This window comes from Helianthus annuus, chromosome 8, assembly GCF_002127325.2.
Source record: "Helianthus annuus cultivar XRQ/B chromosome 8, HanXRQr2.0-SUNRISE, whole genome shotgun sequence".
In the NCBI taxonomy this organism is placed as follows: Eukaryota; Viridiplantae; Streptophyta; class Magnoliopsida; order Asterales; family Asteraceae; genus Helianthus; species Helianthus annuus.
In genome coordinates, this window is record NC_035440.2 from 162,340,820 (window position 1) to 162,412,908 (window position 72,089).

Consider the following 72,089-nt stretch of genomic DNA (forward strand, 5'->3'; position numbering starts at 1 on the left):
GCGTTCTTTCCACCAGGTATAATCTTCAATGCTTTCCAGAGTTGGTGGCTTTGAATGAGTTTCGTAAAAGTTATCATGCTTGATGTTCTCGTTGATCGCCTTCGTGATGGTTTTTGGTGTAACATTTGCAACCTCAGACGATTCGGATGTGAACGCGTTGAAAAACGTGTTGTAGAATTCTTCACCCATGATGTGAACTTCTTGAATTACCTTGAATATCTCGAATTACCTGAATCAACAAACAAACAAACACTTATCAGTTTAAACACTTATCAAACAACTGAATCAAAATAATACTCGAACTGATGATTATTCTGTGTGAACTGAGAGTTGACAAACTATGCAGACTGCTATGACCCGGATCAAATTCAACCGACCAGACCCTTTGAAATCTTTGAACTCCAAACTGTGCGGATAGAAAATTCGGACTTTAATGACAAACCACACAACAATCTGTATTACATCCAAACTGTCTTGACCAACTTCAATGGGTCGAGACTTGATTCTATTGGGCCGAGACTTGTATACCAGAGAAATCAATGGGCCTCACAACAACACATGCAATTAAAATCTCATTGAACCTCCATAGCATGCCATATTAATTACTGAAAGCATCATCTAAACTAGCCGACAAAAATGATACGCTCAATTTTATAGGACCTCAAAGTCTGCTTTTATCTTTTTGAAAATGACCGACACCTTTTAACTATGATTGGGCCGTTTGAATGTGGCTGACAAACTCAATGTTTTCTATTGGACCAAGAAATAAAGTGGGTTGCAAATGACTAAGATTGGATCGATAATCTATTGTTATTTTTAAATGTTCATTTCAAATGGCCGACACTCTATCACACCTCTTAGTTCTCATAGGGCCACAATGTATGAATTCACATGGATTTTTAAAGAATCACGTGAAGTTATTATGAATTAGCCGACTATAATGTTTACATGTATACCGACAAATACTGAGATATTGGTTTTGTTGTAATTCAAGATCACATGGGCCTGACACAACTGAACAATCACGAGAATACTTTGACAGGCTGTTTCAAACAAATAGACAATTTTGTATGACCTTACTTTATCATTTTACATGTGACCGACAACTCATAAATTCCAAACAAATTGTCTTTAAAGTCCGACAAACACTTAACTGAGTTTACAATTTCAATGTGGGTGACCAACAATCAACGCAACCTTATTGAACAGAAGAACTGTAATCACAGTGATGACTAAAAAGCGAACCTAATGAGCGAACCTAATGAGCGAACCTGTTTGGACAAATAAGCGAACCTACGAATTGACTAATAAGCGGACCTCATACACTGTTCGAATAAGCGGACCTTTGGAGCGAACCTCAAAATAATGTCACTATGAGCGGACCTGATTGATCAAATAAGCGGATCTGTCACAATAAGCGGACCTCGCCTGTTCGTAAAAGCGAACCTGCAACTATGACAACGAATTCGAACAGAAAAACTTAGATTTCTCCTAAACGGTTACGAATTTGGATCTGAAACTTGGTAGGGTTATAGATCAGGTGTTTACGCATAACATATCAAAAAATCAGACGATTTGGACCGTAAAAACCCGTTCAATTTGACGAATTTCAGCTAAAAACGTGAAAAATATGAAAAAGATGAAGAAATAGATGAAATCCGGATCTGAAATCGATGAAATCACGAGCGGAAATGTGTGTTGGATCAGTGCAATCGAGCTCCTACTCTGATACCACTTGTAGGGCCGATTTTGACTCCGAAACGATTGCGTAACCGAACGTGTGACGTGCGGAATCCGTACACGAACGTGACCGAACACACGAGATGTAATATAATCTGTGATTCTATTGATCAAATCTGAAAACGTACAAGAACCTGAATCACGATGTCACTTTCTCTCTCTAGTTTCTCTCTCTAACTCCTATCTTCTCCAAAGTTCTAAAGTGACCAAAGTTGCAAAAGTCTCTAATCTAACATAAAGTCTCCTATTTATAGTCCAAGGCATTTAATGAGGTTTCTCATTAATTACAATTATGCCACCTTGACTTTTTGTCTAGCTATCACTAATATAACAACTTGTTTTCTTCTGTTTCTCGCTACGGCTCGGATTGACGAAGGCTATAGACATGAATGTACTAACAAAAGATCTATGCCAAGTTTTCAAAGTGTGAATTTTGGCTTCGTGAAGTCCAATTCCTTGGACATGTTGTTAGTGAGTGTGGTATCCAAGTGGATCCCGCTAAGATTGAAGCTATTATGAACTGGCAAGAGCCGAAGACACCTACGGAGATTCGCAGCTTCTTAGGACTGGCATGATCCTACAGGCGATTTATTGAAAACTTCTCAAGAATTGCGGCACCCCTGACTTTACTCACTCGCAAGAATAGCAAGTTTGATTGGGGGCCTAAGCAGCAAGAATCCTTTGATATTTTGAAGAAGAAGTTGAGCAACGCTCCAGTGCTGACGTTACCTGAAGGAATTGATGAGTTTGTAGTGTATTGTGATGCATCACACACCGGGATGGGATGTGTGCTTATGCAAAAAGGCAAGGTCATTACCTATGCTTCGCGACAGTTGAAGGTGCATGAGAAGAACTACACCACCCATGACTTGGAGCTGGGTGTCGTTGTATTTGCACTAAAACTATGGAGGCATTAGTTGTATGGAACTAAGTGTGTGATCTACTCTGATCACAAAAGCCTTCAACACTTGTTCAATCAGAAGGACTTGAACATGAGGCAGCGATGCTGGATGGAAACTTTGAATGATTATGATTGTGAGATAAGATACCATCCAGGCAAGGCAAATGTAGTCGCTGATGCCTTAAGTAGAAAAGAGAGGGTGAAGCCTACAAGAATCAATGCCAAGAGCATTGAGATAAGGAATAGTTTGAATGAAAGTTTGTTAGCTGCGCAGAAGGAAGCTGTTTTGGAAGCTAACTATCCTGATGAAAAACTAGGAGTAACTGAAGAACAGTTATCCTATGACAAGGACGGAATCCTAAGGCTAAATGGATGAATATGGGTTCCAGTTTATGGGGGACTTCGGGATGTCATCCTCCAGGAAGCCCATAGTTCTAAATATTCCGTTCATCCTGGAGCTGATAAAATGTACCAGGATCTGAAGGCAAATTACTGGTGGATAGGCTTGAAGAAGTCTATAGCTGCCTATGTAGCTAAATGTTTGACGTGTGCGCAAGTCAAAGCTGAACACCAAAAGCCGTCAGGTTTGTTACAACAACCTGAAATTCCCACTTGGAAATGGGAAATGGTGACAATGGATTTCATCACGAAGTTGCCAAAGACAAGGAAAGGAAATGATACTATATGGGTGATAGTAGATAGGCTGACTAAGTTAGCACATTTCCTACCCATTAAGGAGACTTACAGCTCCGACATGTTAGCCTAATTGTATGTAGATAAATTGTATCTCTGCATAGCGTACCAGTGGCTATTATTTCTGTCAGAGATACCAGATACACGTCACATTTTTGGAAAAGTTTCAAACAGTCTTTGGGCACACGCTTAAAATTTAGTACGGCTTACCATCCTCAGACGGACGGGCAGAATGAGCGTACCATCCAAACATTGGAAGACATGCTTCGTGCATGTGTGATTGATTTAGGAGGTAGTTGGGATAACCATCTGCCATTGGTCGAGTTCTCCTATAACAATAGCTACCATACAAGCATTCAGGCTGCGCCTTTTGAGGCATTATATGGTAGAAAATGCAGAACGCCTATTTGTTGGGCAGAAGTAGGAGAAGCGCAATTATCAGGTCCTGACATAGTCTTTGAAACGACGAACAAGATTGTCCAGATTCGTGACCGCCTGAAAGCTGCCAGGGATAGGCAGAAAAGTTATGCTGATAAAAAGCGAAATGCTCTAAAGTTTGAGGTTGGTGATAAAGTTTTGCTTAAAGTATCACCCTGGAAGGGGGTAATGCGATTTGGTAAGAAAGGTAAGTTAAGCCCAAGGTATATAGGACCATTCGAGATCATCGAATGTGTAGGATCAGTGGCTTATAAGTTAAACTTACCTGAAGAGCTCAGTGGTATTCACAATGTATTCCACGTCTGCAATATGAAGAAATGTATAGCAGATGAATCGCTAGTCATACCGCATACAGATGTGCACATAGATGAGAGCTTGAAATTTGTGGAAAAACCTTTGTCGATTGAGGATCGACAGGTTAAGAAGCTTCGGAGGAAGCATGTGCCTATTGTAATAGTTAAATGGGATGCCCGCAAAGGTACCGAGTATACGTGGGAGGTAGAGTCCACAGTGAAAGAGAAATACCCTCATTTATTTCAGTAAATCTCGAGGTAGAGATTTCTTTTAAGGGGGTGAGGATGTAACACCTCAAAAATTCATGTCCAATAACATATTGACACGTGTCATAAGCTTTGAACGTGTGAAAGAATACTTTAAAGGGACTAAAGTTGACAAACAGAGAAAGTATGTGAATATAAGGGTTCAAAGTGTCAACAATGGATAAATATAATTCACAATAGCCCTACACGATATTTATACCCTTAAACGAATAAATCATGGATCATACGAAGCTAAATATGAAAGAAAGTGAGAGATTACAAACTACAGGGGTTAAATGTGTCAACATGTTTAAAGTATACCTCTGAGTGACCTTTTAGCAAACCCGAAGCTTTGTAACGATAAATTATACTCACTAGAATGTGTGATAAAAATTTCATAAAGTTTCGTTATCGTATGAGAAAGTTATGATAAAATTCGTATGCGAGGGGTTAAAAGCGTCAACGTTGAAATTTATGACTTTTCGGGTGATTACAAAGTTAACCAAGGACTTACCAATGTTTAAACATGTCATGGAGCCCTTAAAAGTAAGGTTAGAGGGCCAAAAGTGCAAGAAAAATACTTAAAACCACGTTAGGAAGGACCAGGGGCTGAATTGCAAATAACAAAACTTGTTTGGCCTGTTCTGACAACTCACACGGGCCGCGTAAGGTATCAGGGGACCCTTACGCGGGCCGCCTAAACACCCCAGTGACAGAAAACCTGCAGATGCCAGTTTCAGGTCTGTTAACCGACTTAAGGGCCTGTAAAATGATACCAGGGGCTGTACAAATGGATTTTCATGCACTAGGGCAGTTGTAATGATCAGGAATCATTCATAAGCTTGCATGGCATCATCTAAATCAATTAAATTTACTATATAAGAAGAGCAATGTTGCAACATTGAAGCACACTCATTTACAAACCTTCACAAGTTTACTTCTGGAGCTCTCTGGTCTTTAAGCAAGCTTCCTAGTGATCCCTAGTCGTGCTTAGGACTCTTGTAAGTGTCTTTAACCCTTCCTAATTCAGTTTAGCTTAGTTAAATAGCTTAAAGTCAAACCGTCGTAATTAAGGTTTGACTTCGAGATTACTCATAATTTGTCCAGTCAAATCTCGAATTAAAAATACCTATGAGTGGGTAATTATGTGAGTAATAAACCCCTAAAAGGGTACCCTCTGATTCCCACTCTAACTATGTCAATTGTCGGGTCAAAGTTAACTTTAAAAAGTCAACAGAAAGCTTATTTTCAAATTAAGGCATAATTAACAATGTAGAAGCCATGCAACGTGTTTTATCATTAATATAACTTGGTAATTAATGTAAGAACATGTCTAAACATGTTCACCCCAACAATTTTCAGTTTAGGCTCGGTTTGGGACCGAAAGTCGCATAGTTTGACTTCTGCTTTGACTTTCAGTTCTGACCCATTTTAGCATAGTTTAGAAGTGCCTTAGAGCTTATTTAGGACTAGGTTTCATGTTAGTATAACCCTCTGAGATTATACAACTTGATTCACTAGTTATCCGATTCACATGCATGTTTCCGTTAAATGCTTATATGTTGACCATTATGCCCAAATGACCTTAAAATGTGATTTTTGAAAATATAAAAGAGTAGAAACCTTAGTTACTGATTTATAAATATGTAACTAAAATTTGACATCAGTTTGAGGTCTAGATTAGGAGTTATACTCATTAGCGTAAATTAGAAGCTTTTTAGTAATTAAATGATATAATTAGCATATAGCCTATCAAAACCCAATTTTTGATACCAAACTTTTTACCCACTGAAGTAATATAATATTTTGGGATTTTTGGAGATTTTTATTTATTTTTAGGCTGAACATAACTTAGAGTTCTAAGCTTAATTCGGTTATTATCGGTTTTGCCCTTTTGGGTTGTAAAATGAATTTTACAAATCCTTTTGATACCAAACCTTTTTCTACTGATCTAATATGATAAATAAAATGTTTTGAGCCTTCTGGAATAATAAAAATATCAGCTTTCCTTTAAAAACCCGGAAATGGCTCCAAATCGCCTTTTTAAGCGTTTTTAACGCATAGCATGTAATAAAACTATTTTAAACATATAAGGTTTGATGCCTACTGATATTTTTAGTAAATTTTTATATTTTAACACAAAGCAAAAGCTTTGAACTCAGATTTTCAGTTTTGACCTTTTAGGCTTATGTGAAATTACCAAAATGCCCCTACGGTGCAATGTATGGTTATAATTAATAAATTTCACATATATGTGTTACCCTACTGTTATAACTTATTAAACTAAGTATTTTTACTGATTATATTAGACCTGTAACTCAGATTAATATTTAAACTCTTTTATAACCTTTAAAATGACCAAAATGCCCCTACGGGGCATAGTTTGAGTTTAAAATCATTTTGGGCATAATAGAAGATATCTTAGTGATGTTACAACATATTTAAGGCATATTAACTTAGGAAACTTGTATATGATTCTTTTGGTTACTCGTTACGCATTTTTCGCTTTCGGATCGGCTTATGTAACTAGTTTGCATATAGTAGCCGAAACGGGTCAAACCTTATCATTTTGTCTCAAAATCCAGAATGTGTTTATGTTACCCATATTAAACAAGCATACAAGCTTGTCGGGTCAAAACCACATTCTAAACCGGTCTTCGCTTTATCATGCGTTTGAACCGTATCTCTCTTTAAAACTAACCGGTCTAAGCTTAGGCTAAATTAAAGACCCGTTAGGAATCTAATAGGTTATTATAAACCTTCGTTCCAGAATAGGAGACCCGGTAAAAGCTACGTGCACTTGCTTATTGTGACTATTACTTGCAAAGGTAAATACTTTTAACTTATTTTCCCTTATACGGGCTTGGGGTACGGTATATAAAATACCGCTTGGTCGGGCATTTGACTTTAATCGTTTGGTGGTTAAATATTATCAAGATGACCCGTTTAAAAATTTGGTTTTGTTTGCTTAACGCCTTTGGGGGTTTAATGACCATGTTCCGGATATCCTTGGCATCATTCATAGAATGACCACGACCTTAGCACACGGGTGTAGGCGTACACCCGTCAGTGAATTTATAATTAATAAGGTATAACCGCCGGTTACGAGAATAACTCGCCGCGGGACTATAGTATGTGGTGTGTCTATTAATCTTTAACCCGGCATGAACCGGGCAACTGAACGCATAACAAACATGTAATTCTTTTACAAGATTATATACAAATAATTATCCCAAGTTATAAAAATCTTTTGTGCCACGTGCATACAAATTAAATGTTAAACATTTTCAAAATGAGTCAGTTAAATTGTATTTACCAGTGCAAACTGACGTATTTTCCCAAAAAGGTTAAGTGCAGGTACTACTCGTAATAGGCTGGCCTCTCCTTAGCATCAATAAGAGTTTCGCAAGCTTGGATGCATTAAGTCTGTTGAACAAAGTTTCCTCTTTATTTTCGATCAGCCTGTGGATCTGTTTCAGCCATTTGTGATACTTGATATTACACTTAAAATCGGTTGAAATAAATCTATCTTTTGCTTCCGCTGTGCATTTAAATATTGTGTTGTTTGACTATGATGATATCAACTACGTCACGATATTCCCCACCGGGCCCACCGGTAATACGTGGAAATATCGCGGTGTGACATTAACTATATCAATTCATTGATGACCGTTTGCTTTAGAAACATGCGATATGATTTTGGCATTTTGCACCATGGTCCATCAACATTTTTTTTATTATAAAAGTAATCACGCATGAGGTACAAGTACCTAAAGCACACTCCTGACTGGGTTTTCGCGTTTTCAGGTCGGGTCGAAAACAACCTTAGTTAATTGGTTGCCAACAAATGTGAATAGGGTTGCTTGGCAAACTTTAATGAAGATTTTTCAACTATTGATCCTGAATTAAAGATGACAACTTTTGGGCTGTTGGATCACTTTTATTTGCAGTTTACGTTTCTGTTGAGTTTCGCTTCACCGTTTTGTGTAACAACGATTGGTTTTCATAGTGGTCTAAGATAATGATGAATTGGTTATGTTAGAAGCTGCTAAAGGGACTATGAGTCAGAATTGGAGATGACGGGTTCGGAGTCGAGGGACTTTGAGACATAATTGGAGATGTCGTGTTCCGGCCGACTCGAGTAAGTTTGATGATTGAATATTAAATATTATTTTTTTTATAAAAACTTCTTTATTTGTTTGTATATTTAGTTTTGTTTTCGGTTCTTTAACCTTATAATAATATACATTTATTTTTAGTGACTTGGGTAGCAAACATGGATGTTGAATTGGTACTGGGTTCCCATGGATACTTTGCAAGCAAGATGATGCTCCTGATCCTATTTTAAGCCCAATCTGACCTGTTCACATGGTCGCATATTTGGTTTCGGGCTAAAGGTATGCTTAATATGAATACATATACCTTTTTTTACTTTTCACCAAAGAAGCCTTACAAGCCCGCAATTTGGACCAAGGCTTTGACTAACGGGTATGTAATTTTTTTTCGTAACCTAATTTAGATCATATGCTTAGTTATAAAAACCTCTATTTCATAATATTATTCTATCCGAATGAAAGTGATTCGATTCTATTCATTAAACCTGTTTTCAGCAAAGATTGAATATTTTTGGTATTTATACATCCAGGTAGACTTGAACGAAACTGAGATTATATATATCTTCGCAATGTATTTACAGGTACTGAAGTGGCGGAAAAAAGATAAAAGCTATAGGCGAAGTCTTTAAAAGTTGTAAGTCATGGATCATCAGACAACCTATTAGGACTAAAAACAAAATACTCTTTTCCAACTAATACTTGATCCTTTTCTAATGAGGATCCATCTTATGTAATTACCCGATAGTAGACCTACTGTAAGTAACTATATTTAGGGTTTTGTAATTAGTAATTATGGCTGCCGTAAGAAATAATCCTATTTCAATAGTGTTTCAACCTCCTTTCGTTTTCATGCATATAAATGACCACCTACAGTACTTCTAGAACTCATAAAAATCATCTTTCAATTATCCTATATATTAAAAACACAATCTTATGAACAGTAATCTATCTGAGCCACGTGACAAACCTATTGAATAGTGAAAGTCGACGTTTCCTACATTTCTTCTCCGCATCTCTTGAAGAAACCCTAACACACATCTCTCAAGTTCAGCCACACACCAAGTCTCTGCCTCTCTCCCTCTTGCAACTCCGACCACCGGAGTAAGCTCCGGCGACAGGCACATACCCAGCTCCGGTTCTCTTCTACAGCCGCATACCTACCTCCAATCTCTGGTCTCTCCTTAAAATCAAAACGACAGATAGAGAGCCTGAAACAGAGACTAAGAACACATACATACAAACCCTAGAGAAAGGAGTGAGATGTGCAGATGTCTAGAGATGGAAAGAGAGTCTGGGAGAAAGAATCGTGATGGACTGGTGGCTGACCACCGCCACCGTTGGCGGCGCCACCTGATTCCGGCGCGTCAACGACCCCAACCGACGGAACAATGGCTGAGCCCTTGAGAGAAAGAAGACGCTGGCCTTGAAGACGGTTAGCATTCCGACCAAATTAGACCAGGTTCCGGTAAGATCCGAACCCATTTGCAAGTTATTCTTTGTTATATCGGTTCAAAATAAGTCTTGTAAGGATCATATATTCTGATTACGTGAACACAGGTGTTCCGGTGAAGGTACGACTAGGGTTCTACGAGCAGTGCCGGCAAAGATAATCAGTTGAAGATCCGGTGAGCGGATTAAAGCCTGTATGGGAGTTCTTCAAGTGAATCGGCAACTTTCCAGGCCGACTCTACATATAAGGTAAGCCACGAACTACTTCCGGCCACATATGTGAATTTCGGTTATATACTCAGGTCTAAATGTTTAGAAACAATGACGAGGGGTAGGCACCGTTGGAATTGGGGGCTGCTTAGGTGAATTTGATTTGTGGGTTTGGTGTGTTTTAAGGATTTGTGTTTTGTTAATCGCAAATGCATCTTCATTGTTGCAAGAATCGATCCCTAATGCTGATTTTTGGCCAATTGCAGGTCATGTTCTTGACCTAAAAGTTTGATTGTTAGATGAAACCATGTTTTATTTTTGTTGGGTTGCTTTATTCGTTCAGTTTTGACTAAATGCTATTTGAGCAGGTTATTTTGATATATTGCTAGATCGTAATTAAACTGTTGTTGTTGGTTCAGTTTAATTACCTATCTTCAAGTGTGATTGAGTTTTCCTTTTCGGCTTACATTAAAGAGCTTCCATTGATGCAACCCTAGGGAAGGAAATAGCCTCTTTGTTCGACAAAGAAGCTATGACACACTATATGAAAGTTACCGAGTACGATGTTTGGAGCACACACCAAAAAGGATAAACGTGTAGTTCAACCAGCACTTTAAAACTAACACATCTCTGCATTGCAGGGAGACTTCAGCTGGCATCTACAACAGCAACACGTCTATCTAAACCCAGCTACCGGCCCTGCGAAGTCAATCGCCATGCTTTCAGTTTTGATCAAGGACTGTTGCAGAACGGAGCATGATTCGTAACTTCTCGTCGCTGTACATTTTGTGAGTACGAATGAATCTGGGGTGATTACGGTTACCGGAAAAGCATCGTCTGGTGTCCGTAGGAATGAATTTCTCACAGGTTATATTAAAATTTTGTTCAAATATAGTTTTTATGTTTATGTAATTGATTAGTTGATTGTTTGAATAGTATTCATATAATTATCTTGATTTTTTATTCGAATAGCTCTTAATCCCTGATTTTGAGGTACACATATTTTACTTCAGAATCAGTTGTTGGTCTCTTAATTTGGTTTTTGATTGTTTGTTGTTTTTTTTAATAATTTTACAGAATTTATGTTTGAATAGCACTCGCAATGGGGAATGATGTGTTGTGAAGAACTTCGGGTGAAGTGGAAGGACATGTAAGTAATTTATCTTTTACATTTTGGCAAATAATTATATTTTTTAAATTTACAAAATTTGTACAGCTTTCATCTCTATTTTTTATAGATAATGCAAGGTACGTAGGTATCTTTAATCCATGTATTTACATGTTTCTACATAGGAAATCGATGAGAAGGCAAACCATCCGAGAGACGACCAGTGTATCAATCGATCGACTGAAAAAGTGTTATATGTGTAGAGGTGATGGGGTAACCAAGACTAAGGTAACCATTGATATTGATTCACAAGTTGATGGCAAAGTTCTTAATTTTTATTTTTGTTAAGAATTTGAATACAAACCATACTCAAATGTGAAAAATATGAACATCTGGGCTAAATAAAATTCTCATTTAATAAAAATAATAGGATTCGAGCCAATTAAAAGCTCAGATTAACTAAGTGGACAAATGTGGGATATTATTTATTAGCTAAACATTTATTTTGATTTAACATTTAGATTGTCAAGGGCCTTAAATTTTATATTAATGGTTGGTGTCATTGAACTTTGATTTAAAGAACGATGTGGGTCTGCAATAATAAGAAAATTCTTTAATAGATGTAAGGTTTTTTTTTTTTTTTTTTTTTTTTTTTTTTTTTTTTTTGCAGGTGTTATGACCATAAGAAATCCCACACTCCACTCTATTCTTTTAGTGACCTGAATTTAGCATCAAGGTTTTGGTATGACTTGGGGTTTATCTCTAATAATTATATTGATAAATTTGTTATATTTTACTTTTAATTGGTTCGGTTCATTTAATTCGGTTATGCCACACACCATAGCTAAAACCGAACCGTAATCTTCAGTTAATCGGTTATGGCTTAAACTGGATTGTCGGTTAACTGTTCGGTTTGGTTAAAGTCGGTTAATTGTCTGGTTCCGTTAAGGTCGGTTAATTGTTCCTTTCAGTTTGATTAAGGTCAGTTAATTCCGTTATGTGCTCACCCCTTTGGGTATTCATAATTCATGAAATCTGTTTTTTTTCTTTATTAAAGATATAGAATGTAGAAGTAATATAAATATAAAATAATTTTCGACTTCCTTTTTATGAATCCCACGTTACTATTAATAGTATAAAAAAGTTAAAATAGATTCGGAAATAGCGCAAAGATAGTGGCCCTGCACTATACTTTGTTCCCTAATTTTAAAGTAATTTAGATATCATGACGCGTTTAGATGCAAGAACATAATAAAATTACCAATATACCCATATAATATTCACAAGAATTTCCAAACTTTGATGTTTGTATTTGAGTCAAACTCCAGCTTGGATCTGTATCGAGTCAACTCAGGCCAGTTAGACTCTTAAATGAAATCAAACTCGTATTTGTCAAAACAACAATAACCTTTCATTTCTTTACAGGCAAATCATCATCCACCACTCATCAGAATGACTTCTCTACCCATAGTGTGTTTGAACTCAGAAACGATACTATGAATCATATCTGAATCTTGGCAAGAGATTAATGAGGATGATCTGAAGTTTTTACAGCCAGGGGCTTTCAGCAGTGAAGTTGCTACTATTGGATTCATGAAGCGCGGCGCAACGCGCGCGCAGGATAACACCTAGTTAGTTTAAAAAGGCATTATGCTGCCCTAACGCACTGCGTTACTTGATGAGGGCATTGCACCGCCGTACGTTAATAAGGGCATTGCACCGTCGCAACCATGATATGGTTGTAAAACCGTCACTTTTTTATTATGGCGATTGTTATAGTAAATACAAAGACATAACTAACAAAAGTGAAGCCATGCAGAATCCTCACCGCAACTCGACGCCTCACCGTGGCAATGCCCTTATTAAATATTTGAACTTCCTTACTTGTATTGAATACATTAAGGGGGTGTTTGGCTAAGCTTATTTAACTAAAAAATGACTTTTTGTTAAAAGGAGTTATTTACTTATAACTTTTTGAAAATGAGTTTTTAAAAAAGTGTTTGGAGTAGCTTATGTTGTGGGAAAAAAAAACCAATAAGTCAATAAGTTGTTTTTTAAAAAGTGTTTAGCTTAACTTATTCATTTATAATGACTAAGGAGCTTCAAAAAGCAACAATGTTCTATGAAAAGTTATAAGGAGCTTCAAAAAGTCACAATGTTCTATCTTTTCAAAACTGACTTTTTCGCTCTATACAAGAAGTCATTTTAAAAAGTCCTTATGAGTTTGCCAAACACTTTTTCTTCTTATTAGTTTTTTATAAAAGTCAATAAGTTATAAGGAGGTGTGGAAAAGCTTAGCCAAACACCCCTAAGTACTTTTTATATTGATTTACTAAACATATAATTTATATAAATAAGTATCACAACCCGCTGAAAATGTCAAAAGTCGGTATTGAATCGGTACCGAAAATGTACCTGGTTCGGTAAATTCGGTACCGGTACCCGGTACCATTTGCTCATCCCTAAGACGAGGAATTAACTCTGATAAAAAAACTGACCCAAAGCCACCCGAAAACCGAGTAGACAAAAACCTGAATTTCGTGACATACCCAAACCCGATTAAATGTGTATATATATATATATATATATATATATATATATATATATATATATATATATTGAAAACTGACCGTTGTAGTCCTAAACCCAATTTGGGTTAGTTTTGGGTTATTGAATACAATTAAAAATGACAACAGGTATATAAGAAGTAAAAAATGGAACTCACTATTTGAGACACTAGGTTAAAATAAAAAAGGGAAAATAACTCATTTTTTTATTTTCCTTTTATGTTTAGATGGGTTGGGTTTAGTAATCGAGTTTGGGTCAGGTGTTTTTTGGTCATCTTCGTCGCTTACGATTAAAAACGTAAAGGCGGGTTAAGATAACTTAGGGAGAAAGAAACTCATAGCTTGAGTAAGAGTTTGATCTATCCAACCCGAACTCAATTACCAAACCCAACCGAAGCCACCAGGAACCTAAGTAAACAACATCATACCTACTCGAACGTGACCTGAGGTAGATCGAAACTAATTTAACAATACCCAAAATCCAAACAACTCAGACTCGTGAAAATGGAATCCGGAGAAAAAATGTGAGTTTGTTTTTACCTTCTATTTTAACACATTGTCTTTTTTTACCATAATTGATTATCTAAACCAGCCCGAAACTCAAGCTGTCACTTTCTTTTTTTCCTCTTTTTATTCAACTCGATTTCATTTTTTTAATGGTAATCGATTACTGAAAAAGTTGCCTTGAGTTTTCAAAAGAATCAAAACTATTGGTATGACCGAATAATTGCGTCTTACTTTATAGGTGGTGTTTTTTTTTTTTTTTTTTTTACAAAATTTGCTTCTAACGTCTAAATGTGTCTTACTTTTTAAGTGTAGTTGGAGTCATGGAATGCGATTGCTGTTTTTTTCTTAGTTTATCTATTAAGTAGAGATAATTAAAAACAAGTGTCAAATAAAATTATTTAATGTTAGGTTTAGGAATTCATCAACTGTGATTATATATAATTATAATTTAAGCTCTTTTATAAACTAAATGGCTTACTTTTAAACTTGAAATTAGCAACTACAAGTATATTGTAAAATGGCATATGGGTTAAACTTGAGTAAAAGATGATCAAATGGAGTTGCTTCATCATCTTTTTCATTATTTGAAATTTGAGAGGCTTACCATTTGCTTCTTGTGCTAATAACAGGAAGGATAGCAGAGGCCCACTACTTTTGGATTGGAATGGTGTTTTGGTTGAATGTTTAGAGGCTTCATATTCGCATCAAAGTTTAGTCTAAAAGGATGGTCCTCTCCTTGCAGAGGAAGCATCCTTTTATTATGGTTGTAGATATCATTTTGTATGATTTTAATTATATACTAATCCTAAATTATTCTGGTTGCAAATATCTTTTTGTATGTTTTTAATTATATATTAAATTTTTTTATTACTATTTTACAGTAGCTCCCTGAGCACATCGCAATTATTGCCGATTTACATAACACTTCCACTATAACCATTAAGATGATTGGTGGAGGTGAATGAGAATTGAAGATATCAACAGAAGGAGGAGATTTTGAAACTACAAGGTTTTTAATTTATTTATGGTGTATGTTTTATCTTATATTTATTTCTCATCTACAATATTATTTGTTGTTTGTTATAGATATAATGTTGTCGATTGAGTTGATGTCATGAAACAACATAGAGTTCCATGGGCCAAAGTGGTTGTTTTCAAATGGTTCAAGAGCCTAATGAAGCTTTTGTTTGCGGTAGATCAAGAAATTTGGTATCTCATAAAATCGTTATTATGAATTTTCATGTTTAGAAAACATTATTATCTTATCTTTAGTAATTGGGGTACTTTTTTTTGTTTAACTATTTCAACATTTTCAATTGTTTTTTGGTTTATTGTTTATTGGCACATCATTATAACATATGTATTTGTATAAGTTTTTTTTTTGTGTGTTTTTAAATTAAGACGTTAACCATTAAGTATAACATATAACTTTCTCCAACCCAGAAAGCAGTCCCGAGTGATAACCTAGTTATATAATATAACACTTTAACGTGGTTTTGATGTTTTGTAGGTTTAACATGAAAATGAACTAAAATGGCGTAATGAGTTAGATGAGAAAACACGCATACAATAACGAAATGGATTCATTAATTGGATTCAAGTTGATCAAAATTCACTATTTTGATTCATTAAAAGTTGTAATTAGCAGCTTAGGAAAAAAAAAACAAATGAGAATTAAAAGGATGTTTTAACGCTGCTCACTTGTGAACAAGTAGACTCGCAAAATACAATTTGTTATTGGGCTGCAATTAATATAAACATGAATTCAAGTTGGCCATTATAAATATTCAAATAGGCTGAAGTAAGATGATATTGGGCCTTAGTCAAACTGTTGTGGAGACGGTTCACAAGGGCGAGCCCTTGGGGGCTGCTCTGCGAGAGAAGAAGAGCGGCGATATTGTCAAAACCAGAGTGTATTGACTTAATGATTTTGAGTACTGAAGAAGAATACAAACTATAATGTATCTCACCCATCATCAACTTTTGTAATAGAGGAATAACACAAGACAAAGGAATCCGGTTGGGCGGTTGTATTGACCTCACGATTCGTGACCAAAAATGAACACATGTATAAAATAGATTCAACAAAGACTAATCATTTCTTTAAAACAAAAGCTAAACATAAACCCTAATAATAAAAACATATTCAAATTATTCACCGCTAAAATAATAAAAACACGTTTAGGATCTTTTAGCACGATTCATAAATTAGATTGAATACTTATCCATAACCAAACCATACACCCGGTTGTGATCGCAAGAAAACTAATTAACTTGAATATGTTTTTATTATTAGGGTTTATGTTTAGCTTTTGTTTAAAGAAATGATTAGTCTTTGCTGGATCTATTTTATACATGTGTTCATTTTTGGTCATCAATCGTGAAAGTCAATACAGCCGGATTCCTTTGTCTTGTGTTATTCCTCTATTAAAAAAATTGATGATGGGTGAGATACAGTTTGTATTCTTCTTCGGTATTCAAAATCATAAAGTCAATACACTCTGGTTTTGAGAATATCCTAATTATGTTCTTGTTTCGGTGTCTAAAAACATAAAGTCCCTTATTTACTAAACACCACAACAAAGATTTTCTTTACGTATAAACTTCACCGTGACAACTTTCTTTCATTTAAAGCTTTTTTACATATAAAATACATCATGACAACTTTGTTTCATATTCAATGGGGTCGGTAATATATTATATTATTATTTACTAAACACTACAACAAAGATTTTCTGACATTAGTATTTAACTTATTAAAACTAAAATGTAAATGTTCGCTTTAATTTTAATTCGGTAATTTATACGCATATAACCATAAGTTTTTTTTTTTTGAACGGCATATAACCATAAGTGAACTATAAAACTCGGTTATAAAAAAAAAACCCGTATCCTAGTCTTCAGTTTCTCAAATGGTAATTTGTTTCAATTATTTCGGTTTAGGTTTTGCAGCCACAATTTGAGTTTTTGCCCACCCCTAATATTTGGAGTGGTCCGGCTTTCATTGGGTCTGGTTTTACCTATAACCAACCATATACCTAAATTGGTTTTTATTGTATACTGAAATTCAAAAGACCAATATTCCAATAATTAGTGAAAGTAAAAAAGACTTTACCAAATTGAAAAACAATACAAAGTGTGTTACCCCAAACCGCGTTAGGGGCTGTTTGTTTCAGCTCTTAATAGGCCCTTAAAGGTTCAGACCTCTTACTGGTTCAACACTTAATGGTTCAAAGTATTTGTTTTGCGAGCAGATGTCTGAATGGTTTAAACATTTGCCTTTGAATGGTTAATCATTATAATGAGTCTGAATGGTTAAGACCTCTTATATGAATTGGTCAGACATTTGCATCTGAATGGCTAAGTACTATACTGGCTCTTAATAGTTCGATCCTCTTAATGGTTCAACACTTAATGGTTCAGACATATTACTGGTTCAACACTTAATGGTTCAGAAGTTGCCAAACAACCCCTTAGTTTTTTTATGGACACATGGTCTGGGCATCGGCGAATCCATAACTTTTCGCCAGTAGGGACAAAAAACAGACATGTTAAAACGGGTAAAAATGCCACAAAAAAGGAAGAACGAATAGGTACTCTAGAGGGGAGGTCTCAGGTTCAAACTTGAACAAGAGGAGTTTATTTAATTAATTGATGTAATAGAGTGTAGGAGTAAGTTTTGTCGTTGAAAAAAGGTACTCTAGTATTAATTTCGACATAATAATTATCTCTAATTAATGGAGTTCTTTATTAGGATTTTATTGAACTATAAGGCTATACGGTATGGGGATCGGCTTTGGACCGTCCCCATCCGTCGCCGATCCAACGTGCATGCCGCCTCCCAACGTTGGCGTCGTCTCCGTCGTTTTCTCGACGTCCGGAGCAATCAAGTGGGGCCCCCTTTCTTTGTTTGTTTGTTTGGTTGTGAATTAGATTTGTACATTGTGCTTTAACACTTGTACATATTTTTGTGGGGTAGGCTAATCTAGGACCATCCTCCCATGCCCTCTAGTTTTGGAGGATGGACCATCCTTGGGAGGACTATGACGTGACGCCTACATAGCGGATCATTCTCTAAGGATGGACCATCACCATACCCACTAGCCTAAGATTCTTATTTTTGGAAGTTTGTGTAACAAACTAACTTCATATTCCTCATCGATTGGGTTAGGCTGGACGGTATGGGGACCGTCCAGCAACGTCGACCTTGAGACGCCGCCCCCTCTCCATTTCGACCCCCCCCGTCGCCGTTCCTCCATCGTCGCCATCGTCGGGTTCTCGACGCCAAGGACGGTCCTCCCCCCCTCTCTCACTCACCAATAAACCCCCAAATCCAAAATCAAACCCTTCTTCCGGAGCCACAATCGGTGAAGCTGAGCACGTAATTGAAACATTTCTCCGGTGAAGAAAGGTGCGATGGAAGTCGGTGGTGGTGTAGGTACGACCGGTGGCGGTGGTGGACCTGAACGACGGCGATGTGATAGGGTTTGTGTCTAACTTGACGGAGGTGGTGGTGTTTCTTTCAAATCAACCGGTGAAAGTTTGCACCTTTTACTTCTGGGTAGATTGTTTAAACCCTTGAAGTTCTTCACCCACATACATATATCTGTCATATTAAGTTTGTGATTCACTTGACCTGATGATAATGAAATTGGGTTTTCATTTCATCCTCTTTTACCCTTTAATTTTGATGTTGCAGACGGATGTTTGAGTAGGGTTATGGGGTTTTTTTTTGTGTCTGTAATTATTAAAGGAATTGAGATAAAGCATCAAGATTCTCAATTTGGTAGTTTATTCTATGTGATTGTGATTGTGTTGTTTGGTTAAGTTGGTGGTATAGGATCATCCTCCCGTTTCCAGTGTTTTACCATGGTGGATCATCCTCTAAGGTACTACGTACGGATTGTGTTAATACAAGAGATGTTGAGGCGTGTTAGTCCACTGTCGAAGCTGATTTCTGCGGCTAAACCTTCGCTACTTAATCATGTACTGAAATTTGTTGATTAGCTGTCAGATTGCTTCACTTTTGTTGCTTATTTTTTGTTGTATATGAGTTGATTCGGTTCGTTGTTCATAAATCTGATTTAGTGTTGTTTATATCTTTCATTAACTGAAAAAATAGTTTAATCTGATAATTTGTATAAGCTTGATTTATCATGTTATGGCTGAATTAGGGATTGTGAATGTTAAGATCAATGCTATTTTGTGTTCTCTTGGAGATCAAGAGTGTGTGTGATTCGCAGCTCATGCCGATTCATTGGTTTCGTATGTAACTATGTTCTAGGTGTTATTTGCCTCTATGTTGTTGACTTCTTTAGCTTGAGAACCAACCTGCATTGAATTGAAAATGTGTCATGTGAGTTCGTTGATTCTTCTGTGCATATGAAGAATCGAGTGAATTTATTTTTAGTTACAAGATCAGTATAAGGTCTAGTGTCTTCGCTTAAGTCGTGTACATGTATGTTAAATGTATGAGACATTTGGTGAGCAGGTTTCTGTTCATTTTGCAACCTTCAAAAGCATGAACAAATGCTTTTACCGTGAGTGAACAACTTATTATCTCTTCTTGGTGATGTCTTTTTTTTTCCGGATTAGTCCATATGACGCCTACATATGTTGCAATTAATTTGAATCAAATAGTTTACATGAATTTAGATCAGGTGGTAGTATATTAAGATTAATTGGTTATATTTTTCTTAATCTTACTTTGAGTGTTGCAATGAAAAAGAGGCATATGGAACAGGTGAGATGGCTTTACGAGTTGAGGGGCTAGGAGTCGGGGGAGAAACATCAATAGAAGAATTCATAATCGCCCCTGCAAATGATCTCGAACAGGATCAAGACAAAGCTGCGAAAATCAAGTTGTACAGTCACGAAGCAGGGGTCTAATGATTGCTCGACTCCTTACGGATCCGATGGTGCCGGGAATTCATAATCGCCCCTGCAAACTACAAGTGTCGAGAAAGACATGATTCAGCCTGCTTCTCATGGCAGTATTCGATTACAAGTGTCGTGAAAGAGAGTGTCGGTAGAGAAGGTGATGATTACGGATCCGATGGTGCCGGGAATGATTCTTAGGATTTTTTTTTTTTTAAGTTTATGTTTTTTTTTAACTTATGTAATGTTTTTTAATATTTTAATGAATTTATTTTTCTATCTTATTTAATAAAATGTTAAAAAAAGTAGATGAATTAAAAAAAAGTAAACTTGGTGGGTTAGGATCATCCTCCAATTTCCAGTGTTTTAGTGTGTTGGATCATCCTCTATGGGACTATGATGTGGCGCCTACGTGACGGATTATCCTCCCCCAAAGGAGGATGGTCACAATACCACATATCCTTATTGATTTACTTCACCATAACCCAAATTGATTATGTTCATTTCTGCATGTCCTATTAAAACCTTAAATAAATTATAGTGAGTTGTTTATTTGTAATGGGCAAAGTTAAAATAAATACATAGACCTTGAAAACCATAAAAACTATTACTAGAAATTTAAGTTAAATAAATTTGAAAATTTTAACAGTGTTAAATGTAGTTATCGTGATTTAACTCAAATGACATTCTTCATTCATGAGTTCATGGGGACTACCGTACAGTTTTAAGTTTTTCATTAATATTTTGGGCTTTTTCTGCGGGCCTTTCCCTCGATGAATCATCCCTTGTCTGGGCCGGTCTCAAAAGTTTTCTTAACCCCAATTTATGCTTACTAAACCAAATTTCTGCCTATTGGGCCTTTCATTGTTTATCACTGAAATTTGAAACTATTCCTTGGCAGTTTTGGCCCATTTGAATTTTGAATTCCAGCAATAATAGCACTCCATATCTAAATTGCTTACCTACCGAGTCGAAAATATATAATAGATGGTGTAAATTTTTGACATGAAACAAACCTAAGATTCGTAGATTTGGGTTTAGTTTAGATGGGTAGGGCTAAACCTACAAACACATTTAGTTAAATGGATTAGGTCAACCTCATGGATTCAAAGGTTAACAAAAAAAAGTGTATTATGAAGTTGCTTAGCTAGTTTATGCCAAATTTTAAAACTTAGACATTAGTGTCAAGGTTTATAGTTTAAACATGTTTTATTATTATTATTATTATTATTATTATTATTATTATTATTATTATTATTATTATTATTATTATATGCTTCAGTTACTCTTTAATACCTATTTTTTAAACCTCTTATACTATGAATACTAGGTTATAACCCCGTGTATTACACGGGGTTGAATAAATAAATTTTATATACTAATAATAAAACAATATATCTTTAAAAACCTCATTTCTTTAAAACCACATGTATTACACGGGTTGAATAAATGTAATATTGTCTACCAAATAATAAAATAATACATCTTTAAAAAACCTCATTTATTACACGGGTTGAATAAATGTAATTTTATATACCAAATAATAAAAAATTTACATCTTTAAAAATATGCGCATTACACGGTTTGAATAAATGTAATTTTCTGTACTAAATAATAAAAAAATATATATCCTTAAAAAACCTCATATATTGTACGAATTGAATATATCTAATTTTATATATCAAATAATAAAAAGTTATATCTTAAAAAACCCCATGTATTACATGGATCGAGTAAATGTAATTTTGTACAGTGAAAATAAAAATAGAAATTACGACTTTGCCCCCTGTGGTTATATCACTTTTACCCTTTTGGCACAAAAAAGAATCTTTGAGCATCTGAGCCCCCAACATTTTTTTTCTAACCCTTTTGACCCCTAAAAGTAAATGGATGAGGTTAGTGTTAGGGGCCAAAAGGGTTAGAAAAAAAGACGTTGGGTGCTCAGATGTTAAAAATTTGTTTTTGGGCTAAAAGGGTAAAAGTGATATAACCATAGGGGTCAAAATCGTAATTTACTCTATTATAAATGAGAAGGAGATTAAACTATATAATAATTATCTATAAGATATTAAAGTAGGAGGGTTATCTATAATATAAGATATTAAATTAAATAATATTTAGTAGAAGGGTTATCTATAATTAATTAGAAGAGATTAAATTAAAATAATAATTATCTATAAAAGATGGCCTAATATGATGACAAGTGTCCCGAAAGTGGTTTCTTTTATTATATAGTATAGATTATATGAATTAACTCATTTAATATGGTTTTTTTATAACTTGCGTATACATCATGTGTTCATGTGTCCGACACAAATTTTGAGTTTGTGTAGTATTTGAACTCATGGCAAATTCTTGGGTTTGCCATGGCAAATTCTTGGGTATAACATCACAATTCACAAACACGACTCATTTAATACCCATGACATGATGTGCTTCACCTTAAAGAATTATGAAAACAAGAGAATAATATGCCATTACTTTTTGTTAATTTTGTAATTGGTTTCATTTTATGTAACAAACTGAAAACCTATAAAAGGTAGAAGGTAAAGCCTAAAAAAATATTTGCTTTTAACAAGTAAAAACTAAGATAATGGAGTAAAACAAGATTCTTTTGTGCTAAATGAAAAATAATAATTAAAAAGGTTGTGAAGAAAAGAGAAAAAGAAAAAGTGAAAGGTAGTCATATGTAAAATGTCAGATGATAATTGATAAGGGGGAATTAGATTCTAACAGCGCACGAACCTTCTCCCAATGTTCAGCATGCATCCACGTGGTTAAAGTTCCACGAATCAATTAATATTTCTTTTCACTCCTTCATCTTTGAAGTGTTAGTATCTTTAGTACCTGGTAATTTGTTTTTTGTTGTTTGCCGTTAAAAAAAAGAAACCTATTTAAGGACATGATAAATATCACATTTTAGGAACCTGTTTAGTGAAATAAAAATGCCAAAAGTTCATAAAAGTCTTAACGAATACATAATCCTTAAGATAATAATTAACACGAAACGACTTGCTAAGAAACCTATTTAGGGACATGATATACAACATATAGTTAGGAGCCCGTTTAGTGAAATAAAAATTGCAGAAGTTCATAAAAGTCTTAACGAATACATAATCCTTAAGATAATAATTATTAACATATTGAACCTTAGCAAATTTAAAACAAATATCCAGAAAAGTCAAATCATAACATCCATTAGATAAAATAAATAGGTCACAAGCAAGTCGCTAACGAGTTAACATGTCTTTAACTTTTAAGACACAAATTTTATCGTGCCATAAATGTGTTAACTTGTTTAAGATACAAATTATTAAGGCCAAACATGAACCCAGTTAAGAATGCATCGTTTTGCATTCATATATCTGTGTTTGAAATTATTGGCCCAATAACCAAGCTTCAATTTTTAAAATCAAAGAGAATGAAAAGAAATGAAATAATCTATTCATGTGCTAAAATATTTTTAAAAATAATATTATATGTCAAGAGACCTTAAGCGGGCAGAGATCTCGGCAAAAAAGGAAGCTCCGGTAAACTTTTTGACCGATCCATTAGAAGGGAGATCTACCCTACTGTGCGCTGGCATTCTTGTTTTTTGATGGGAAGGAGGGAAACACGCGTGTATCGATTTGATAGGTGTGTCCCCCCTCGTTGGGCTAAGGGACCACGGGTTTGTGGCGGGCCAGGCGATAGCCAAGGCAGGGGCGGGTAAAGTAGCTAAGCACGAAAAAGCTTGCATCGAGAACCAACACGTGTTCGTCCCGTTCGCTTTCGATACCTTTGGCGCTCTCGCCCCTGACGCGGTGCGGTTCGTCAAGCGGGTTCAGCAGGTGGTAAGCAGAGTAACACCGTGCATGTTAAGGGGCAGAATTTTGTGTTTAGCAGGGTAGGGTTTGCTATTCAAAAGGGGGTAGCGGCGCAACTTGTTGCCCATCTACCTGCTATTAGTCTGTAATCATCTTTGTTTCCTTCGAAATTAAGGCAATGAAGGAATGCTCATTCAGAAAATATGATAAAAATATACGAAAATTGGTCATTAGAATAGACAAGGTGTACGTGGAAAAAATTGTTGCCTAAAGTGATTTTACCTTTGATTGGGGCCCTTGTAGATTATGTCCCCTTTTGGTGTTTAATGTATCATTTCACAAGAATTAGTAATCAATTACGCGTGATAAAATTCCTATTTTCACATTCAACTACTACAACTTATGCTATAAGCATCCACAATAATATAATACTAGCCAACATCAATCTATTAACTATATAACTATTTATTAATTTATATATTAATATTATACTTAAACACCTACTCGAGCTTTTATAGTTACACACAATAATAGTTGACGCGAATGATTCTTGTAACCTCTTCTTTCTGTCTTTTCGGCTTTTAGCCTCCCTTTTGTCACATGCCACCAGTCAACGCCTTTACGTCAACGCACATTCATGTCCTCACCAACGACCTTAACCTTTCACCTACTCTCGATATGTCTCCCTTTTTTGTCTTCGGTATTCTTGTCACGATCTTTTATTCTTATTAGCATCTAGCTAATAACCTAACCTGTTTGTGCCCATGTATATATTTCAAGTATATATTCCCTTACAAATCAATTGTACCGTCGTTCAAATATATATAGCTGGTTTTATATATATTCGGACGGGAGTGAGCCTGACTCGGCTTGTGTACATCCCTAATTATCATGACTAAGTTTTCTGAAGAATATGTTTGTTGTTATTATAGGATGTGATAGTTGTCTTTCTCATTAAGATGTTTTTCTTTATACCAAGATATGCAATATGCAATTGTTTGGGTTGTCTTCATAAAAATATATTCCGTTTTGCAAAAGGCAAAAGAAAACCATATTTATTTATGGGTACCAAATAAAAGAAGAATGTACAGTGGGGTCCTTGAGGAAGAATCATCGACCAAAGGAATCTGTGTGACATAATTCATTGGTGAATGGTAGGCTCATTTATCTCTATTTAAATAATTACAGTTTGGTCCCCCATAATTGCATGGCTCCCACGAGACCCCTCTTGAGGCTCATAGCTTTTGCACTTCAAAAATGATTCCCATTTCACCTTTTGCATCGTGTATGACTCATATGCTTGTATGGATATTGTTCCACCTGATTGGATTTTGGATAATGTTTTTGTTGGTTACACACAAATCAAAACAAAATAACTAACACTATGTTAGGTTTGATAAGTTAGATATGAATTCATGTTTGATCAGAAATGACGAGGATTGGGATTAAAATGAGTTAAATTTCATTAGTTAATAAAAAGAATATATAACATTTTTGATCAAACGTGAATTCGTATACACTACCATCGTTTTATGTCGTTTATTTAGGTTATTGTAGATTAATATTAGTTCATGATTCATAATAATATTATAATATCGTTTTCTATTTAACATTTGTAACTTATATTCATGCTAGAAAACATATAGCGATTGCTACTCAAGTATCCAGGAATCGCGATACAATATCCCTCTAACTAAAGAGAAACCGGATGTGTTGAAACAATGGTATTCAAGGTTTTGTGGCAGTAATATATAACACGCCACTTAAATTTATTGCGTGTATACTACTTGATGACGTGGGTACCCGGAAACCCAACTCAGCAAGGTTGAGAACAATAATAATCGAAACAAATAACAAAAGGCTAAAGACACAAAACGGAAATAAGAAGCTGGAGGCAGGAAGCTAGAAGCTCCCGGCAGGAAGCTGACACACCAATAACGGGTGACCAGTAGCTAAAATCACTGTACACATCGGGACTTGAACTCGACGGGTCAAGAGCGATTGGACTTTCCCAAAAGCACATAAAGGTGACATTGAGACACACAAACCTGACATTACCAAAAGAGGCAAGTCTCACCCTGCAAGCAACATCAACCAATGATAAGTACTATCATGACGGAAAGGTATGAGCTGGCATAGGTTTCGTTGGGCAGAACACTCTGCCTATAAAAGGGGAGTCTTTCCCAGCTTCAAGTAAGTTCTCTCAATTACTCTCACTCTCAATAATTATCTTTTACCATTTCGCTTAAACTCTTAGAGATGTATCAACTGATTCTCAGTCCGGAGTCTATATCTTGCGTTAAGACTAACGATATTCCTTGTATGCAGATTACAATCAAGAAGCTACCTTTTAGAGTTAATCACGCTTCAATACTCTTATTGCTTTAACACTATTTGTGATATATATTTGTTCATAGAAGTGGCGACGATGTAAAAATCATCTCAGTTCAAAGAAGCAACCCCCATTATTGGATAGGAATAGCAGACGCAGTGGTTTCATATGCAACAAACATTACTACTTTTTTTTGGCTTTTTTTCATATAAAATAACAAAATAATAAAATATCACACTTCAATATCTACCAACACTCAACAATCAAAATTATCAAAAATAAAGATTAGTTAGTCATACTTTTTTTCTTCTTTTTTTCATTATGCAACAAAATAATATTCGATATTAGTGTATTTAAATAATAATAAGAATACAATTTTACTATTTTATGTTTATATCATATTGTTTTATCTTATACTAGGTTATAATCCCGTGTATTATACGGGTTGAAAAAAATGTGATTTTACATACTAAATAATAAAACAATATATTTTTAAAAACCTCATTTATTATACGGGTTGAATAAATAATTAAATAATAAAAAATTATATTTTTAAGAACCTCGTATATTGTAATTTATATACCAAATAATAAAAAAGTTAAATCTTTAAAAACTCTATGTATTACACGAGTTGAATAAATGTAATTTTAGATTAATAGTATATTAAATAAATATAATTTTGGATTAATAGTGTATTAAATAAATATCATGGATCGATAACCGACGCTACAAATGTGACAAACAACACTACAAAAGGGAGGTGGATATGAAATACCGAGTATAAAGTTAACTGGATAGACTATAAAGAAAATGATCTAAAGTAGAATATATGGTATAAATATGGAGTAAAGTGAAATAACAAAGTAAAGAGTGCATGGTCTAAATATGGAAGAGTGAAATAAGTCGTTTTATACTTAAGATTTATGAATATATAAAAATCATTGAAATTAAACTAATAATATTTATCCATAAGATATTAAACTAATAATATTTAGTAGGAGACTTATCTTTAATATAAGATATTAAACTAAATAATATTTAGTAGCATGATTATCTATCTATACTATATAATAAAAGAAACCAATGGGAGGACATATGTCATTCATTGAAGCCATCAATTAAAATATAATTATAAAATTAAATCTATACTTATATATAAAAGAAACTAAATGGAGTACACCTGGCGTTAGAAGAGGCCTTCTTGAAGATTTTTTGGCGCCTAAACTAAAATCCCCCTTTTTTTCCTTTTCTCGTGGCGTTAGAAGAGGCCTTCCTGGATCCGGCCCGTTTTTTTTTTTCGTTTTTTAACCAACCCGTCTAACATTATTGATCTATTAAATCTTATGTTTCCTTTTCAATTTCAAACCCTAAATCTTCATCATCCATAAACGACGCTGCAGTACCTGCTTCACTTGATTTGTTCAAGGTAAGTTAAGTGTTTCCTCCCGTTTTTTGATATTTGATTGTGTAAGATTTCGATTTACCATTCCTTTGCTCATCGATTAAGGGCTCTAATGGCAGTTCTTTGTGGGTTTGTTGATTTTGTTGGTTGTTCTTAACTTTCAAAACATTAACGATGGTTCTTCACTTTCAGTTTGACTTTTTTTTCTTTGTGGGTTTTGATTTAGTTGGTTTTTTCATGTTTGCAGGGATTCATTTATGTCACAGATGTGAGTGACTTATTCTGAACCAACATCAAAGTGCGAAACACTGGCGAACTCATAAGAAGACCTGTGGAACGATTGATAGTTACACTACTTTGATTGTTTCAAGTGGTTTCAGAAGATGAACATCACAAGATATAAAGAAAAGACCCTAAGTCAGATTTCATGTTTATTTTACAGAAGTTGTTAAGGCTTTTATTAATTGTGTGAAATTTGTTTTTTAAGGTCCTAAGATTGAGAAGAAGAGTGGCTATGGTGGTGGGATGAGGCCTGAGGTAAATTTCAATGGATCTTAATATGAGTTGCTTTCAGACACAGTTACCGAACTGAAACAGTGGATCTGCAAACAAAAATCTTGATAGAGATTTTGTTTTTCTTTTTGATAAAATTTTGATTTTGCATTCAGAAATTAGTTTGACTATAGAAGATCAAATTTACATTTCTTATGCTTTTGCAAATACACCCTTGGTGCAACATGTAGAATTATGAATAACAGTAGCCTAATAGTTGTGGTTTGAAACCAAAGATTTTTATATACGTGCATTTAGCTACCATACTTCATTATTACTTGAACTGTCAAGAAGAGTCTGCCAGGTTAACCCGCAAACAGCTTTTGATTATTTTATAAATAGTTAATGTTCTAGGTATAAATTAAAGTAATAAAGTACTTTCTTTCTTTAGTTAGGGTGAAGGTTGTTCATTCAGTTAGTTTATGGTTTGGTCAGTTAACCATGCTTGGTGATGTTTATTAGTGCATTTGAATGTAAAACTTTTGTTGTCTGTTATGTTAATGTTGTTTGAGTTTGTATGTTTTTGTTAAATTTAGGAATCTCAAGACCATTGTTGAGTTCTTAGCCGATGAGCTTATCAACGCTGCCAAGGGCTCTTCAAACAGGTACCAATGTTGTCTCTAACCAACGTCACATTGGATCTCTTCTCTTTAATCTCCTAAATGACACCCTTCTTTAAAAAAGGATATCTAGCTCTCTGCTTCGGAAAATTGAATTGTTTGTTGTGTTGTTGGGTTCGTTTAACAATTCAGGTTATAAGTGTTCAAAATTGTGAAATGTGGGGCGTCTTTGTTGTATGCGCCTCAATTTCTACAATTTATAAAATAGTCGTTTTCCACTTGAGGCTGAAGGAGAAGAAACTAGAACAACTGTCTCTTGAGTGGAGCGAGGATGACAAAAGACTTAGCAATATTTTTAATGTTTTTTCTTTTTATATATAAGTATACAACAGCGTTGGTGTTTTTTTTCATCTGAATACGAAGAATAAATTAAAGATTACTAATTTGACTCACATGTTATTTCTTAATTTCAGTCCATATAAAATATTCCATATTCACAATTTATTGAGACAGGCTTCTTATTATGTTTTCAATCTGCTGAATGGCCTGAGGATTCCGAAAGTGAAGAATTCAAAATTATAGGTTCTCATATATTAATATTCAAAATTATTTGTAAGCTTGATCTTTTAATGTATATGCATTATAATTGTAATTTTACATTTAGGTACTAATAGTTTAAAATCACATTCTAGGGTATTAACTTTTCATTTTGTAACGTTTAGAGGTATTAACGTTATTTGTAAGTTTAAAATCACATTCTATTAGTACCCAAGTATGTTATTTTGTACAAACCACAGGGACTAACTATGTTAATACCCTAGAACTTAATACCTCCAAATGTTACAAAATGAAAAGTTAATACCCTAGAAGGTGATTTTAAACTATTAGTACCTAAGTATGTTATTTTGTGCAAACCACAGGGACTAACTATGTAATTAACTCCTTTTTTTATTTATACACTTATGTTTAAAGTAAATTAAATGGCGCAGCCCGTGTAGTACACGGGGTTTAACCTAGTTTAATATAAATTTAAACAATTCGTATAGAAGATAATCTAATATTTTAAAATATTTATCAGATTTCTAAATTATTTATCCTGAAATTAACAAAAGATGTACGCTAAATATAAATTAATATAATGTTAGATTTTATATTTTAGTGACAAGATATTCATATATTTTTATCAATAAAGCTAAAAGCACGATATTAGTTTCGTTATTTAGTAGAAGGTGATGGCTATGGAGTTATTATTATTATTATTATTATTATTTTTTTAAAATCAAGTCTTACACTTTGGATATTTATATGTATCGCAAAACGTCAACTTTTATATATAACCAAGAAGGGGACGAATAAATGAATAAAACCAAGTCATATGTATAAACCATTTGTCGAACTAATAAGAACCATCACCGTAATCACTCTATCCATCGTATATCGACTATATCCGTTAGTTTTTTTTAAAGATATACATTTTTATTAGATTCATTCAACCCATGTGATAAACAAGGTTTTTTAAATATATAACATTTTTATATTTTACTATACAAAATTACATTTATGCAACTCGTGTAATACACGGGGTTTTTAAAAATATAACTCTTTTTTATTATGTAGTATATAAAATTAGATTTATTTAATCCATATAATACATAGAGTTTATAAAAATATAACTTTTTATTGTTTGGTATATAAAATTACATGTGCTCAACCTGTATAACACATGAGTTTCATAAAAATTTAACTTTTTTTTTTCATTATTTTATATATAAAATTAAATTTACTCAACCCGTACAATATACGGGGTTCTTAAAAATACAACATTATTATTTAATATATAAAATTACATCTATTCAACCCATGTAATAAATGAGATTTTTAAATATATATTGTTTTATTTTTTGATATATAAAATTATATTTATCCAACTCGTGTAATAAACAAAGGATATATATATATATATATATATATTATTTGGTATATAAAATTATATTTATTCAACCCGTGTAATACACAGGGTTCTAACTTAGTAATTAATTAGAAGAAATTAAAATAAAAAATAATTATCTATAAGAGATGACCTAATATAATGACAAGTGTCCCTAAAGTGGTTTCTTTTATTATATAGTACTAGCGGTAAGACCCGTGTGCAAACACGGGTCATTTCTTAGAAAACCACGCATAGCCCATATTGATAGAGAGTAAAAAAATAATTAGTGCAGACTTATAAAATAGATATACACTAATGGTCAATAGGTTTATTCAACAGCAATTCCATTATGTTGATAGCAAACTACTGTTGTCTGTTAACTGTTAAAAACTTCAGTTGCTTTCCAACAGACTTTCCTAAAAAATGTTATCCATTATCTCCAACAGAGCTTACTAGATGGATAGCTTAAAGTGAAACCACTGTTTCCAAAACCATCTGAGATACTATATTTTATTAACTTTAGATCGAAGACAATTCTTGCAATAAGAATGAGAAATATACGGTACTTGTAATTTAAATTCAAATAAAGTTATAACCAATTTTTGCAAATAAAGTTGACCAATTCCATTGATGATTGCTTAAAGTGAAACCACTGTTTTCAAAAAGTCTGTTTGACCAAAGTCAAACCACTGTTGGCAAAACTATGATTCTTAGTGGTTCAAAATCTGTTTGACTTTTGGTCAACATCTGTTTAACTGTTGGTCAACATCTGTTTGATTTTTGGTCAACAACTGTTTGACTTTTGGTAAACATCTGTTAGACTTTTGGTCAACATCTCTGTTGGACCCAGTATGGCCTTAACAACTTCTTTTTACGTAATATGGCAAGTGATTTCAGTATATGTGAAAAAGATGTGCGGAAATGGAAATCAGACTTTCAGAAACAAGACCTACAGAATTATCAAGTTTATATCACTTTGAAACAAAATAGTTTACAATGTGATTGTAAGATTATTATCTAATACAAATGAATCTTGAATTCTGTGGGTGAGAAGGGCAATGGAGTTTGTTTGGTGTGTATATGAATGATATGCTTCAAACTCAATTGTCTTCTGCTGGTTGGGCCTTCTATTTATAGAAGGCCGAGTACATGAATAAACAATAGTTTATTCATGCAATAAGTCCTATAAAGTAGCAATTTGACATATTCATTGAATCCAACGTTCAAGTTGCCTTTGTGATCATGATATCCAATAATGTCAGTTGCTTCGGTCATTGGTGGCAGGATAGAGTTGAGTTTTAGACAAGTGGGGTTTTCATCAGAATTTCTGATAAACCACTTCATCAGAAATTCTGGTGAACAATCATCAGAAAGTCTGATGATCAGAATCGTCAGAAACTGATGATATTTCATCAGAAATATCATCAGATCTATCAGAAATGACCTTCTCTGATAATCCAAATCAGCTCTTAATCAACTTGTGATTCTTTGAAGTAGATGCTATGCATTTCAGTTGTCCTATCTGATCTTCTTTTTCTTGTTGTGATCTTCAGGACTGTTATCCCTTCAAAGATCCAGTTGATTGAGATTTTCTTCAATACTTACAAATAAAGTTTCCTAACAATCTCATTTAGAATTCAACAGAGAGTAAAAAAATAATTAGTGCAGACTTATAAAATTGATATGCACTAATGGTCAATAGGTTTATTCAACATCAATTCCATTATGTTGATAGCAAACCACTGTTGTCTATTAAATGTTAAAAACTTCTGTTGCTTTCCAACAGACTTTACTAAGACCTGTCATCGATTATCTCCAAGAGAGCTTGCCAGATGATTAAATAGATAGTAACTATCAGATGTTAGTCGACCCATGTTAAAAAGGTCAGTCATTTGAAATTACAAAGGTCAGTAAACAGATATTAAGAGAATAATGTCATTAACAACATGTGTTCTCAAGATAAGCTTAATGCAGAGCAAGTATCAGATGCTTTCAAAAAGTTGTATTGCTTTCCAACAAACATTTCCTAACAACAGTTCCTTCATTATACCCAACAGACGTTGCCAGGTTGACAGATGTTTAGTATCATCATAGATTTTGTAAAACTTCCTTGTAAACCACATTAGTAATGGTTGTACAGACTCGTTTCTCTTTATCACAAATCAAAATTTTTAATCCCTTCCTACTTTTTACTCTAGATACAACAACATAGAGCTGGTCATGACTAAACATTGGACGTGGAAGATATAAACCAACACGCTCCAATGATTGTCCTTGACTTTTATTTATTGTCATAGCAAAACACAGTGAAAGTGGGAATTGTCTTCGAGAAATCTTCACTGGTATTCTTTTATCTGAAGGTGTCATCTTCAGACTTGAAATCAAAGTATGATGCCTATATTAGTCCCTGTGATAATTTTTGCTTCAATCACAACTTTTCCAAGCTTCATGATTTGTAAGCGTGTACCATTACACAATCCATTTGCCTGATCAATGTTTTTGAGTAACATCACCGGAGCACCAACTTTCAGTACTAATTTATGATTAGGTAAACCAGATAAACGGAGATTGTTTGACACATCAGGAGGAAACAACGCCATATTAAGCTCTGATTCTTCCTCCGATTGGCATAAACTATCTGAACTAAAATAAACCTTTTCTTCACCGGGCATACTCTCTAACAACTCTTTATTTATTGAATCCACTACTTCATTAGTTGGAGCAAGAATCGCTCTCTGTTGGAAATACGTTAAATCCCCCAAAAACTTATTCATGTCCGGATGTATATATGAAATGAGAGAAGAAATAGGATTGACTTGGTCATGAATAAGTAAATCATCTGGTATTTCAATATCAATCTCACCATCATTTTCTTCACCAAGCAGACCATCACCAAGCTTTAAAATCCATTGTCCAAATTCTTTTATTTCTTTCAAATCTGCTTCATGACAACCAACTCTTAATCTCATATTCTCAGTTAGCTTTAGTACTTTACAGTGCCGCCATATATAAGAAGAATTCAAAGAAGCATTGACTATCATTGTTCTGGTACCTTTAGGGATGACCAGAAGAATTTGTCTAAAATCACCTCCAAATAGAATGACCTTTCCCCTAAACGGCTTCGATTGCATATTCGGTTGACTGGAACGTGATATGTCTCTCATTGTTCTATCAAGAGCCTCGTAACAATACTTGTGAGTCATAGGTGCTTCATCCCAAATAATCAATGTTGCTCTTTTAATTAAATCACCTAACTCAGTATTAGGCTCTATCGAACATATTGAATTCTTGGAATTACAAACCTTGAATGAGCAGTTCTACCACCATCTAGCAAAAGTGAAACAATTCCACTGGATGCAACATTCAATACAACTTCACCTTTTGATCGTAATGCAGCTAAGAATGTCTTCCAAAGAAACGTCTTTCCAGTTCCACCATAACCATATACAAAAAACACACCTCCATCACCTTTTTCAATCGCTTCTATAACAATTTTATATATCCTTTCCTGTTCGGCAGTTAAACACTTTACATAACGATCATGTTCCCTTTGAAGAGCTAGTCTGTCATACGATAATTCTTTCATTATCAATCGATTGTTCGACGATGAAACATAATTGTCCGGAACACTTGGCATATCATCAAAATTTCTCACTGTACTTCCATTGGTAAGTAGCAACTTTTCAATTTCAGATAGATAGATATTTTCAAGTTCTTCCTGTTGAAGATCCAAATTCTAAACAAATGTTGAAAAAAGTATTAGTTTTTTCCCAATAACAGAGCTATTGCATAATTTTAATGTAATTGGATATAACTTTAATAAAATAATAACATTACTTGCAATACCAGTTATCTTTCTTTGCTGATACAGAATGTCTTCACATAACAGGGACTTCGTTTCCGACCAAAAAACATCAAGACGAGATATCGAATTTGACAGCAACAACATTACAAAAAAGGTCCTCAAGAAATCTCCGGTTAACCATGTGCTAGCTTCTTTGACAATATTAACATATTATTTATCATCATCCAACAGCCCCCGTGCAAAACATGCATCTTTAAATGTTTGAAAAACCTGCCCATCAACTGTTTTTATATCTTCAAAACAGGTTGGTCCCTTAATATGATTCAGCAAAATCCTTAGGTAATAACAATCACCAAGTGATGGTGGGACAGAATGTACCCTCCCAATTGATCCATACGGATGCTTTCTTCGATTCCATTCACGATTTTTAGCATTCCATACATAATATCCCGGAAACTGAACATACCTCAATGTCCTGGCAAATTCATCGACTTTATTACAATTCATCCACTCTGTAAACATTGTCATTTTCACAGTTGGATCAGTAACAATATCACACAAATTATCATGATCGTTATACACAATACTCTGACCATCTTCACAATGAAAAGGTATTACTTCAACAGCTGGATATCTATAATGTATATCATACATGAATATTCTCCAAGCAGCTTCACAAGCAGAGATATATCTACAATCAAGGTATGCTTTTATCTCATCTACAGCTACATTCTGTTCCGTATTATTCTTGGTGCTATTGGATTGAAAAACAGAAGCAGTGACTCTATCAGGCCCCTTATTAATATATTTAAACAAATATTTGATAGAACCTGACTGGTTGCACCATTCAACGTTAATGTGGCACTGATACTTTCTGAGCAGGAGAGCATTGTAAGGAACTACAAATCTATTATCAAGTGTCACACCATTCTTTACTACCGTATTACTTGTTTGACGGCGACGATAGACAAGATATCCTTCAGAATCAACACAAGTCTCATCTACATATTTTTGTAACATCCCAAAAACCGGGTTTGGTAATCAAACCTCGTTAATAGTAAAAACGGGTAAAATAACGTTAGTGGTAAAATTAACCCGGTGAATATTAGGATTTAAATAAATAAACCTAATATATAAAAAAAAGAGAAGGAGATAAATACTTTGAGAAAACAAAGTATTTAAAAATGACCGAGTTAACGGGACTTAAAATGTAACGGGTTATAGCTTCCCGAACCCATTAAATTAACTAGGAATAATTAACCTAGTTAATGAGGAGTAAATAAGTAATAAGCCGAAGACTTAAAAGTCTTAAATCCAACATCCGGATTAAAAAAAAATTTAAGACTTTTAAGTCTTCGGCTTATTACCCTTTTTCCAAACTTTGACCCGTTAGTGATTTTATCAAACAAACGTATTTGTTTGATCCCTATATCACATACACTTCTTCAAATTAATGTTATCTACCATTTTAGGTTCTAATAACAGGTTTATTACACAATTTAAACCGTTTTCGCTCGTATGCTTATTTTGACCCGTTAAGGGTATTTAAGCACTTTCGAGCCTAAAATCGCTTTCGATTGCTTCTAGCATTCCATCACCACATTTCTTATCCTATAATCTCCCACCACAACTGTATTTATGGTGGGTTTAATGTGGTGATCTATATAAACCAAATTTTACCTCTCTAATCATTATTTTACTGCAAAAACTCAAATAGTGCCGTTTGACTAATATAATACTTCTTTCAGCTTCTATACTTATTCTAAGTATTTACCTAATCATAAAACTCGTTTCCAAACAACCTCTAAGGGTTGTTTGTTCAATTTAGCCTACAAGGGCATTTTGGTCGATTTTGGTCCTTCTTTTACGACGAAGGACTCTCACCAATTCTTTGACTAAAATAGCACTTTTAACTACAACATAATTATGTGTACCTGGCTTGGATCAACATATTGACCCGTTTTAATACCTTGCCTTAGTAGCCGCTAAGTAATAGCGATGTCAACATTCAATCGGTATTTATTCCTGTAATCATGCAACTCGACAGAACATTAGCCGATATTGTCAAAGGGTGATATTTTCACCTTTTGACCCGTCTGGTCTATATGACCGTTTACTTTTGCGAGATGGATTTATTATTATCTCGTCTACATGACTTGTGCCGGTTTACACCGTACGGTCAATTTTACTTATAAAGCTATTTCTTGATTATTTTGACCCCCCTTTATATCTTACGCCATAAAGTGTCCTTCAAAACTAACGGTTATCGTCAACGAGTGACCACATTGCCGCTTTACCCTTATTAATTGTATTGATTTACCTTATAAGGTAATCATTCAAAACTCGTTACCTTATGACTAAATGACCTTATTAGCTCTTTTTAACTATTCAACATGGTTTATCATTGTTGTCTTTTGTTCCGAACCGCGCATGTCGGGTCGAAACATCATAAGTCGAATATGACTTTTGATTTCATAATCTATAAACCAATAGATATTAAATAAAAAGGTGTAAGCTTTAACTTACCTCGCATCCCGGATACGCCTTTCTTCTCGTGCTTGATTCGTTTGACCGCTTCTTTCCCAAGCCTCCACCTAGCTCGTTAGGCGTCAAACTATTGTCAACATTTACGAGGTGGTTAAATTAGTCACTAAGAATCACGACTATTCCACCTCACTTATTTTCTATGTCGAAACTTCTATTCGACTTTTTCATTAGTTAACTTAACTTATCAAAAGTTAACTACTTTAATCATTTACACAATTAAGTCTAGATTAACTTTACGCTTTGAATCCTTATCGGTTCATACTTCGCATAATTTGTCATATAATTCAAATATGTGTTTCACCCGAAATTTCCACATTTTAGCATTCATTTAGGCATTTTATCAAACACCTAATGGGCATAGTTTTACACATTTTCAAACTAGTTCATAACTAGTTATTTTTACCAAGGTTAACATCAAAATTCAACCCTCCATGTCTAGTGTTCATGAACTACACCTAGTACAAGTATCATGACATCAATATTCATCAATTTAACACTCTAATTGAAGTGTTCATCTTCTTGTCATAAAACCCACTTAGCACATACAAGGGAAATCATCAAATCCCTAGTTTTCAACACTAATTCATCAAGTTTTTCATCTAGGGTTTGTTTCCAAGCATAAATTCAACACATATCACTCACACACTCCCTTTTCATTCACGAATTTTGGTCATGAGTGTTCATAAGAAATTCTAAGACATCACCAAATTACAAAATTTAACATACCTTACGATCCCCTTGACTTGGTGATCGTTTATACGTGATCATGCATCCGATTTGAGCTACTTTTGCCCTCCAATTTGGTGAAATTGAGATGAGCTAGGGTTTACCCCTTTTTGGTCGCCCCTGATGATCGATCCACACACACATCTTGTGTGTGTGGTGTGTTTTTTTATTATATAAAACTTGTTTCCTTTTTAATGGTTTTTGTTGATGCATATTTTGTCTATCGCCTTCGTCAATCCGAGTCGTAGTGAAAAGCCGGAAGGAATCAAGTGCATATTGTCATATTTAGTTAGAAATGGCAAGGTGGCAAACTTGTAATTAGTGTGAACTTTCACTAAGTTGCCTTGACCATATAAATAGGAGATATGTCATGATTTTAGTAAGATTTTGGGGAGACTTTTAGAAGTGATTTAGAGAGGAGACTTGGAGAAGACTTTCTAGAGAGAGAAAGTAGAGAGAGAAAGTATTGTATTTGTGATTCTTGTACCGTACACGTCAAGTTTAGCAATGGAATCACATTAGTAGTACGTTATCGTGTGTTCGGTCACGTTCGTTCACGGATTCCGCACGTGAAACGTTCGTTACGCAATCGAACGGTGCCAAAACCGGTCCTACAAGTGGTATCAGAGCTAGGAGCTCGATTGCTTGATCAAACACGTCGTTCTCGTACAGATTTGAGCCGATTCAGATCCAATTTCGTCGATTTCTTCACTTTCTACTTGTTTCTTACGTTTTTTTACTGAAAAACGTCAAATTGAACAGGTAAATACGGTCCGTTTCGTCTGATTTTTGAATATGATGTGCGTTTAGACCCGATCTACAACCCTACCAAGTTTTAGCTCGAAACTCCAAGCCGTTTTGGAGAAATCTCGATTTTTCGGTCCGAATTCGCAGCTGTGGATCGCTTTTTGAACAGCTGGATCGCTTTTGTGACATTTTTCCAGGATCGCTCCAAATCTTCATGTGAACCGCTCGAAATTGATGTCTGGATCGCTCGTAATTAATCTTCTGAACCGCTCATATGTCATCACCTTAAACTTCTGAATCGCTTATTGGTAAACATCTGAACCGCTTATGTGTCAGATCGTGGATCGCTTATGTGTCGTCTTCTTCACGTGAGGTTCTGAAAAGGCAATACAGGTTGTTGACATTTGCAAAAGGTTGTCGGCTAAAGTGGTTATTGGAATAGGGTTCAAGTACATGTGAAAAGAACAGTTCTACCGCCCATTAAACACTGCCGTCCAAAGATTCCACCTACCCAATCATTTTGACTGGCCTGTTGTTGTTGTTTACTAGCCCACCGCCCAACCCACACTTTTGTCCACCGCCCCACTACTAGCCCACAACTGTTTTAAAGGCCAATCAAATCTTGCCGCCCAACCCATTGTCGGCCCACTAAACCCAAAAGCCACCGCCCACTATTTTGTTGTTTGTGCCGCCCAAACAATATCACCGCCCCATTACCCAATCACACAAATTTCACCGCCCAAAACCCAATTGATTAAGCCCACCGCCAAATTACCCAATCCACTTCACCGCTCAACTTTGCATTTAAGGCCCAATTTTTGAGTAGTATAGTGGACTGAAGGTGCTGCCATTTGAAGGTAAACACGTGTCGGGTTTGTTTTTGCGAAAAAATGGCAATGGTGTTTGATGAACAGGAGAACTATTATTTCGAAAGATTTAATGATTGGCATCACGGATTTCTAGATGAGGGTTATAGAAAAGTGAGCAAAGATGGATGGGCAAAAAGGTTCAAATATTTCGTGTGTCTGAAAGACGAAACGTTGGATGATCTTAAAGACAGATATAGTGTTTTATTGAGTTATATGAAAGATCATGAGATATACCCATCAAATGTTGAAAAATTGGAGAAGTTTGCAGATGCATTACCGATTGAATGGAGTAAATGTTTGAAGAATTTAAGGGAGAACTCAAATTTTTCAAAACTACCTCTAAATCAATTCATCAGCAAACTTCAAACTCATGAACTTGAAACCAGAAAGAAAAAGAAAGATTTGATCAAGGTTTTGGAATATAATGTGCTAGATCTAAGTTCAGATGTGATTGAAGAGATGCACCAAAGGGTTACTAAATGTATCAGGGCAAAACATGTGCTGAAATACGATTTCAAACGAGGTTGTTATATTGATAATAATGGAAATCCTTTTGATTTCGTTAAATTGTTTTGTGCAGGTACATTGATAGCAAAGGAAGAAGAAACTTCAAAAGCTGAAGAATCGGTGAAGAATGAAACAATGTGCTCAACATGCGATAACTTTAAGACTGACAATGACAAACTTGTGAGAGACATAGAAAGTTTGGCATTTGAAGTCAAAAAGTTGAAAGACGAGAAGCACGTTGCTGAAAACCAGATTCTTTCTCTGGAAAAAGATTGTGAGAAGTTGAAAGCAGAAAATGACAAACTGTTGATTGATTTTAACAGTTTGACTTTGAAATATCAAGAATTTGAGGGGCAAGTGAAAATTCTTGAAGATGGGAAAAATGTGTTTAGTAAAAACAACATTGAAAAACAAAAGATGATAAATTCCCATCTTCAGAAGATTGTCGAACTTGAAAAAGAAGGTGAAAGCGCTCAAAAGAGAATCAAAGAGTTAGTGAAAGAGCTTGAAAGCAAAAAGAAATCGTCAGAAGATGAGGATTTCTGGATAAAGCTTGAAAACAAAAACCTAAAAGCGAATGAATCAAAATTTCAGGAACAGATCAAAATTTTGACAAATGAAAAGTCTGTTCTTGAAAGTTTGAAGGTTGAGAATGACAATTCCATCAAGTCTCATCTTGAGAGAATATCTCAGCTTGAGGAAGAAGCTAAGAATTCCAGGACCAAGATAGATAAACTTGAGAAGAAATTGATCAGTTTTGCGACTAAATCTGACAAGTTGAATATTCCTTGTCCAAAACCGATCAATTCTGTTCCGATGAGTGAAAAGGCTACGAACTTTGACAAAGTCAAAGTCAAAGATTGTGATGATAAAACTGATGAGGAAAATGAGAATTTTTATTCAGCAGATGAGTCTGTGACAGAGTCTGATGATGAAAATGTTAAGAAAGAAAAACAAAAATTGTTTTTAAAGTTGAAAGAAAAATTTCAGAAAACTGTTCTGCAATCAACTGAAAAAGGTGAATGCTCTAAGCAAAAACCTGTGAAGAAGATTGTAAAACAGAATCAAAACTTTAAAAATGAAGGAAAAAACTCATCAGTACGATCATCCAATCAAAAGAAAAAATTACAAAAAATAGAAAATGAAAATTCAAAATTTGTTGTGTGCAGAACAAACCACAGTGCAAAAGTGTCAAAACCAGCACATTTGAGGAAGGAATATCACCAAGCCAGACAATGCTATGATCTGAGCATTTGGTGTGAAAAAGGTGGTAACTGGTATGATAACAGGGTGTGCTACAGCTGCGGATATCAGGGGCATATTGCTGTTAACTGCCAATACTGGAGTTATGAAACCAAGAGGTGCTATAATTGCAATATCAAAGGTCACATTGCCCGAGATTGCCCAAGAAGATCGAATGACAGATTGAGGGCTAATTCTCAGAAAATGGCAAAGAAGATACCAGTCGTTGTCAAGCCCAAAGAATTGAAAGTTTCGGGCCAAAACGTCAGAGAACAGAAGGTCAAAGAACCTAAAGTTCAAGAAACAAAAGTGAAGCTTTCTCAGGGGCAGAGAGATCGACTGAGGAAAAAGAGAAAGAAAGCGAGAGAATATCTCGAAAAGATTTTGTCCTCGGGTTCACTCGACAGATCGAAGAAGAGTGCTGATGAATCAATTTCCTCGGCTGCAAAGTCAAGCAAGATGAATTCTTCAGATACAAATCTGAGGACAAAAGAGGATAAGAAGAAGAAGAAAGTGAAGTTTTCACTTCCTGGCGATGAATTTGTTTCTTCGAAAACAAAGGAGCCACATGTCGGCAATGAATCTGACTCATTAAAGTCAGACAAGCCACATTCAGGCAATGATTCTGGTATGGTAAAACCAGAAGAGCCATGTGTTGAGGTAAAGGTCGAGAATTCTAGTTTAACAATGGATGAGAAAAATTTTCCACCATTGTTGAACAAGAATTCAAAATCACCCAAGGCTGGTCAGGCTTGGGTGAAACTATTCAAATAGAAAAAACCTGACTTGCCGGAGCTCCCAGGTTTGTAAGAGTGGAGCATGAATCGACATCTTTTTAAATCTGTGTTTGAAGATTTTGCAGGAATTGCCGGAGATCCCAAGATGGTATCGTGGATCATGAAGCGGCATCTTTCTTGAATTTTATTCGGTAACGTCAATCATGCAAACGGTAAAGATGTTTGGTTGTGTTTGTGAATGTTTTACAAGTGGTACAGAGGATTCTGGACTGCATATGGTAAATCAAGGACATTAACTTGTACTTGGATTTTCCTACTTTTGTGTAGAAAACAAGATGATGAAGTAACCCCGTACCTAAACTGTTTGGTAAACAAACTAAGTTTTCCGGAAAAGCCATTTTGATTAAAACAAACTTAAGTGTTTTGAAATCACAATGGGAAAATAGTTTGTTGTGAGGGGGAGTTCTGATTGTTTATGCCAGGTGGATAGAGAATTGAAGTGATTCTCATCAGGTTGTCAAGTTTGTACAGTTTGTTTCAAATTTTCCCAGAAAATCAAAATTGAAACATATTTTGATTTTAGGGGGAGAAAAATTTTAAAAAAATTAGAAAATTTGAAAATGTCAAAAACATTAAAAATTTAAAAATGAGTTTTGTTGTGAAAAAGAGGAAATGATAGTAAATCAGTGGACTATCACAGCATGCTAAAGAAATGTAATGTAAAATGTGATAAACGGTCTCACTGATGATGTGACGATAGGTTTTTGTACATTTAGTAGATTTATTCGGGATATAAACCTAAAATTTCAAACTTGTGAAATTCGTGGGGAACACTACTTGGATATATAGGTAACCCCTGAAATCTCGTTTGAAAGGTCTCGTATTCTGATATACTAGGTGTTTATACTCTGTGATGTCTGGGGTATTATTCCGGGACTTCTGCTGAACGGTAGTTCTGACCTAGTCCTTGGCTAATACTTTCCACAAAATGCTTGAAATATAGCATAAAGACCTCAGTTGATTAGACAATAAAATTGATAATCATCTGTTGTAGCTGAAAAGATCCTCTAAAGGGGACACACTGCTAAGTCGAAGCTGATATCTCTCTGCTGAACGGAAGTTCTGACCTGAGATCCCTCAGTTCTCGCATCTTTCCCCTAATTTATATACAGACATCATTGTAGTGTTCATACCTGTAAGACTGAATATTGGGATTCTGGATACGGGAGTATATTCAAGAGGTGGGACACATGAATTGAACTAAGTTCATAAAATACCTAAATAGTATCCTGAATAGATTGAAAATTGTATGAAAATTTAAGAGGACAACTATATCGTCAATCTACGTGAATCGTTTAGAACTTAAAACGATTAAAAGCTTAACGGTGCTTGTGTTATGTCTCAAAAACTGATATGATCCTCTTGCACAAACTCACAAAAAATATGTTTGTTTTGCATTTAAATTTCTGTCTTTGCATTTATGTTTCATATTTTAAAAAATCCAAAAAGATTTTCGACAACTGATGGTGAAGAGCTGATTTTCGAAATCTCAAAGGCTAAACTTGATGAACAGACAGGTTGGTTAAATCGTTTGAAATGTTTAAAATGATTCATTAGGTTGAATCAGTAATTGAAATGTTTCAAATTTGTGATCAGTGTTTAAATTGTAAAAATTCTCAAATGATTTGTTGATTCATTAAGTTGAAACACAACTTTATTTGTTTGTAATAGAGTGTTTGAGATGATGCAGATGATGAGCTGAACAGAGAGAAGCCAGGAGATAATTTCGATGGTGGTAACAAAATCCCAGACGACTATCCTAGCAGAGTGATAGGGGGAGTCTGATGAAGGTTATAGCCAAAGAAAGTTAGATCCAGGCAGAATTCTTGAAGAAGACCGAACTATATCCGAGAATGTCATGTTGAAGACTCTCACTGAAGATTCTGTCAACATTCAATCTGTTGATACGCAAAGCCAGGTGTCGATCCCAAAAGCACGGAAACTTGACGAAAGGGGGAGCCTGAAAAGTCTTAGAGAGAGAGAAAGACAAGTTGTTACGAGTTTCACTACGAGATTGACTACGACAATATCCAAGGGGGAGATTGTTGATGCATATTTTGTCTATCGCCTTCGTCAATCCGAGTCGTAGTGAAAAGCCGGAAGGAATCAAGTGCATATTGTCATATTTAGTTAGAAATGGCAAGGTGGCAAACTTGTAATTAGTGTGAACTTTCACTAAGTTGCCTTGACCATATAAATAGGAGATATGTCATGATTTTAGTAAGATTTTGGGGAGACTTTTAGAAGTGATTTAGAGAGGAGACTTGGAGAAGACTTTCTAGAGAGAGAAAGTAGAGAGAGAAAGTATTGTATTTGTGATTCTTGTACCGTACACGTCAAGTTTAGCAATGGAATCACATTAGTAGTACGTTATCGTGTGTTCGGTCACGTTCGTTCACGGATTCCGCACGTGAAACGTTCGTTACGCAATCGAACGGTGCCAAAACCGGTCCTACAGTTTTGGTCCCTCAAGTTTAATTTTAATTATTAGGGACTAGAACTCCATGTTTTATTACTTATTTACTCCTCATTAACTAGGTTAATTATTCCTAGTTAATTTAATGGGTTCGGGAAGCTATAACCCGTTACATTTTAAGTCCCGTTAACTCGGTCATTTTTAAATACTTTGTTTTCTCAAAGTATTTATCTCCTTCTCTTTTTTTTTTATGTATTAGGTTTAGTTATTTAAATCCTAATATTCGCTGGGTTAATTTTACCACTAACGTTATTTTACCCGTTTTTACTATTAACGAGGTTTGATTACCAAACCCGGTTTTTGGGATGTTACAAGTCTACCCCCCTTAAAGAGGTTTCGTCCCCGAAACCTTATTTACGTAGTTTTATGGTTTAATCAAACGAACCTAGTTTCGTTTTCAAGGCATCTGTTCCTTTTGGTCAAAAGTTTTCACTTTTATATTGACGCGTGCGTCTTTCATGTGCAAGGCCTCGAGGGCCGTTACTTTCAGCTTGTATCCATTATCTTTATTGATTATTTAATCCGGCGGTTAGACTTGTTAGTCACCGGTTACCTTATACCCCATCACCCGGGTTTACTATATTGCCGTAATCGGCCTTTTGCGTGTTTATGATTCCATATCTTGTAACTCACGTTATAACGTGGTTATATTCTATATCACTTTTGTGACTGTGATCTCATCTCGTCTTGTTTAAGTCTATTTCGACTTTTCACTATCGAAGTTCTTTCTTTCGAATGTATCGTCTCGCACCTAACGATGTTAAGACCCATACTCTTTGATATGTGTTATTTCCGAATTCGCCTTATAGTATTCATATTTGTTAAAACGTTATTCCTTACTAAAACTGAGTTTTAGTTTAACGTTTTTCTCTTTAACTATGTCAATTACTCATATCAAGGAAATTGACAACCCATAATTTATTGTTTTCCGTTCTCGTTTTACGCGGGGAACCGTAACAAGTCCCCTCACCTTACACTATTGACCCGTAGGTTCCTCCACTTAACCTCGTAGGCTATTTCCTTAAGCTTTCACCTCTTTAAGGCGAGACCCTTATGATCCCTTTGCTTCAATTCATGACCCGTGGGTCATTTTGGCCCCGTAGGCCTTTACACTAATTATTATCCCGTAGGTTATGATGATCCCGTAGATCATCTTTTATTCTAGTCTTTATTCAACTGTATATATATATATATATATATATATATATATATATATATATATGGTGTCAAGGCACCCTTTTTATGTCTAGAACGATTTACTTTTGGTTTTTGGATTTCATTTGACCTTGACCGTAGTCTAAGGTTTCATTTGTTTACTTTCGGACTATCTTTCCGACTTTACGACTTCTAACGTCATTTACACGTCGGTTTGTCCTACGCTTACCATTACCCGGTTCATACTTATACTCCTTTATGACCCATCACGTAGACTCATTAATGTTTCGCGCTTCCATTATTCAGTTTGCGCTTGCTTGCACTACCAAGTTTTTATACCTTATTTATCTCGTTTGACTTGTTCGTGTGAAATTTCATCACTTGTGAACATTAAACTCCATTCTTTATTCGACCCGTTCAACTTTAAAATAGTTGAGCGTAGTTATTAACATTTCTGTTTGCAAATTCTCATTGTCTTTTAGTCATGACTCATATTCCGAGTCTTTTGACTTTCTATTTCGCGTTCCCGTCTCTTGGTTTACGCATTCTTTCTAAATCCTACCCATCCATCGGGTATCTTTACCGTAGTCATTTTCAAATAACCATTCTTATATGGTTTTAGACGTTATTTTAATTTATTTGGTCGTCTTAGCGAAATCCGTCGCTTTTATTCGACCATGTCTTTTATTCTTTACGTGACCACTATTGGCGGCCCTATTAATTATGAGTGACGATTATCATCGTTATCCTTGCTTTACTATGACTAAAGTTAGCAACCTTGATTATCTTTTTCGTGTGGGCAACACCTTTGTTTTTATGACCCGACGGATCATCTATACTTTGGTTTTACTTGACCATTTTGTTTACCATGGCCCTTTCATCCAAGATAACTCATTTCCATGAATTTTCTTTTGATCATTCATTTGTATCATCATTTACATTTATCCTTGTCCCTCCTCTCGGGCTTGTTATCCTAATGTAATACGCTTCCGTCACCCGGCTGTGCGTTTACATTATTATCAACTATTTTGTTCATTTGTTTCATTTGGGTACTTTTTAATTTGTCCCATTCACCCCGTCCCTACTACATCGAATGTAAGTATGTCCATCATAAAAAGTTCATGACATCATGTGTTCACTACTTACTTGGCCAGGGTAAGCGATCAACACATGACACACATGACCTTTTCATAATTTCCGCACTACACCCCATGTAAGTGACGCCTCTAATCTTTCTATATTCTTGACTTTCATTGGCAACCATTTATTCAGTTACTATTTAACAGTTATTTGATTTACATGTTTCATTCATGAACATATATAATGTTTTTCCTTTTTATCAAACTAATATATAATCACATTTGTTAATGCGATTGCTTCTTTTCTCAATAGCATTAAATTGAGAGTTTTCCACTTGGATAATTACCCCAATCCAAGTTTCCATATGAACAAATCTTGTTATTCATTTGTTATTCATCATCGTGAATAACACATTTTCTATTAAATTTCTCTTGGAAATCAGGTTTTCTAAGTTCTATCATATGTGTATGCAACCGTCATTACTTACGTGTTTGTTGCATATTACTACTTGTGCAATTAAATTTAAAAGTGTGCATCTGATAATGCTTGCCCTAACGGGCTTTCTTGCCATTACTTATTTGCGATCGTTACGCGATTTAGGTCCTGGATGAGTATGCTCTTCTTGCCATATCTTGGACCGTTCCATCATCAAATCCACAATTCGTTCAACTCTCGCCGTCTTCAAACGCGAGTGTCCTTCAATTAAAACATTCACAAGAGTTAGTAATGTCAACTTCAATAATTGCCCGTATTATAATACAAGGCTTTTCTACTATATGCGTCAACGCGCGTATTTTCGTTGACTATATCAATCATTTTAATTGGGGTAACATGTATCACATGATAGCCCTATGTGTTGTTTGCAACACTTTAGCATGCTAAACTATTAACATACATGTACTTACCGGATTTGCGATCAAGCCTCGAACCGAACACGCTTTATTCTTTAACCTTGAGCTCTGATTACCAACTTGTAACACCCTTGCTACTATTTAAGGGTATTCGTAAATCTTACGTAATTAAACATGTAATTATAAATTCAAATACATTGAAAATACGAGTTTCATTAATCTTCTTTTTTTTTTACAGAATTAAATCTATACAACATAACATGTGTGAGTTCGTCATTTAACATAACAACGATACATAGTGCGGAAGCTTAATTCTTGATCGTGTTCGGTTCTTCGGTGAGCTTGATCTTTATCCGGGGCATCTTGGTATTCACCTACGATCAAAACCAACATAAAAGTTAGTTTTGATAGCTTAGATATAAGTCTAAACAATTTCTATGCAACGAATAATCAAACAAAATAATTTTTCCCAACTTTGATGTCTCCCGCGAGTCGCGAGAGACCCCTCTCAATTTGCCGCGTGTCGCGACGATTTTTTGGGAAACTTTTTTAGAACATTTTTGCTGAACCATACATGGACAAAGTGGGTTGTCTGTACCACATGGTCCATGAATCATAAATTGCTTGACAAGCTCATATAATTCAGGATCTCTTTCTTTATCTGGTATCTCAGCAGTAATAACACGATCAATATCAGATGCATTTGGAAATTTGCTTTCAGCACCCAAGAACAAACATATGTGAGCATGTGGGAGTCCACGCTTCTGAAATTCCACTGTATACATAACTGAAATTTTTGAACAGTGGGCTGTTAGATAAATATAATTAGTTGTTCAAAGTAAAAAATATAACTAAAGGGTACCTGCTTGTATATCACCAAAGAATTTATGTTTCTTGAAATCTTTTATAAGATGATCCAATTTACACTTGAATATTCTAGAGATAATATCCAGCCTGTCTTCAGCATTAAGAGCTTTATCGTGCAAACACCTGTAAATCTCAGGCCGGTTTGGATTACAAGTCACCGTTATGAATAAATCGGGATATCCAACAGACTTGCAAATTGCCATAGCATCCAAGTACTTTTGCATCATATATCTAGAACCACCAGTAAATGATGAAGGTAAAAGTATAGGTTTACCACAACTTGAGGCATTATTCTCTCCACTTTCAACAGTAGCATTCAAGGTCTTAAGATTTTGTACTCTAAGTTTAGGTTGTTGTGTCCTTATATAATTCAACCTGGCAGATTCTATCATCGTGTATCCATCAACCAAAAACTGCTGAAATAGTTTTTTCGCATTAACTAATAATGAAAACTGATTCTGTCTATCTTGAATTTTGTAACAAAAGAATTCTCTAATTGTAAGATTGGTTCTAAGTACCTCATCATCAATCGCAATCCCTCTATGTTTAATACCAACTCTATAATCATCTTCCGCATATGGGAAAATAAGTGGATATTGCAAAGCAAGGTAAGAGGGATGAAGCTCGTTAATTCTTTGAAGACCAACCGACTTCTTTCTAACAACGTCCTGTTTATCAAATGCTCCATCAAAATCACCATGTATTAACGCAACAATTTCTGATGCTGTTGGAAATTGTGAACTCTTCCATCCTTATCTCTTGTTCCAATAAGCTTCAAGCTTACATCTTGAAACTCATTTTCTTGAAAACAATCTCTTACCATTCTGAAGGATTGGACAAGAGGATTGCAAGAATCCAACATATCTTTAAGACCCTCTATGGTTGTACTATCAAGCTGGTTGTTTCTTGTAGTTTTGCATTCTATCTGAGAACTGCCATAAATATAAAATGTTAAAATTTACATTCATTTCAAATGATAATGAATGTAAATATACTGAAAAGCAAAATATATATTCTTAAATGCCACAATTATCATAAAGAAATTACTTACTGCTTTTTGACGATTTACAACTTCGTTTTGTGAATCATATATGTAAAGCTGGGGGAATTTAGGTTCTTCCCCATCGTCTGGAAGTAGACTACCCATTCGATGATAATTCTGACCTTGTAGTCTAAATTCATAAGGACCTTTACCTCTCTGATAACTTTTGTCAACCTTTCCACCAAGAGATGTGAAGGAAAACATCATGTTATATGCTCGAATATTATCCATGAAATTGCGAGACTGTGAGGTACGACTTTTATATAAATGACGTAGTAATGGAGGAGGTGTAGGCGGTCGTGGTAGCTCAACATCTCCATTTGAACAACAAAGAGAATATGATGTTTTGTTACGTTTTTGATTTCCCCTAAGCATTTCATCTTCCCATAACATTGCATCACATTTAGAACACACAAAGATGACATCTCCATGATCAATATAATCTACATACTTAGTAAATTTATAAGTCAACATAAGTTTTCTACATATTGAAAAGTTAACAGGAATTTACATTCGTATCTTATACCTTTAGAAATTCCATGAATCTTCTTAACCACAGAATCTGGTAACATCTCATCACTCATTTGTAATTCAATTTTAGATATTCCACCTATATTGAAGCTTATAAAATAAGATATATATATAACAATTCATAAAACCTAAGATTAAACAAATCTTTTGTTTCATAAAATTTAAAACATACAATTTGTAATATCTGATAACGGAGTCCTCTCAACAAAATTGGATATTTGCTTAGTACTTCCAAAAGGAGTGTGATGGACATTCCTTCTTTCGACATTGTTGGTTGAACCTTGTAAAATAGAACATATGTAAGGATTCCAAAAACATAACATATACATACATATTTCTTTTAAATTTTGTTTGTAAAACTATAACACATACCACTTGAAGTATTTGAAAATGGAATCCTTTCAACAGAATCAGATGTTGATGCAGGATGACAACCTCTGTTGTTTCTCTTTTGTTGAAGAACATACTTCCTTTTTTCTCTTTCTTCACCACAGATTTGACGTTGACTTGCTTGAAGGTGAACTTCATACTTACTTGAAATTGTGTTATCTGTATCCATAATTTAAAATACTTGAATGAAGAAGATAGTTGACCACTCAAGGAAAGAACTTTGAACATATTGTGAAAATTTTTTGAAATTACCAAAAAATATCTGAAGTAAGTATACCTTTTACTTCAGAAGATGAGTGAAACAAATTACTGCTAATATTTGGAGTAGCATAAGCAGGAAAATGATACACATTCCTTCTCTAAACATTGGTTGTTGAAACTTGTAAAATACGAAACATGTGTAAGGATTCCCAAAAGATAACATATAAATATATATATATTTCTTGTAAAATTTTGTTTACAAACCTACAAGACATACCACTTGGAGTGTTTAATAATGGAATACTTTTAACAGAATCGGATGTCAATGTACGATGAAAAGCACTCTTGTTTCGCTTTTGTTGCAGAACACGCTTCCTTTTTTTCCTTGCTTCAACACAAACTTGACTTTGACTTGGTTGAAAGAACAGTTCATACTTACTTGAAATTCTATTATCTGTAGCCATAATTTCAAATATCTGAATGAAGAAGATTGTTGAGTACTCAAGAAAAAGACTTTCAAAGGATTTTGAAAATGGTTTGAATTATTTAAAAATGATTTGACTTATTTGAAAAAGAAAGCTATATTATTAGGGGGTAAAATGTAAGTTCCTTATCTCAATGGCGGTAAAATGTAATTTATTATTCCAATGGCGGTTTACCTTTTTACATAGAGGTAGATAGAAACATACTTTACCTTTTTAACGACTCTCCAAATCCCCTTTACAAAATTGTTTGTCTGATCTCATAAAAAGTGCTTCAAGTTTTAATCACCGATGTCCATTTGAAATATTGAATCACTCCACTTGAATTCTTCTTACTTTTGACATCATCAACAACTTCGATCAAGGTATAATAATATTTATTAAAATTTGTATATACATTAGTTTCATATGCACATGATTACCAACTGTTATGAAGACTGTTCTCATTGTATTGCATGTTTTAGATGATATATCAATTTAATTTTACAAGTTTTTTTATTTTTTATAATGTTTATGATTTGAAGTTTTGTTCGATATGGTGTTACATTTGGATTCTTGAAAGCAGTCGATAAGGTATATTTTGTTGTTTTTCTTACTTGATATTAAAGAATATGATTAAATGACAAATCTTTTATTTATTGACTTGCATCCAAAAAAAGTTATTGAGAGTGGTACTCGATTCTACAGTTTTTAGAAGAATCTTTATTTATTGTTATACTCTAGATAAATCGATAAATATTAAATGCGTTATCTGAATGACATAGATATGTTAAACATTGTTGGTTCACATTTGTTATCACAGTCTTTATAAATAATGAAGTATCTGATAAAATACATTGTCTCATTTTTTCTTTGATTTTTAACCAGAAACATAATATCTTGGAAGATGTCTTTTTATAAATATTTGGATTCTCTTAATTCCAAAATCTTGGTAAGATTATTACATTAAAACCATTTTCTACAGTTTTATTGTTAACAATTAATTCACATAGAACATTTGCCAATACTTAAATACTTGAACTCAACAGATAATACCACAAAACTTTGCAAACAATCATTTACTCAAAGAAGGTCCTGGTAACGTTGGCGTTATAGAGCGTGTAAACGGTATGAGATAGGATTACCGATTTTCAAAACACAATGGAACTTTTGCTCTAAAAGAAGGATGGTCCTCAGTTGTCGCTGACCTTTCATTGAAAGAAGGATGTCTGTTGGTATTTAAAAAAACTGCACCATATACATATCTGCTGACACCTTTTGAAAAAGTTCATCATTGTCCAACAAAACTTCCAATGATTTCTATGTTCACATCAATATCGTTTGAGAGGAAGTTTGGACGTATGAATTCATTCTCCCACAGTTTTACTGATGTTTGTAAAGACGTCTTGGTAAGTTTTGTTATTTGTATGATACCGAAACTTGTTAATACATGTTATAAAGTTGTAAAAACTAACAATTGATGTGGTTTTGACCTTAGGTGATGTTCGTCTCATTTCGGATGCCGATCAAGCTAGAATTCAAGAACCAAACACAAAGTTTTGAAGCTTCCGCGCTAATCTAATCTTGTTTTAGACAATGTTTATTTGTAAACACTAAACTCAATGTTGTATGTTTAAACTAGTTAGTTTGTAAACTAGCAAACCATAACCATGTAAACTTAGTGTTTATTACTCAGTTTTGAAATGATGCATTTTGAAATTAAAAAAAATGCGTGTTTTTAGTTTAGAATCCTAAAATAATGAGACGGGTATTACAAGTTGGTAATCAGAGCTCATGGTTAAAGAGTAAAGTGTGTTCGGTTCGAGGCTTGATCGCAAATCCGGTAAGTACAAGTATGTTAACGGTTTAGTATGATTAAAGTGTTGTGAACAACACATAGGGTTATCGTGTAATAAACGTTACCCCAACGAAAATGATTAGTATAGCTAACGAAATCACGTGCATTGACACGTGTAGTAAAAAGCTTTGTATTACAATACGGGTATTTATTAATGTCGAAATTACTAACTTTTGTAAATGTTTAGTTGAAGAATACTCGCATCTGAAGATGACGAGAGTTGAACGAATTGTGGATATAACGGTGGAACGGTCCGAGGTATGACAAGTAGAGCATACGCATCAAGGACCTAAATCGCGCGATGATCGCGAACAAAGTTAACGACAAGAAGAGCCCGTTAGGGCATGCATTTACAGGTGCACATTTTAAATTTATTGAGTGAATAGTAATATGCAACAAATACGTAGAAACTGACCGTTGCATATGTAAATTAAAAACTTGGAAAAACCTGAATAGAATACCTATCCAGGGTGTTATTTCCAAGAAAACTAAATAGAGGCGTTACTTACATGGGGTGTAATGTGAAAATTATAAAAGGTCATGTATATCAGGTGTTGATCGCTTACTTTGGCCAAGTAAGTAGTGAATACGTGGTACCATGAACTTTTATGATGGACATACTAACATCCGATGTAGTAAGAACGGGGTGAACGGGACAAATTAAAAAGGTACCCAAATGAGTCAAATAAGCAAAATGTTTGATGGTAAACGTAAACGCAAGTCGGATGACAGAAGCGTATTACGTTAGAATAACGAGCCCGAGAGAAGGGACAAAGATTAAAGTAAATAAAAATACGAACCAATTAATGTGAATGCTAAGGCATACGAGATAAAGTTTGACTGTCATAAGTGATGAAATTCACACAGACAAGTCAAAGGGATAGAATAAAGAATAAAGGGCTTGAATGAATTAAAACGATAAATTTCGCTAAGACGACCAAATAAATTAAAGTGACGTCTAAAACCATATAAGAATGGTTACTTGATGATGACTTCGGTAAAGATACCCGATAGATGGGTAGGATTTTGAAAGTATGCGTAAACCAAGAGACGGAAACGGGAAATAGAAAGTCAAAGGACTCGGATTAAGAGTCATGACTAAAAGACGATGAGAATTTGCAAACATGAATTTTGATAACTACGTTCAACTATTTTAAAGTTGAACGGGTCGAATAAAGAATGAAGTTTGACGTTCAGGAGTAATGAAATCTCACACGAATAAGTCAAACGAGACAAATAAAGTATAAAAGCTTGACAGGGCAAGTAAACGCAAACCGGTGAAACCGAAAAGCTAAAAACATAAAAAGAATAATAATAAAAGAACCCGGCTAATGGGTTGTAAATAAATATATGAAAAAACTAGATAACAATATGCAAAAAAAAAAAAAACAAACAAACCGACGTGTAAATGACATAGGAAGTCATAGAGTCGGAAGATTAGTTTAAAATGGAAGCGGATGCAGCATTAGACTACGGTCAAGGTCCATAGAATTCAGGAATGAAAATAGACGACTTCTAAACATCAAAAGGGTGCGTTGACACCGAAAGTATAACTTTAGAACGACATGTGTAAAAGAGGATCTACGGGATCGTTATGACCCTCGGGATAGTAAGTGGTGATGAGGTCTACGGGACCAAAAAGACCCTTGGGTCACAAATAGAAAGAAACAAACCATTGGAATCTCACCTTAAAAAGGTGGAAATATAAAGAGATAGCCTACGAGGCTAAGTAAAAGAAGCTACAGGTCAATTGGGTAAAGTGTGGAAAATTGGTTACAATTCTTTGCGTAAGAATAATAACGGTCAGGAATAAACTTAGAACGAAAATTCCTAGACATGAGAAAAAGACGTAAGATAAAGAGAAAACGTAAACTAAAACTTTAGTTTTTAGTTAAAAGCAATGTTTTAACAAACATAAGTAGTATGAGGTCGTTTAAGAAATAGTAAACACACATAAAGCCGGAGATGACAATATAGTATGCCCGGGTGCCGGGGCACGAAATGGCGGTGACTAATCAGTCAAGCCGGTAAAACCATTGAAGTCAAAAGAAGATTATTAACTAGGTAAAGCGCTCGTCAACATAAGATTAGCGTGAAATAAACGTGTTGACGGACTAACGCAACTGAGTGGTCAGGTAACAACTCGGTCAAGTAGACGAAAAAGATATGAAATATAAAATGAAAATTTCGGTTCATTAGGACTTACACATAAAGGACGCTCATGTCAATATGAATGATAATATTGTCCGAAAGAATGAATATCATAGAAATGAAACTAAGTTCGTTCAGTTTAAATTAAAGAACTAAGTGAGAAAGGTTTCGGGGACGAAACCTTTTTAAGGGGGGTAGACTTGTAACACCCCGAAAATGGGTTTGGTAATCAAACCACGTTAATATTTATGAACGGGTAAAAATACCGTTAATGGTGAAATTAACCCGGTAAATATTAGGATTTAAACAAATAAACCTAATATTAAATAAAAGTTGAACGAAAACTTTTGAGGAAATAAAAGTTTATAAACAGCCCGAGATAACGGGACTTAAAATAAACTGAGTCGTACCCTAAAATATAAACCTTATACTATAAATTCGATATCGGTAATAAATGAAATGAGCTAACTAGGAATAAAAATAACCTAGTTGGAAGAAAGTCTTGTAGTAACATGTTAGTGGGTTAAAAACACCTAAAACAAGGACCTAATAATAGATGAGGGGCCAAAGGTGTTAAAAATCAAACTAGTTTTTAATTAAAACAAAATTTAATTTCCAAACACACATTTATGTGTGTATGGATCGTACATAACAGGGGGGGGGGGACCAAGCTTGCTCTCAAACCCTAGTTCATGCAATTTGATCAAATTGAAGGCCTAAATCAGTTCCAAAACGAAGTCCAAGCAAAGATTAGTGATCACTTTCGTGAAAGGATCATAAGGTATGCCTAATTTTGCTATTTGGTTTCACCTTGAGTTCTTGGTGAAAGCATGAAATCGGAATTTTAGCTTGCATGATCGAAGTTTGGATGAAATTAGGAATGATTTATGTCTAGGAGTAAACCCTAGTCATTTACTTGTTGAATTGATGTTCATAATTGTGAATTCATGATCACCCGATTAAGTGCTAAATGGGTTTTGTAGAAACATGATGAACCCTAGAATCATAATGGTTAAATTGTGTTAATACTTAATAGAACTCCCTGAAGTTAGATTTGAGATTTAAATGTTGATTAGACACAAAAATTGGAAAAAAAAGTGTGAAACATGGTTAGAATAACTAGTTATGAACTAGTTTGTAAAAGTGTAAAAAATTATGCCCACTAGGTATTTGTTAAAATGCCTAAGTGAAATCGCGCGCCTACTCGGCTGTAAGTAGAACTTGATTTGATTAGGTACCCGTAGGAATGCCTAATAACATGATAAAAGGGGTTTCATTTATAGACAAAAACCCGTAGATGCTGTCCAATGAATAAAGTGTTCGATAATGTGCCTAAGTGAGTCTTGTGAACTTGTTAGTGCATTTATATATGTCAATTGGTGATTTGACTTTAAAAAAAGGGTCAAATCGACCTATGATAGAGTTCAATAAGAAAAGTAGTAAAAAGATTCATAAGGTGTAAAGGTCATGATCTCCAATGACTAATCTAACCACCTTGTGGAAATTATATGATAGTTTGACGATTGACAAGCTAGGTGGAAGCTTGGAAAGGAAGCGGGTCAAACGGATCAAATACGCGAAGAAGAGAAAAAACGGATGCAAGGTAAGTTAAACTTACACCTCCTTTTAATTATATTACCCTTACTTGTGATGCACTGATTTTGAATTATGATTAAATATTTGAGATACTATGTTTCAACACAATACAATGTAAGTCGGAATAAAGAAAAAATGGTAAGAAACCATAAACTAGGGTAAAAAGGGTAAAAAAATGGTAAACTAGTCGGGTGAAGACTAACTAATAAGAAATATTGAACATCACGTTATGGGGTGAACCGTAAGGGGGTAAAAGTGGTTAATTAATAATCCGTACCTGAGTTGACGGATAGATAAAAGATTTGAAAAAACAACCCTTTTGGTGCAAGTCTTAACGGGTTAAATAATTCAAGGAATGTCTTTTAATTAATAAGAACCCACGATGTAAATTGGAATAGGTTTAAGGGGTGAGATGGTATTAAAATACCATCATATATTGATAAATGGTCATTTCGACTAAATGGGTTAAATGGTGTGTTCATACCATTTGGCAATAATATAACTTACGACCGCTTGTTGAGTTTTGGTGATCGCAGGAAATAACATATGGTTTGAAATGCTTTTAACTAGAAAATTTAAAAGCAAAAGGTATCTAAACGATTCAATGCTATGACCCGAGCCAGGTACGCCTAAATGAATTTTATAGATAAAAGTGCACTTTTAGTCAAATAGATAGTAACGGTCCTCGCCGTAATATGAAGGACATAAAATTGACCAAAAAGCCCTTGATCGGTAAATCAGGCAAACGACCTTTAGAGGTTGTTTAAGAACTTATATTATGATATTGAAGTCCTTAGATTACGTATAAAAATTATAGGTAATGACATTCGTGGGTCGAATGTCTAAAAACGGGTCTTATGCGTAAAATGACGAACCGAAGGGTAGAAATTGGGATTTATGGGTTCCTTATGTTAAATCCGCCATAAAAGTAGTCGTGGTGGAACTTAGGCATATACTTTAGATGTGGAATAACGAAGAGTGGAAAGAAAAGAATTAGTTTAGACTAAATAGATTAAAACCCCTAAACGGGTTAAAAGTGTTAGAAGGGATTTCAAGTCGAGAGCTTGAAATCTGAATTTTTGAAATAGTTCAATGTCGTGTTATAACTCCATATGATGGAGAATTAAATTACAAACGCGTAGGAAGAAGAATCGACTAAAACGGACATGTAGGTAAAAAGTTATGCACCTTAGAAGTTGAAAAATTGAAAGAAAATGGTGCTGGGCAAAAGTGCAGGATTTTAACCTGCACCCGCTGGAAAACGGTCTCCCCCGTGGCACGCGAAGGGAGTCACTTGTTCTGGCGCGACACGCGGGCACGCTCGCGGCCTGCAAAGGATTGAAAGGAATCTGTCGCGTGGCGCGACAGATCAAAAATCTGAAATTTTATTTTTTTGTTATTTGTATGATACCGGAACTTGTTAATACATGTTATAAAGTTGTCAAAACTAATAATTGATGTGGTTTTGACCTTAGGTGATGTTCGTCTCATTTCGGATGCCGATCAAGTGAGAATTCAAGAACCGAACACAAAGTTTTGAAGCTTCCGCGACAATGTTTATTTGTAAACACTAAACTCAATGTTGTTTGTTTAAATTATTTAGTTTGTAATCTAGGATACCATAACCATGTAAACTTAATTTTTATAACTAAGTTTTGAAATGATGCATTTTGAAATTAAAAAAAAATGCGTGTTTTTAGTTTAAAATCTTAAAATAATGAGACGTGTTGTAACACCTCGAAATTTTGTGTCCAATAATGTGTTAACACGTGTCGTTTGTTTACACGTGGCATGGATATTAAATAAAGGACTAATATTGACAAACCTTGAAAGTATATAAATTCGAGGGTTATAAATGTCAAACAAGGGTAAATATACTGTATAGTAACCCTAAATGGTGCTTGTACCTTCAAACGAATAAATCATGGATCGTACGGAAGCGAAACGCGGATGAAAGTGAGTGATTACAAGCTACAGGGGTTAACTGTGTCAACATGTTTAATTATACCTCTGAGTGACCCTTTAACGCTCCCGAGGCCTTGTAACAGTATTATACGCTCACAAGAACATATTGTATAAATTCCGCGAAGTTCCGTTTTAAAACGAGAAGGTTATAATCGAATTCGTATGAGAAGGGTTAAAAACGTCAATAATGAAAGTTAAGGCTTTCTGAATAATTAATAAACTAACCGGGGACTTAACAACGCGGGTAAATAACACGAGGTCCTTAGTTGTAATTAACCGAGGGCCAAACCGCAAAGTTACCCCTTCAAACCCGAAAGGTCAGGTTAATAATTACGAAAGATTTCGTTATTAATTACCAGGATTTCGTAATGATTATAAAAGATTTTAAAAATCTGAAAAACAGGCCCCTCGCGACCCGCGTGATGTTTTGGCCTAAGCTGAGGCGGGCCGCGAGCCACCTAAGATACGCGCCTGATATTTGAATCTCAGGCGACCCGCATTAAACATGCATGGAACTCCCATGCGGGCCGCATTAGACGCCCAGATGCAGAATGTTTGTAGTTTCTTGCCTTTTGAGCTTGTGAACGATCAAAACGCCAATAAATGAGGCATGGGCACCCTATACTCGACCCATAGCTCTATGGGACACCTGCCCATCATCCATGATCAGTGTAGGTTGTTGTGTAATGATCTTGAGGGCTTTGTTGCACTATAAATAGCCACATTTGGCTCATAACATTCACACAACTCAAACACTCAACTACTGATCATTCTAAAGCTCCCAAGCATTTCTTCTCTGCTCTCTAAGCAAGATACAACTTCTGTAAGTCGTCCAAATCCATTTTAGTCTTGTATTTCCATAGATTTAGCTCATAAACCAAACCGTCGTAACTAACGGTTGTCATAGCGATAATTCACAAATGGTCCAGTGAATTGTCGGATCAAAAGTAGTTTTGAGTTGGTATTTATGTGGGTAATAAACCCCTAAAAGGGTTCCCTCTGATCACCACTCTAACTATGTCAAATATGGAGTCAAACGCGCACTTAAAAAGTCAACAGAAAGTCGTTTTGCCATTTTGTACATAATCTGTAATGTATATACTATGAAACCTGTTTTGATAATCATAAAACATGATAATAAGTATGTAAACTTGTTTGCGCTCGTTTGAATCGACCATTTGCTATATTGACCCGGTTCGGAGCCGAATGTCGCAAAAGTTTGACTTTTGCTTTGACTTAAGTTCTGACCCGTTCTAGTGAGGTATAGATATGCCTTAGGACTCTCTTAGGACCAGGTTACATGATGGTATAAACCTCTGTGATCGGTTCACGAGTTATCCGAGTCTTTTGCGCATTTCCGTTAATCGCCTAAAAGTTGACCGTAACGCCATTTTGAAAATAAAACGAGTATTTCGGACACGTGAACGGACCAGAACCTTGCTTATTAAATTATAAGCATGTCCTTAAAGTTTCACGTCAATCCGAGGTCTAGAATGAGAGTTATGCTAAATAGCGCGATTAAAACAGACTTTTGTAATAAAAGGCGCAATTAGCATAACACCTACCTAAACCAAGATTTCGTCACCAAAACTTTTACCCACTGTTATAAAATAATATTTTGGGAATTTTAGAGATTTTTAATAATTTTTACCTTGCTCATAACCTGCGGTTATGGCCACGGTTCGGTAAATACCGAATATGCCCTTTTCGGCCAAAACTTGAGTTCTACAAGGTCTTTTGACCCGATTCCAGTTGCTACTGATTTTAAATAATAAATAAAGTATTTTAGACTTTATAAACTGTTCGGGAAACCCAGATTTCCTGTAGAACTCGAAAAGCTCTTTAAAAGTCTTTAAAATGACCGGAAAACCCCTACGGGGCGTAATATTAACTAAAACTCGTTACGGGCATCACGGAAGGTATCCTACTGATACCACAACCTCTTTAAGGCACATTGACCTAGGAAATAAGCGTAGGACTCTCATGGTTAACCGTTTCGCCTATTGCGCGCACGGTTCGGCTTATGAAACTAGTTTTCATAAATTAGCCGATACGGGTCAAATTATATTATTTGGACCCCAAAATCCAGAGTGTGAACCTTAGACCTATATAAAACAAGTCTCTGAGCTTGTTGGGTCAGAATCACACTCCATTCTCGGTTTTCGCCTTTCACGCGATTAAACCATATCTATATATCGGAACCAACCGGTCTAGGCTACGGCTAATATAAAGACCCGTTAGGATTCTAAGAGGTTAATTAAAACCTTCGTTCCAGATTAGGAGCCACAGTAAAAGCTATCGGTGATTTAATCAAACTAAGGAAAATACTTGCAAAGGTAAATACTTTAACTTATTTCCCCTATACGGGCTTGGGTTACGGTATGTTAATACCGCTTGATTGAGCATTATATTTTTCCATCGCTTAGGTGGTTAATTAAATAATATGATCGGCTCATTTAAACAGTTTTGTTTCTTAAAGGCCTTTGGGGGGGTTTAATGACCGTTGTCCCGGATATCCTTGGCATCATTTTACGAAATGGCCACGACCATCGACATCCCGGTGTAGGCGTACACCCGGTATACATTGTCGACATTAAATTAAAAGACGTAGCCGTTGGTTTTTATACTACGGTTTTACGCAATGTGGTGTGTCTATAAATCTTTAACCCGGCACGACCCGGGCTACTGAACGCATAAAAGAACATGTAATACGTTCACAAGATTTTAATAATTTTCCCAAGTTATAAAAGAGTTTGTGCCTTGTGCATTCAAATCAATTTTAAATAAACATTTTCAAATGTGTCAGTTGAATGTATTTACCAGTGTAAACTGACGTATTTTCCCCAAAAAGATTAAGTGCAGGTACTATACGAAATTGGCTGGTATAAGCTTCCTAAGCATCACGAATAGTCTCACAAACTCGATGCCGTATCTGAATGAACAATATTTATTTATTTTGATCCGCTGTGGATACATTCGACTTCTGTAATACATTTGATATTACAACCAGAGGTTGAAGTATATATTTATCTTAAAGCTTCCGCTGTGCATTTATATAATTGTGTGGTTTGACTATATTGTTGCCAACATCGTCACGGTAATCCCCCACCGGGCCCACCGGTGAGACACGTGGAAATCGGGGTGTGACAGGTTGGTATCAGAGCCAACATTGAGTGAATTAAACACTATCCTAATGTGTTTAATCTCAATGACACAATTGCACATACTTGAGTCTAGACAAGAACTTAGGACAAATTCGAATTTCTATTCCAATTTTGCCTTTTTCTTTTATTATTGGTATTTAAAGTTTTATAAAGCAGGAAAAATGCCACCCGTAATATTCCGAGGAAGAGGAAGGGGAAGAAGAGGCAGAGGAGATATCGTGACACATCACGATCACGAAGCTGGACCGTCAGGTACAAGACCTCCTTCAATGACAAGGAGCGAAGAACCACAACGACGAAGAGATCTTTACGAACCTGCGAGGCATTCCACCTCGCACAGCTCGACGCCATCCTACCGGCACTCCTTTGGGCCAAATTCAGAGAATGATCCCAACAACCCGCAACCTTCCTTCATACCTCTACAACGTTCGGTATCGCATCGAAATTACGACGACCCTACTCCATACTTCATAGGTCAGTTTAATCCAGCTGACTACATACAGGAACCTTCAGGCTTTGTTCCATTAGGGCCACAAGATCACTTCTCCGAAGACCATATGGATGAAGATACTGATCCAACAGAACCTGCTCGTGGTACGCCCATGCATCCGATAGAAATCTCTGATGGGTCATCCTTCCATGGCACACCCTATCAGGGACCAGATAGTTTCCAAGCGTTGTTCGACCGACATGAGTGGTACTACACGCCACCTCAACAGACATCACAACATGAGTGGTACTACACGCCACCTCAACAGACATCACAACAACCGCGACATCCACAGGATCCCTCTGAGGATTCACGCTTTGTGGCAGTTACGCCACCACCTCCGCCACCGGCGCAACCAGTAATGCCTGATCCGCCAAGGCGTAGGAGGACAAATGCTCGAATGTCCACACAAGGAGGAGGGGGTATCCACTTCAGCACCCCTCGACACTCTAGTAGTAGCCACTATCCGCCACTACAAGAAGAAGGACCTTCAAGTCCTATACAGGAGGCGAACTCCGCACCAGCTGCACCAAATTCGCCACCATTTGGGTATGACCAACCCATACCTGCTTACACGGGTCCAACGGCTTACAACCCGTTCGAACCGTCACAAGCACATTACAACTACAATTATGAGCGCGACCCATATGTGGTGTCGGCTAGATATAATGCACGCTACCCTGACGGAGCTCATGGGAACATGGGAGCTCCGGACTACTCAGCTCATGGGTATCCAATACCTCCCAGACCTCCAGTTCCGCAACAAGCGCCACAACCACGTTTCTCTCCTCCTGAACAGGAAGAGATACTCCATCGACTAGATCGTGTGGAGAGAGAGTTCGAGGAAGAGAAAAAGAGCCACCGAGGATTTCTCAAAGGCTTGGCGAACCTACTAAAGGGCAAAAAGAAGAAACGTGACCACTAGCCCTTAATAGTTGTACTAATGTAATTTCTACTATTGAAAGAAGTCCCTGCGTGGACATTTACCGTATTACAGTCCCTACGTGGACTTATCTTTTAGTCCCTGCATGGGCACTTATTTTATGTTAGTCCCTGCGTGGACTTGTCACTTATTTTAAACCTCTATGGAGGTATGTACTATTTGAAAGACCCGTTTAGGGCAATATGTGATTGTATTTGAGATTATGGAATGTATGTTATGAGTTTTGTTTTAATATGTATGAAATAAATCAAAACCATTCCTTTTAAATTGATCTGCCTAAATAAAGAATCTTACGAGTGAAACCTAGCCTGGTGTCTTTTAAGATCCGGTCAAGATGGTAGGACTTAATTAAAAGATTCAGATTCCTTGTTAACCGCTGCAAGCACGTTAACAATCATGGCAGATGTGATTCGTTAAAATCACGCGCGTCATTCTTATACAGTAATCCTTTAAGGATTTCAAAACCCAACTAAATGATTTATAAATCATGGGTAAATCATCAGTAGAGATGATCACTTATTAAAACATCCATTAGTGATGTAGTGCCTACGGGCCAATCCTATTTAAAACATCCATTAGTGATGTAGTGCCTACGGGCCAAACCTTATTAAATCATCCATTAAGTGATGTAGTGCCTACGGGCCAACCATATTAAAACATCCATTAGAGGTGTAGTGCCTATGGGCCATAATAATTGTCTTATAAAGACAAAAGACAGTGGTGGTCTATGACTCCCTGTCAGAAAGGGGTAAGAGAACTATGGTTCAAACCCCTATGCCTTTGATTCTCTGAATCTCGGCTAATATTATAAAACATCCTCGTGATTAGGCTTTATGCCGCCAATATTATTGATATAGCTGAAATAGGATATATTCAAATCCTAATATTTTAATGAAGTAATAAGTTAACCAAATATGGTCTCTGTTACCATGGTTGACAAATTGTCATAAAGGACAATTATATAATAATCTCCTGAATAAAAATTTTGTTATCTTCTGTAACAGATTCAAGTTACAATGGCGGATCCCAATGGAGAGAATAGCCATACAAATGAAGATGACTACGACAATGCGCCAGTGCATCTGACAGGCGCACAGTTAAAGGCTCTAATTGACAATGCTGTTCAGGCAGCTTTGGATCGTCAATATACTGAGTCCCAAGGCAGAACCGTATCAAAACCACCCTCAAAACCAAAGACACACTCCAAACCACCCTCTCAACCCAAGAAGGATGACGACAATCACTCGTCAGCTGAAAATAGTATTCGTCGTGAACGAGAGTACACTGATGCATCTGGTGCCAAGGGTTGCACTTACAAGTATTTTGTATCTTGTAAGCCCTAGGAATTTACGGGGGAGAAAGGTGCTGTTGATTGTATCACCTGGCTAGATGAGATGGGCACTATTGTGGACATCAGTGGGTGCGCAGAGAAGGATGTGGTGAAGTTTGTGTCCCAGTCATTTAAGGGCGAGGCCCTGGCATGGTGGAGGGCGTTGGTGCAGGCATCAGGTAAGTCTGCTCTATACAAGATGACATGGGAGGAATTTATTGCTCTCATTAAGGAAAACTACTGCCCTCAGCATGAGGTTGAGAAGATCGAGGCTGACTTTGTGTCACTGGTGATGACGAACCTGGACTGCCAGGCTTATTTGACGAGCTTCAATACGATGTCTCGCCTGGTTCCGTACCTTGTGACACCAGAGTCTAGAAGAATCGCCCGTTTCATTGGGGGCTTGGAGCCTGCGATAAAGGCGAGTGTAAAGGCCTCCCGGCCGACGACCTTCAGGTCAGTTACTGACCTCTCCTTGTCTCTCACCTTAGACGCTGTCCGTCTAAGGACACTAAGGAGCAAGGAGGCTGAGAAGAGAAAACGTGAGGATGATACCTCACGAAGACCAGGGAAGAAGCACCGTGGAAACGGTGAAGGCAAAAGAGGGTCGGAGGCAAAGAAAGATGGGCAAGCTGGTGAAAGGCCCAACTGCAAAATCTGCAAGAAACCCCACTCTGGGAAGTGCAGGTTTGCATCGAATTCACAGTCACAACCAAAGACTCCTTCCTGTGGACTGTGCAAGTCCAAGGATCATAAGACTGTGGAATGCAAGAAGATCAAGGATGCAACCTGCTATGGTTGCAACGAAAAGGGGCATATCAAGAGTAACTGCCCTAAGAACGCCAAGAAGGCGGAGGAGACCAAGAAGACAAACGCGAGAGTCTTCCGCATGGATGCAAAGGAGGCAGTACAGAACGACAATGTGCTTACAGGTACTTTTCTCGTAAATAATATATTTGCAAGAGTACTTTTCGATTCTGGCGCTGATAAGTCCTTTGTAGACCAAAAGTTTTGTAAACTATTGAACATGCCGATCAAAACCCAAGATGTAAAATACGAGGTAGAGTTAGCAGACGGCACGATAGAAACCGTCTCCACTGTTCTAGAGGGGTGTGAAATGTCCATTAAGAACCATTCTTTTCCTCTATCTCTACTTCCCTTCAAACTAGCGGGTTTCGACATTGTTCTAGGCATGGACTGGTTATCCCGTAATCAGGCCCAAATCATTTGCGGCAAAAGGCATATAGTATTAAAGACTCCGAGTGGTGAATCGCTTACCATTCGAGGAGATACGCAGTACGAATTGCCCGATGACGTATCTATGCTCAAAGCTTCTAGGTGCTTGAAAAGAGGCTGTGTCATTTACATGGCTCAGGTGATAATTGAAGAACCGAAGCCAAAGATCGAGGATCTTCCTGTCATTTCTGAATACCCCGAGGTTTTTCCTGAAGAACTACCTGGTTTGCCACCAGATAGACAAGTGGAATTCAGAATAGATATCATACCAGGAGCAGCTCCTATAGCTAGAGCACCTTACAGGCTAGCTCCTACTGAAATGAAGGAACTAAGGACCCAGTTGGATGAACTGTTGGCAAAAGGTTTTATCAGACCTAGTTCGTCTCCCTGGGGAGCACCTGTCCTATTTGTAAAGAAGAAGGACGGATCGATGCGTCTGTGCATCGATTATCGAGAGCTAAACAAAGTTACCATAAAGAATAAATATCCTTTGCCAAGGATCGACGATCTGTTCGATCAGCTGCAAGGAGCGAGCTACTTCTCAAAAATCGACTTGAGGTCGGGCTATCATCAGCTAAGGGTCAGAGATGAAGATGTACATAAGACCGCATTTAGGACTCGCTATGGTCATTACGAGTTCCTAGTGATGCCTTTTGGGCTCACAAATGCACCGGCTGCGTTCATGGATCTCATGAATCGCGTCTGCAAGCCGTATTTGGACAAATTTGTCATCGTCTTCATCGACGATATTCTTATATATTCCAAAAGCCAAGCTGACCACGAGAAGCACCTCCGTTGCATTCTCGAATTACTACAGCGTGAGAAACTCTACGCCAAATTCTCGAAATGTGAATTCTGGCTACGAGAGGTTCAGTTTTTAGGTCACGTTGTAAGTGAGCGTGGTATCCAAGTGGATCCCGCTAAGGTAGAGGCAGTCATGAACTGGCAAGAGCCAAAGACGCCTACTGAAATCCGTAGTTTCCTGGGGTTAGCAGGGTACTACAGGAGATTTATTGAGAATTTTTCGAGGATTGCTGCGCCCTTGACTTCCCTAACCAAGAAGAAGGAAAAATTTATTTGGGGCCCAAAGCAGCAAGAGTCCTTCGAAATCCTGAAGCAAAAGCTGAGCAACGCACCTGTGTTGACCTTACCTGAGGGTACAGAAGAATTCGTAGTTTACTGCGATGCATCACACACAGGCATGGGGTGCGTGCTTATGTAGAAGGGCAAGGTTATTGCCTACGCTTCACGGCAATTAAAGGTGCACGAAAAGAATTACACCACCCATGATTTGGAGTTGGGTGCCGTTGTATTTGCACTGAAATTGTGGAGGCATTACCTTTATGGTATTAAATTTGTGATCTATTCTGATCACAAAAGCCTCCAGCACCTGTTCAATCAAAAGGAGTTGAACATGAGGCAGCGCCGTTGGATGGAGACCTTGAATGACTACGATTGTGAGATCAGGTACCATCCCGGCAAGGCGAATGTAGTCGCTGATGCCTTGAGCAGGAAAGAAAGGGTAAAACCTATTAGAATCAATGCCAAGAGCATTGAAGTCAAGAACAATTTGATTGAGAGGATTTTAGCTGCACAGCGAGAGGCTGTGTTGGAAGCTAATTATCCTAATGAAAAGTTAGGAGTAACTGAGGAGCAGTTGACTCTTAGCAAGGATGGAATCCTTAGATTAAACGGACGAATATGGGTTTCGATTTATGGAGGACTACGAGATGTTATCCTCCAGGAAGCCCATAGTTCCAAATATTCAGTCCATCCTGGTGCAGACAAGATGTATCAAGATTTAAAGGCGAACTATTGGTGGATAGGCTTGAAAAAGTCTGTGGCCGCCCACGTAGCAAAGTGCTTGACTTGTGCTCAAGGCAAAGCCGAGCACCAAAAGCCGTCTGGCTTGCTACAACAGTCTGAACTTCCCGAGTGGAAGTGGGAATGTGTAACTATGGACTTCATAACCAAGTTACCAAAAACCAGGAAAGGAAACGATACAATATGGGTCATAGTCGATAGGCTGACTAAATCAGCTCATTTTCTACCCATCAAGGAGACGTATAGCTCCGATATGTTAGCCCAACTTTATGTTGATAAGATTGTAGCCTTGCACGGCATACCTGTGTCTATTATCTCCGACAGGGATACCAGGTACACATCTCATTTCTGGGAGAGTTTCCAGCAATCTTTGGGCACGCGTTTAAATTTCAGTACGGCTTACCATCCACAGACGGACGGTCAAAGTGAGCGTACTATCCAAACACTAGAAGACATGCTTCGTGCATGTGCAATCGATTTAGGCGGTAACTGGGATAAGAATCTACCCCTGATCGAATTCTCCTACAATAATAGCTACCACACCAGCATAAAGGCTGCGCCTTTCGAGGCATTATACGGTAGGAAATGTAGATCGCCTGTTTGTTGGGCGGAAGTAGGAGAGGTCCAATTATCGGGACCAGAGATAGTTTTTCAGACAACGGACAAGATTGTCCAGATCCGGGAACGTCTCAAGGCTGCCCGCGATAGGCAAAAGAGCTACGCTGATCCGAAGCGTAAGGATTTTCACTTCGAAGTGGGTGAAAAAGTATTGCTTAAGGTGTCACCCTGGAAAGGGGTGATGCGTTTCGGTAAGAAAGGCAAGCTGAGTCCGAGATACATAGGACCTTTTGAGGTCATTGAACGTGTCGGGTCAGTTGCCTATAAGTTGAACTTGCCTGAAGAGCTCAATGGAATTCACAATGTGTTCCACATCTGCAATCTCAAAAAGTGCTTCGCCGATGAATCATTGGTGATTCCACACACAGATGTGCATATAGATGAGAGCTTAAAGTTTATAGAAAAACCTTTGTCGATTGAGGATCGACAGGTGAAGAAGCTTCGAAGAAAGCACGTACCGATTGTAAAAGTCAAATGGGATGCTCGTAGAGGTCCTGAATATACGTGGGAAGTCGAAGACACAATGAAAGAAAAGTACCCCTATTTATTTGAGTAAATCTCGGGTCGAGATTTATTTTAAGGGGGTGAGGATGTAACACCTCGAAATTTTGTGTCCAATAATGTGTTAACACGTGTCGTTTGTTTACACGTGGCATGGATATTAAATAAAGGACTAATATTGACAAACCTTGAAAGTATATAAATTCGAGGGTTATAAATGTCAAACAAGGGTAAATATACTGTATAGTAACCCTAAATGGTGCTTGTACCTTTAAACGAATAAATCATGGATCGTACGGAAGCGAAACGCGGAAGAAAGTGAGTGATTACAAGCTACAGGGGTTAACTGTGTCAACATGTTTAATTATACCTCTGAGTGACCCTTTAACGCTCCCGAGGCCTTGTAACAGTATTATACGCTCACAAGAACATATTGTATAAATTCCGCGAAGTTCCGTTTTAAAACGAGAAGGTTATAATCGAATTCGTATGAGAAGGGTTAAAAACGTCAATAATGAAAGTTAAGGCTTTCTGAATAATTAATAAACTAACCGGGGACTTAACAACGCGGGTAAATAACACGAGGTCCTTGGTTGTAATTAACCGAGGGCCAAACCGCAAAGTTACCCCTTCAAACCCGAAAGGTCAGGTTAATAATTACGAAAGATTTCGTTATTAATTACCAGGATTTCGTAATGATTATAAAAGATTTTAAAAATCTGAAAAACAGGCCCCTCGCGACCCGCGTGATGTTTTGGCCTAAGTTGAGGCGGGCCGCGAGCCACCTAAGATACGCGCCTGATATTTGAATCTCAGGCGACCCGCATTAAACATGCATGGAACTCCCATGCGGGCCGCATTAGACGCCCAGATGCAGAATGTTTGTAGTTTCTTGCCTTTTGAGCTTGTGAACGATCAAAACGCCAATAAATGAGGCATGGGCACCCTATACTCGACCCATAGCTCTATGGGACACCTGCCCATCATCCATGATCAGTGTAGGTTGTTGTGTAATGATCTTGAGGGCTTTGTTGCACTATAAATAGCCACATTTGGCTCATAACATTCACACAACTCAAACACTCAACTACTGATCATTCTAAAGCTCCCAAGCATTTCTTCTCTGCTCTCTAAGCAAGATACAACTTCTGTAAGTCGTCCAAATCCATTTTAGTCTTGTATTTCCATAGATTTAGCTCATAAACCAAACCGTCGTAACTAACGGTTGTCATAGCGATAATTCACAAATGGTCCAGTGAATTGTCGGATCAAAAGTAGTTTTGAGTTGGTATTTATGTGGGTAATAAACCCCTAAAAGGGTTCCCTCTGATCACCACTCTAACTATGTCGAATATGGAGTCAAACGCGCACTTAAAAAGTCAACAGAAAGTCGTTTTGCCATTTTGTACATAATCTGTAATGTATATACTATGAAACCTGTTTTGATAATCATAAAACATGATAATAAGTATGTAAACTTGTTTGCGCTCGTTTGAATCGACCATTTGCTATATTGACCCGGTTCGGAGCCGAATGTCGCAAAAGTTTGACTTTTGCTTTAACTTCAGTTCTGACCCGTTCTAGTGAGGTATAGATATGCCTTAGGACTCTCTTAGGTCCAGGTTACATGATGGTATAAACCTCTGTGATCGGTTCACGAGTTATCCGAGTCTTTTGCGCATTTCCGTTAATCGCCTAAAAGTTGACCGTAACGCCATTTTGAAAATAAAACGAGTATTTCGGACACGTGAACGGACCAGAACCTTGCTTATTAAATTATAAGCATGTCCTTAAAGTTTCACGTCAATCCGAGGTCTAGAATGAGAGTTATGCTAAATAGCGTGATTAAAATAGACTTTTGTAATAAAAGGCGCAATTAGCATAACACCTATCTAAACCAAGATTTCGTCACCAAAACTTTTACCCACTGTTATAAAATAATATTTTGGGAATTTTAGAGATTTTTAATAATTTTTACCTTGCTCATAACCTGCGGTTATGGCCACGGTTCGGTAAATACCGAATATGCCCTTTTCGGCCGAAACTTGAGTTCTACAAGGTTTTTTGACCCGATTCCAGTTGCTACTGATTTTAAATAATAAATAAAGTATTTTAGACTTTATAAACTGTTCGGGAAACCCAGATTTCCTGTAGAACTCGAAAAGCTCTTTAAAAGTCTTTAAAATGACCGGAAAACCCCTACGGGGCGTAATATTAACTAAAACTCGTTACGGGCATCACGAAAGGTATCCTACTGATACCACAATCTCTTTAAGGCACATTGACCTAGGAAATAAGCGTAGGACTCTCATGGTTAACCGTTTCGCCTATTGCGCGCACGGTTCGGCTTATGAAACTAGTTTTCATAAATTAGCCGATACGGGTCAAATTATATTATTTGGACCCCAAAATCCAGAGTGTGAACCTTAGACCTATATAAAACAAGTCTCTGAGCTTGTTGGGTCAGAATCACACTCCATTCTCGGTTTTCGCCTTTCACGCGATTAAACCATATCTATATATCGGAACCAACCGGTCTAGGCTACGGCTAATATAAAGACCCGTTAGGATTCTAAGAGGTTAATTAAAACCTTCGTTCCAGATTAGGAGCCCCAGTAAAAGCTATCGGTGATTTAATCAAACTAAGGAAAATACTTGCAAAGGTAAATACTTTAACTTATTTCCCCTATACGGGCTTGGGTTACGGTATGTTAATACCGCTTGATTGAGCATTATATTTTTCCATCGCTTAGGTGGTTAATTAAATAATATGATCGGCTCATTTAAACAGTTTTGTTTCTTAAAGGCCTTTGGGGGGTTTAATGACCGTTGTCCCGGATATCCTTGGCATCATTTTACGAAATGGCCACGACCATCGACATCCCGGTGTAGGCGTACACCCGGTATACATTGTCGACATTAAATTAAAAGACGTAGCCGTTGGTTTTTATACTACGGTTTTACGCAATGTGGTGTGTCTATAAATCTTTAACCCGGCACGACCCGGGCTACTGAACGCATAAAAGAACATGTAATACGTTCACAAGATTTTAATAATTTTCCCAAGTTATAAAAGAGTTTGTGCCTTGTGCATTCAAATCAATTTTAAATAAACATTTTCAAATGTGTCAGTTGAATGTATTTACCAGTGTAAACTGACGTATTTTCCCCAAAAAGATTAAGTGCAGGTACTATACGAAATTGGCTGGTATAAGCTTCCTAAGCATCACGAATAGTCTCACAAACTCGATGCCGTATCTGAATGAACAATATTTATTTATTTTGATCCGCTGTGGATACATTCGACTTCTGTAATACATTTGATATTACAACCAGAGGTTGAAGTATATATTTATCTTAAAGCTTCCGCTGTGCATTTATATAATTGTGTGG

At 36.0% G+C, this 72,089-nt stretch overlaps 2 protein-coding genes and 3 long non-coding RNA genes across 8 annotated transcripts; 3 read left to right on the forward strand and 2 right to left on the reverse strand.

Moving 5' to 3' along the window:
* The first annotated feature begins 9,380 nt into the window (after nucleotides 1–9,380).
* Nucleotides 9,381–12,788, forward strand: LOC110912728. Of its 3 annotated transcripts, XR_002578147.2 has the most exons (7): nucleotides 9,381–9,891; nucleotides 9,984–10,124; nucleotides 10,727–10,952; nucleotides 11,163–11,235; nucleotides 11,379–11,481; nucleotides 11,864–11,935; nucleotides 12,619–12,788. It is a non-coding gene; the product is annotated as an uncharacterized LOC110912728 (long non-coding RNA). The 3 variants fall into 3 exon arrangements; XR_004864393.1 differs by lacking the exon at nucleotides 11,864–11,935; XR_002578148.2 differs by lacking the exons at nucleotides 11,864–11,935; nucleotides 12,619–12,788 and having other exon boundaries at nucleotides 11,379–11,813.
* Nucleotides 12,789–18,404: 5,616 nt separating this feature from the next.
* On the forward strand, nucleotides 18,405–20,433 carry LOC118481102. 2 transcript variants are annotated; one of them, XR_004864394.1, is made up of 2 exons: nucleotides 18,405–19,253; nucleotides 20,011–20,433. It is a non-coding gene; the product is annotated as an uncharacterized LOC118481102 (long non-coding RNA). The 2 variants fall into 2 exon arrangements; XR_004864395.1 differs by having other exon boundaries at nucleotides 19,996–20,321.
* A 7,160-nt stretch (nucleotides 20,434–27,593) lies between these two features.
* LOC110910683 lies at nucleotides 27,594–29,235 on the forward strand. The gene is made up of 4 exons (XR_002576388.2): nucleotides 27,594–27,708; nucleotides 27,932–28,101; nucleotides 28,172–28,221; nucleotides 28,773–29,235. It is a non-coding gene; the product is annotated as an uncharacterized LOC110910683 (long non-coding RNA).
* Nucleotides 29,236–33,107: 3,872 nt separating this feature from the next.
* LOC110914395 lies at nucleotides 33,108–33,929 on the reverse strand. Its single transcript, XM_022159189.1, has one exon. The coding sequence runs from the start codon at nucleotides 33,927–33,929 to the stop codon at nucleotides 33,108–33,110; it is 822 nt and encodes a 273-aa protein (XP_022014881.1).
* Nucleotides 33,930–33,994: 65 nt separating this feature from the next.
* On the reverse strand, nucleotides 33,995–50,527 carry LOC110914392. Its single transcript, XM_035976165.1, has 10 exons — nucleotides 50,341–50,527; nucleotides 50,141–50,248; nucleotides 49,964–50,047; nucleotides 49,447–49,880; nucleotides 49,180–49,320; nucleotides 48,914–49,063; nucleotides 48,391–48,811; nucleotides 48,127–48,315; nucleotides 34,802–35,508; nucleotides 33,995–34,462 (listed from the first exon to the last, which is right to left on the reverse strand). The coding sequence occupies exons 1-10, from the start codon at nucleotides 50,525–50,527 to the stop codon at nucleotides 33,995–33,997; spliced, it is 2,889 nt and encodes a 962-aa protein (XP_035832058.1).
* Nucleotides 50,528–72,089: the final 21,562 nt, after the last annotated feature.

Coding starts and splice junctions, on each gene's coding strand:
- LOC110914392 (XM_035976165.1), bottom strand. CDS start 50,527: ATGGATACAGATAACACAATTTCAAGTAAGTATGAAGTTCACCTTCAA. Junction 49,881..49,963: donor GATTCATGGAATTTCTAAAG/GTATAAGATACG, acceptor CTAAGTATGTAG/ATTATATTGATCATGGAGAT. Junction 35,509..48,126: donor TATGATTCATGGACCATGTG/GTACAGACAACC, acceptor TTGATTCTGAAG/GATATCTTGTCTATCGTCGC.
- LOC110914395 (XM_022159189.1), bottom strand. CDS start 33,929: ATGACTCACAAGTATTGTTACGAGGCTCTTGATAGAACAATGAGAGAC.